General features: G+C 35.8%; 1 pseudogene; it reads right to left on the minus strand.

Annotated features, from left to right (window-relative positions):
* Positions 1–19,847: 19,847 nt before the first annotated feature.
* Positions 19,848–20,345, minus strand: LOC122745412 (annotated as a pseudogene).
* Positions 20,346–72,089: the final 51,744 nt, after the last annotated feature.

Below are 72,089 nucleotides of genomic sequence, written 5' to 3' on the forward strand. Positions count from 1 at the left end.
GTCAATTTTGATAATTTCTGTTTGTGGGACCTTGGAATAGTCACATAACTTCAGTCAGTTTCCTGAATTACAAAATGGAGATTTGTAAATTAATGGTGTATAGAATAGGTTAATCTAAGTGGTGAAGGTTCTTGAGTCCATATCATATGAAGACCAGTTGAAGGAACTGTTAGCCTGGAGAGAAGACTCAGAGGGGAATGTGATAGCTGTGTTCAAGTATTTGAAAGTCTATCATCATTTTAGAGGGGTGGAGCTAACATGGTAGAGGAAAGGCAATGACTTCCTGGAGTCTCTCCTCCAAAACCCCTCCACATTCCTTTAAATAATGTCATAAGACAATTCTAGGAGCAGCAGAACCCATAAAAGGATGCATTGAAATCACTTTCCAGCCAAAAACAGCTTAGAAACTCCATGAGAAAGATCTGCTGTGCCTGGGTGAGAGTGAGGCATAGCTCCGCAGCTATGCTGTGCAGATCCTGCCCCAGGTAGGCCACTCCAGAACAGCCTCTCAGCTGAGGTTGCTTTTGGAACTCAGCCCACAGATGGTGAGAGGGTCAAGTGGTTGGCCAGGGGGACAGTACTAGGGTCTCTACTGGTGCTGAAGTGGGACCATGTTATTTTGCTGAAGCTACAATCCAGGTTGCAGTCTTGAGTGGTGGCCCAAGTGGGGGAGGGATGCAGGTATGCCAAAACTTGCAGACACAGTGGAACAGAAATCTCTTCCAAGGCATAGGGTAAGCAGGCCTGTGGTTGCTTACAGACCAAAGCACAGGCCAGGGGAATGGTGAATGTTCCTTTCCTCAAATTGTACCACTTTGAAACCCCTGAAGCTTGGATCAGTGTGCCCTGGAAGCAGTGCCCTGCTTTAAGAAGGAGTTAAAAGTCAAGAAATAGACTGTTAAAATGAGCAGACAGACAAAAATGCTGACCCTAGAAAGTTTCTTTGGTGACAAGGAAGATCAAAATATACCCTCAGAGGAAGATAGCAAAGTCAAAGGTCCTAAATCCAAAGCTTCCAAGAAAAAGATGAATTGGACTAAGGACATGACAGCACTCAAAAAGGACTTTGAAGATAAGGTAAGAGAGTTAGAGGAAAAAATGGAAAGAGAAATAAGAGGGATGTGGGAAAGTCATGCAAGTCTATTATGAGGAAGAGTGATTCATTCCATTTGGCCCAAGGGGGCAGAATCAGGAATAATGGGTGAACATTGCAAAGAAGATAATTAAGGCTTAATTTGGGGGAAATCCTAATATTATAAGTTGTCCAAAAAAAATGGAGCTGGGTGCCCTGAGAGGTGAGGAGTTCTCCCTCCATGTAGGCATTAAAATAGAAGCTGGATGACTTGTTGAGTATGCTATAGTTGGGGATTTCTTTCATGTATGGGCTTAACTAGCTATCTCCTGAGGCCCCTTCCAAATCATAAATTGTATGATTCTGTTATTCAAAAGTATAAGAATAGCATCTAACTCAAAGGGCTGTTGAGAGGCTCAAACAAGATATCATAAATAAAATTATTTACAAGATGTAGAGCACTTGAGAACAGCTAGGTGGTGCAGTGGATAAAGCACCAGCCCTGGATTCAAGAGGACTTGAGTTTAAATCTTGAGCTGTTTATTTTAATTATATATATATATATATATATATATATATATATATATATATATATGTGTGTGTGTGTGTGTGTGTGTGTGTGTGTGTGTATACATATATATATACATGTATACATACATACATACATATATATCTTTCCATTCAAGTTTGCTGTTGTTTCAAGTGTGCTCTTCATAAATTATATATTGTTGGATTCTCATTTCTAATACATTCTGCTATTTATTATTTCATTATTCTACCTTTCCCTTCACCCTTCTTCCACTGTATCCCTCTTTCTCACCAGAAAAAACTGTTGACCTAGAAAATAGATACAGGAGAGAAAATTTGAAAATCAGTGGACTACTTGAAAATTATGATCAAAATAAGAGCCTAGACATCATCTTCCAAGAAATTCTGTTTTGGTCTGAAGGTCAAACACCAGCAGCTCCTCTGTCTACCTTCCTTCCCTGTTTCTCTCAGAAAAACCTCTCCTCCAAAAATCTTCCCTCTCCCTCTTTCTCTAACTGCCTCTAACTGTCTCTCCCACTGCAAGGGGCGGTTCCTAGTCATGCTGAGTCTCCAAATGGCTCAGCACACCCACATGGGCTGTCCCCATTTTAATCTGGCCAGGCCCATGTGGGCATAGGGGAACCACTAGGGGCGGCCCTGTTACTTAGTTTTAATAAATGTTCCCTGTGGTCAAAGTTCCTCTCGTTTGTTCAATTCTCTCCCAAAGTATACACCCAGATTCTCTTAGGCTTTTAAGCTTACATTTTTTCAGTCTGACCATAGAAAAGCAAAGATAGGGTTATGAAAACCCCAAATTACAATTAATCCCTTACAGTGAGTTAGAGGGGTGTCTACCCCAGGTCATCCACTGAATCCCTAGCCATTGCCTGTAATCTAAACTTTGTCTTGTCACTGAACTTTGGTGATTCTGGAAGAGAGAGTAAGAGCAACAAATTCACATAACTCTGCTTCACTTAAATGCAATTTATATGTTAATCAACAGATATAACTCATACAATTTTACCATTTTTACCTATCTCAAAGTTCTGTGGCCACAGACAAGAAATGAAGCAGCAGATGTGGATACACTGGGAAATGTGGGATTTGGGAGTCCCCTGGGTGCTTGGGCAGCCTTTTAACAACCATACTGCTAATCTCCTTGTGTAAGGAAGGGGCAAGAAAAAGTGCCCTAAAAATTGCTATATCTAAACCTGGCTTACTTGTGGAGACCACTCTGCAAACAAAACAACAACAACCAACAACATGTACAAAAACTTCTACAAAGATGATTCCATTCTCAAAATGGGTGTCCAATAGAAATCTTAAGTTCAATATGTCCAAACCTATATTTGTTATCTTGTACCTGAAACCTCCTCCTGTCCTAATTTCCTTATTAATTACTGAGGATAACACCTTAATCTTAGACACTCAGGCTCACAACATAGATGTCATCTTGGACACTATCACTGTCCCCACATTCCCATATATTCAATCTGTTACCAAGGTGTGTTGATTTCTCCTTTGCAACAGCTTTCAAATATATGTCTTCCCTACTATTATTACGCCACCATTCTGGGAAACGCTGTCATCTCCTCATTCTTTTACTACTGCATTACCCTGCTGGTGTATCTGTCTGACCTGAATCTTTCCCTACTTAACTCATTCTTCATTTCAATCACCAAAGTGATTTTCTGAAAGTGTAGGTCTGATTATGTCAGTTCTAGCCCTTTATTCTGTCTGGCCGCTATGCTTTCCCTCCTCTTCATTGCCTCCTTTTATCTCCTAAAGAAAGAATTTACCAACACCACTTAAATCTATTGTGTTCCCTCTTTGAATTATGTCCCATTGATACTATAAATAACTTCTGAGCTTCTTTCTATATATTTGTTTGCTTTTTGTCTCCTCAATAGATTGTGAGCTCCTTGAGGGCAAAGACTTTCTATGGCCTCTTTTGGTATTTCCAATACTTAGCACAGTCCCTGACACATAGTTGGTACTTAATAAATGCTTACTCATTGACTAACTAGTTAGTACAAGAGGCTCTGTGCCTAAGGGTGAAAAGACCTAAATTGGATTTCACTGGATTATATAGTGATACTATTATGTGATATTACTTAGACATATTAACCACTACCAAATTACCAGTTACTCTAATTTTTTGCTTTGTTTCCCCTTCCAGGTACTTCAGACTGCCTTGTAGACTTAACTTATACTTTTTTCAAATGATTTTTAAAAAAAAATTCTAATGTCACCAGTTTCCTAAGCTAATAAAATGAAGAAGAAACCATAAAGTTTTGCATGAGGCCGACAGAGAATAACTGAGCTCATAGGTTATAATCATTGGAGTCATTCCCTTGAGACTTTAGAAACTACATCATATAAGAAATATGCACACATACAATTATAGTAAACATAGCAACAGCCTTCTAATTTTATAAATTAGATAATGATGCTTATTTTCAAGCTATATGACCTGAATTTAGGCTATTCTCATTTCTCTTTTCATTCTCCCAAAGGATCCTGGGTATTAAATCTAAGATTCTGTTCTCTGATAGGTGCCCTTTGACCTAATCTTAACTGTAACCAGACTTTCATATAACTTCAGAGCCATTTTCAAATCATGCAGTTTTATTTTAACCCTCAAATAAATTTGTAGTTTTCCTATATGAATTATCTGCCCCCATTAAAATGTAATTACTTGAAGGCAAGAACAGGCTTGCATGCTTTTATTTGTATCCCCACAGATTAGCAAAGTGCTTGGGATATAGTATGTACTTTTAATTTAATTATTTATTTTAAATGTCAGATAATAATGACTTAAGGTGGATAATTTTCAGAAAAGGAGACAAAAGAAATTTTAAAAGACATATGAATAGGTAACAAATCTTCCACTATGCCAAAAGTATTATCTTCTTTATCCATCATTACAAGGTCTATTACATTGGTATTCAGAATGTTTGTATTTCAAAAAAAAGGGTTCAAGTTCTAGAAGTCTTAATATACATGTAGTTAAACTAATTAAATGTTTTTTTCTGTCAGCTTTAGCATTTAATTATTTCAGTATCTATGTATATATTATCCACAAACTTCCAGTGAAATTGCATGAGTTGAATTCTAAGTAATTTTTTTAATTGTTGACCTAAAATGTGTTTTACTTAAGCTGTGCAAAACATTTGACCTACATTATTCAGATTTCTTTTTGCAGAAAAATTACCATAGTTTAAAATATATCTTTTTAAATGTGAAAGTAAATGATATTTCACTTAAAAAAATCTCTTTTTTGACACTTCAAAATCAATTATATGCTTAAAGTTTATCATGCATATTGATACCAAACTTATGGGCTGCATAAGGAAGTTATAACTAGATGTGCAATTTAAAAATTAAAGACAGCTAAGTGATAAACTTAACACTTACCATTTAAAAAAAACGAATACTAGTGTTTCTATATCAATTCAAACTTTAAAACAAATTTATAAACTATTCTAGATCATTTCTACACATGTGGCAATAGGATCATTCTGAAAAGTCTCTACTATTTGCTGCTGCCAAGCTAATCAGCTTCAATTTATTAATAAAACAGAACTGCTAGCCAAAAAGGTCAATAGCAATGGCTGTGCCACTACATGATCTTCTTAAAACAATTCTACCTTTTAAAAAACTAGAATATATTACTATTGTAATGTTTAAAATTAAAAATATATATATCTACACTGAAGCCTTTACTGTAAACAAAAAATCAGTGAGAAAAATGATAGTGTTTGTAGTCTCCTCTGCCCTTCATTAATATTTCATTGTATTATGCTCTCCAAAATCCACTAGAAAGTGAAAACTTCTGTTAATCTATTACTTGATTTGGCTAATAGACAAAGTCATGAGATGATGGTACTTGCTTAGGATAAAACCAAATTGAAAATAATTTCTCTAGAGTGATAACTAACAGTGATAAAAATAAAGGGAAATTGTATATTGGATGCTGATTTTGAAAATGGGAGGGAAGGGCAAATTCCTAGCTATGTGGAAGTTCTGTGTCATTAACAAGGAACATGGGAATCATAAAGGTATTGATTTGGACCAATGCAAATATGAATAATTGGGCCATAAATCATATCCTATATAAAATAATATATTCTATCCATAGAGCATTTTGAGCTTAAAAAAAAATTTTATCACAATAACCCTATGAAGTAAGTAATATTATCCTTATTTAAGAGATCAAAAAACTGAGGCTCATGCACATAAATAATTTGTCAAGGGTCACTAATTAATTATCTTAGAACTCTAACCCATTTTTAATTCTGTCAATTACTCATTTAATAAAAAGATTATGAATTTATAAAATTAATAAGCAAGGATGTTGGAATATAAAAATAAAAACAAAAAGGGTTTATTCTATATGAACCTGTGAATTTATGTTTTGTCCAGTTCCTATTACTTCCCCAATTGAATTTAGTTTGTTTTGTTTTATAATAACTCAAATTTAATATAATGTTTCCAATACCATGTTCCTTTTTATATGTCTTCTTCTTAGGTTCCTTCTACTCTCTTCGCTTTATTTTTTAATGATTCACTGAAACTTTTTTCTTTTTTCCTCTTTGCTTAGAATAAGAATAACTGCACTACAGCAGATAGCAGAATGGAATAAAAACCCAAATCCTACAATATGTTGTTTACAAGAAACACATTTGAAGCAGAGAGATACATGCAGGGTAAATGTAAGAGGCTGAAACAGAATCTATTATTGTTAAGCTTAAGCAAAGAAAGTGCAGGTAGCAATCATGATTTCAGATCAAGCAAAAGAAAAATTTATCTAATTAAAAGAGATAAAGAAAGAAACATATCTTGGTGACAGGTACCACAGAAAATGAATATCCATAATTAACATGTAGGTACCAAATGCTATGGTATCTAAATTTTTGAAGGAGAAGTTGAATAGGTTACTGGAAGAAATAGATAGTAAAACTGTAATAATGGGGAACCTTAACCTTCCCCTCTCAGAAATGGATAAATCTAACCAAAAAATAAACAAGAAAGAAGTTAAGGAAGTGAATAAAATTCTGAGAAAACTTAGATACAATAAATCTCTGGAGAAAATTAAATGGGAATGGAAAGGAATATACCTTCTTCTCAGCAATACATTTGACATACACAAAAAATGACCATATATTATGGTGTAAAAATCTGAATCAGAAGCATAAAAGCAGAAATAGTACATGCATCCTTTTCAGATCATAGTACAATAAAATATATTCAATAATGATAATTGGAATAGAGATTAAAATTAATTGGAAATGAAATAATCATATCGTTAAAAAAAGTTGTTCAAAGAACAAATAATAGAAACAATCAATGATTTCATTAAGCAAAATAATAATAATAATGAGAAAACATATAAAAATTTATGGGATTCAGCCAAAGTGATACTCAGGAGAAAATTTGTATCCCTAACTGCTTACACTAATAAAATAGAGAAAAAGAAGTAGCATGCAACTAAAAAGCCTAGAAAATTAAAATTTAAAATCCCCACCTAAACCCAAATTAGAAATCCTGAAAATGAAAAGGTATATTCTGGGGGGCATCTAGGTGGCACAGTGGATAAAGCACCGACCCTGGATTCAGGAGGACCCAAGTTCAAAGCCGGCCTCACACATAGACACTTACTAGCTGTGTGACCCTGGGCAAGTAACTTAACCTCATTGCTCCCCTCCCCAACAAAAGGTATATATCCCTTTCCATCCCCATTCAATTTTCTCCAAACACCTATCATATTTAACTTTTCTAAAATTCTATTCACCTATTTAACTTCTTATTTATTTTGTGTTAAGATTTATTAAGTTCTGAGAGGAGAAGGTTAAGAGCCCCCACCAGGGGGCAGATAGGTGGTACAGTGGATAAAGCATCAGCCCTGGATTCAGGAGGACCTGAGTTCAAATCTAACCCCAGACACTTGACACTTACTAGCTGTGTGACTCTGGGTAAGTCACTTAGCCCTTATTGCCCTGCCCCCCCCAAAAAATATCCCCCAATTGTATAGTTTTGCTCTCTTTTGTAACTCATTTAACTTCTCCTCTAAGAATTTGGATGCTACACCACTTGGTGAATATATGTTTAGTATTGATATTACTTCATTTTCTATGGTACCTTTTTTCAAGATGTAGTTTCCTTCCTTATCTCTTTTAATTAGATCTATTTTTGTTTTCTTTGTCTGTGATAAGGATTGCTACCCCTGCTTTTTTTTTTTTTACTTCAGCTGAAGCCTAATATATTCTGCTCCAAACTCTTACCTTTATTCTGTGTGTATCTCTCTGTCTTAAATGTTTTACTTGTAAATAACATATTGTAGGATTTTGTTTCTTAATCCACTCTACTACTCACTTCTGTTTTAAGCAGAGTTCATCCCATTCACATTCATAGTTATGATTACTGTTTATTTCATGCCATCCTCTTTTCTCCTTTGTATTCTTTTTGTCTTCTTTCACCCTATTCCTGCTCACCAGAATTTTGGTTCTTACCACTGCCTCCCACAATCTCACCTCCATTTTATCTGCCACCCTTCCTTCTCTTGCCCCTTTCCTCCCCTGCTTCTGCTCTCCCTTGAATCAGTGCCACCTTTTTCCCCTTACCATTTTACTTCCTTAAAGGTTTAATTAAGTTTCTTTATCCAAATGGGTATATATGTTATTCCCTCTTTAGACCAAATCTGATGAGAGTAAGATGGAAACAATGCTCACCCCTCCCTTCTTTCCCTCTATTATAATAGTTTTTTGTGCCTCTTCCTATGATGTGATTAACCCCATTCTCCTTCCACTTCCCTTTCCTCCCCCATTATCCTCTTATTCTGCCCCTTAAGTTTCTTTATATCATCATGTCAAAGTCTGTTTATCAACTATACCCTATTAGAGATACAGATTTCAAGAGTTAAAAATATTATCTTCTTTCATCAGGATGTAAACAGTTTAACTTTATTGAATAACTTTTTCCCCCTGTTTACCTTTTTAAATTTATCTTTAGTCTTGTATTTGAAGATCAAATTTTCTGTTCAGTTCTGGTATTTTCATCAGGAAACATTATAAGTCCCCTAATTCACTGAATGTTCATCATTTCCCCTGAAAGATAATGATCGATTTTGCTGTGTAGTTGATTCTTGGTTTCTATTCAATCTCCTTTGCCTTACACAATATCATATTCCAAGCCTCCCAATCCTTTAATGTTGAAGCTGCCAGGTCCTGTGTAATACTGACTGTGGCTCCATGATATTTAAATTGTTTTTTTTTTCTGCTTGTTGTATTTTCTCCACCTGATAATTCTGGAATTTGGCTACAATATTCCTTGGAGTTTTCCTTTCGGGGTCTCTTTCAGGAGGTGATCAGTAGATTCTTTCAATGACAATTTTATCCTCTGATTCTACAATTTCAGGGCAGTTCTCCTTGATAATTGCCTGGAATATGGTGTCTAGACTTTTTTTCTGATCACGGCTTTCATGTAGTTCAACAATTCTCAAATTACCTCTTGTGGATCTATTTTCCAGGTCAGTAGTCTTTCCAATGAGGTATTTCACATTTTCTTCTATTATTTCAATCTTTTTATTCTGCTTCATGGATTCTTGATGTCTCATAGAGCCATTAACTTCCATCTGCTGAATTCTAATTTTAAGGCATTGTTTTCTTCAGTAAGCTTTTGCACTTCCTTTTCCATTTGGCCAATTTTTCTCTCCATTTATTCAATTGTATTTTTTAAGGAATTTTTTCTTCAGTCTAATTTTGTACTTCTTTTTCTAGCTGTTGACTCTTTTCTCATAATTTTCATGTATGACTCCCATTTCTCTTATTTCCTTTTAATTTTTTTTTATTCTACCTCTCTCATTTAATTTTTTCTGAGGCAGTGAGGGTTAAATGACTTGCCCAAGTTCACACAGCCAGTGTCAAGTATCTGAGTCCAGATTTGAACTCAGGTACTCCTGAATTCTGGTCCGGTGCTTTATCTACTCATTTTATTTTTAAAAGCCTTTTTGAGTGCTTCCAAGAAGGCATTTTGGTCTTGAGACCAATTCATCTTCTCCCTTGAGGCTTCACATGTAGGCATTATGACAGTATTGTCCTGTTTTGGTCTTCCCTGTCACCATAGAAGCTGTCAATGGTAAGGATACTTTTATGTTTCATAATCATATATTTTTAAATTAATAAAGTTTACGTCTGCTCCTGGGGCACAGGGACCACTGGTGCAAGCTTTTTGTGGTGGGGGATAGGGGCTTGGTAACTGACTTTCTGCTCTGAGGCCTCTGTGGCTTTTGAATTCCTCACCACCCTGGGCTTTCTGCCTGTGCTTGTATGGCTTGGCCAAGTAGTGCTTGTGGTTCTCTAGCTGGCATTTTGCCCTCTCAGCTGAGGCTGACAGGTCTCACAAATGGCCTGCTGTACCACCAGACTGCTGAGCCAGGACAAAGGAGCCTCAGTTACTGAGTTGTGCTATAGGGAGGACCCTCCTGTTGACTTGCCTAGACCTGCTCCATGCTGTGCTGAGCTGAACTTTCCTTTGGCCCAAGTGAGAAAGAGCTTTCCTGAAATCTTCTAAATGATCTCAAGTTAGATGATTGTGTCTCTTTGTTTTTTGGAGGTTCTGCAGTTCCAGAATCTATTTGGAGACTTGATGTTTTTGAGAGAAACTTGGGAGAGCTCAGGCAACTGCCTGACTTCTCTCTACCATCTTGGCTCCCACCCTTAGTACAGTTTTAGAAAGAGAAATTGACAAGCTATCAATGAACTTCTTAAGAAAAAATCCCCAGGAACAGATGGATTCATGAGTAGATTCTATCAAATATTTAAAGAGCAATTAAACTCAATTCTATATAAATGATGTGGAAAGAAGCTGAAGGAGTCCTAACAATTCCTTTTGTGAGACAAATATGGTATTCATTCCCAAACCAAGAAGAGCCAAAACAGAATAGATTGTAGACCAATTTCCCTAAAGAATATTGATGCAAAAATTTAAATAATATCAATCTCTACTTTGATGTTCAGGATTTCTAATTTAATATTTAATTGGGTATTTTTAATTTGTATTTTTTCTAGTTTTTTTAGTTGTATGTCCAATTCACTGATCTCCTCTTTCTCTATTTTTTCATGTAAGCATTTAGAGATGTAAAATTTCCCCTAAGAACTGCTTTGGCTATATCCCATAAGTTTGGTGTGTTGTCTCATTATTGTCATTCTCTTGGATTAAGTTATTGATTGTTTCTATGATTTTTTTTTGACTCACTCAATCTTTAGGATGAGATTATTTAGTTTCTAATTAATTTTCAGTCTATCTTTCCAGGGCTTTTTATTAAATGTAATTTTTTTTTTTTGCATCATGATCTAAGAAGGATGCATTTATGATTTCTGCCTTTCTACATTTGACTGTGAAGTTTTTGTGCCCTAATACATGGTCAATTATTATGTATGTACTGCTCATAAAAAGTATATTCCCTTCTCTGCAATTCAATTTTCTCCAGACATCGGTCATATCTAACTTTTTAAAAATTTTATTCACCTCTTTAACTTCTATCTTATTTATTTTAGTTAGATTTATCTAGTTCTGAGAGGGGAAGGTTAAGATCCCCACTAGTATAGTTTTGCTGTCTATTTCCTTTTCCTTTTGTTTGTTTGTTTGTTTGTTTTTTGGCTGGGCAATGGGGGTTAAGTGACTTGCCCAGGGTCACATAGCTAGTAAGTGTCAAGTGTCTGAGGCCGGATTTAAACTCAGTTATTCCTGAATCCAGGGCCAGTGCTTTATCCACTGTGCCACCTAGCTGTCCCGTCTATTTCCTTTTGTAAATCATTTAACTTCTCTAAGAATTTGGAAGCAATACCACTTGATGCATATGTTTAATGTTGATATTAATTCATTTTCTATGGTAACTTTTAGCAAGATATAGTTTCCTTTCTTATCTCTTTTTATTAGATCTATTTTTGCTTTCACTTTGTCTTAGATAAGGATTGCTACTCCTGCTTTTTTTTTTTACTTCAGCTGAACCATAATATATTCTGCTCCAAGCTTTTTCCTTTATTCTGTGTTTATCTCCCTGCTTCATATGTGTTTCTTGTAAACAACATATTGTAGGATTCTGATTTTTAATCCACTCTGTTATTTGCTTCAGTTTTAAGGCAGAGTTCATCCCATTCACATTCACAGTTGTTATTACTGTCTATTTCCCTCCATCCTATTTGCCCCCTTTGTGCTTTTTACCTCGTCTTTCACTCTATGCATACTCACCAGGATTTTGCTTCTTACCCCTGCCTCATCTAATCTTACCCCTCCCTTTTATCAACCCCCTCCCTTTTCTTTACTCTTTTCTCTCCCTCTTCTGCTCTACCTTCATTGTCCCCCTTTCCTCTTATATTCTTGCTTCCCTAAATAACAAGCTAGATTTCTTTATCCAAATGAGCATATGTTTTCCCTCTTTGAAGCAAATCTGATGAGAGTAACATTGAAACAATGCTCACCCCTCCCTTCTTTCCCTCTATTGTAATGTTTTTTGTGCCTCTTCATGTGATATAATTAATACCATTCTACCTCCCCTTTTCTCTTCTCCCCATATACTCCTTTTTTCAATGCTCAATTTTCTTTATATCATCACATTAAAGACAATTTATATTTATACCCTCTATGTATACTCCTTCTGTCTGCCCAAATAGAGATACAGTTCTCAAGAGTTATAAGTATTATCTTTCCATTTAGGGATGTAAACAGTGTAACCTTAATTAATAACTTTTCCCCCATTTTTATACATCTCTTTGATCACTTAAAAAAAGACTTTATACTTCTATTTGAGTCTTATATGTTAAGATCAAATTTTATATTCAGTTCTGGTCTTTTAATCAGGAAACCTTGAAAGTCACCTATTTCATTGAATGTCCATCATATCCCCTGAAACAGAATGTTCAATTTTGCTGGGTAGTTGATTCTTGGTTTCTATCCAATCTCCCTTGCCTTACACAATATCATATTCCAAGCCTCCCAATCCTTTAATGTTGAAGTTCAAGGTCCTTTGTAATACTGGCTGTGGTTCCATGATATTTAAATTGTTTCTTTTTTTCTGCTTGTTGTATTTTCTCCACCTGATAATTCTGGAATTTGGCTACAATATTCCTTGGTGTTTTCCTTTCGGGGTCTCTTTCAGGAGGTGATCAGTAGATTCTTTTCAATGACAATTTTATCCTCAGATTCTAAAATACCAGGGCAGTTCTCCTTGATAATTTCCTGGAATATGGTTTCTATACTCTTTTTCTGATCATGGCTTTCAGGTAGTCTAACAATTCTCAAATTACCTCTCCTGGATCTATTTTCCAGGTCAGTTGTCTTTCCCAGGAGTTGTTTCACATTTTCTTCTATTTTTTTCATTCTTTTGATTCTGTTTGATTCCTGGTGTTTCATGGGGTATTAGCTTGCGTCTGCCTAATTCGAATTTTTAAGGCATGCTTTCTTCAGTAAGCTTTTGCCCCTCCTTTTACATTTGACCAAATGAATTTAAGGAATTGTTTTCTTCAGCCAATATTTGTGCTTCCTTTTCCAAGTTGCTGATTCTTTTTTCAAAATTTTCTTGTACAGCTTTCATTTATCTGACCATTTTTTTCTTCTACCTCTTTCAATTGATTTTTAAAATCCTTTTTGAGGTCTTCTAAGAAGGCTTTTTGGTCTTGAGACCAATTCATCTTCCCTCTTGAGGCTTCACACGTATGCAATTTGAGAGTATTGCCCTCATCTGAGTTTGTGTTTTGCTCTTCCCTGTAGACACAGAAGCTCTCAATTGTAAGAGTCTTTTTATGTTTCTTAGTCATATTGTGGCTTATTTCTTTTTTAAGTTAAGGTCCGGTCCTGGGGCACAAGTGTCACATTTTCAAGCTTCTTATGCTGGAGGACAGGTGCTATGTCAATGGCTTTCTACTCTGAGGCCTCTATAGATTGTGGATTCCTCACTGCCCTGGGCTTGCTCCTGGTGCTAGGATGTCTTTGCTTAGTCATACCTGTCTTCTGGGTGGCCCTCCAGCTGGAAGCCTGCCCTCTCAGCTGGCAGATTTCACAACTGTCCCACTGAGATACCAGCTTGCTGAGCCAGTATCAAGGGGATTCATTTGCTCTGCTATGGACAAGAGTATCCTGCTGACTTGTCCACACCCCCTTTGTACTGTGCTGTGCTGTGCTGTATAGCCCTTTGCTCCCGTTTTTCCTATGAGACCAACTTTTCTTCAAGTCTTCTATATTATCTCAAGTTGGAAGATTGTGTCTCTATCTTTCTGTACATTCTGTAGTTTCTGAATCCATATAGCGGCTTGATTTAATGTTATTTCTGAGGTAAATGTGGGAGACCTCAGGCAACTTCCTCGCTTCTCTCTGCCATCTTGGCTCTGCCTCCTATTTTTTTCTTTAAAGTCAGTTTCTAGGGGCAGCTAGGTGGCACCATGGATAGAGCTCTGGCCCTGGAGTCAAGAGTACCTGAATTCAAATCCAGCCTCAGACACTTAACACTTACTAGCTGTGTGATCCTGGGCAAGTCACTTAACCCCAATTGCCTCACTAAAAAAAAAGTAATAATAATAAAGTCAGTTTCTATAAAGGTTAAAATCCTGTGCAGTATCATAGACTTATAGACTTTCTGTGCAGAAAAAATAAGTAGCATGTTAAAGAAAGTAGTCAGGAAAATTCAGGGAAAAACATACTCCATTTTCTTTGGAAAGGGAGTTCCTTGTGCTTTTATTATCCAGCCTGTCTACATTGATGAAATTATTCAGGTAATTTCTAAAATTTCAACTTTCCTTTACTTGTGCTTGTATTGACATTTCATTTTAGGAGAAAGGGAATATGTTCTGTGTATGATTCCTCTGTGGTAAAAAGAGCCCTATACATTTGGAAATAATGTGTTTAACTTTATATTGTTAAGGGAAATGTTAACTCTTTACTTCTAAATTGTGAATACTCATAAAGAATACTGCCACATAAAAGGCAATGCTAGTGAAATGTATTTTTCTAGTGCTTCAGGTGAAGTGGTCTGAGTAGCAGTGAATCCATAAACTTGATAACAAATCATAACTCTTATAAGCAGTTCTTATCATTTATTGTTCATCTGGAAGAAGAATTAATTATAACACTTGTCAAAGGATATTCAGTTTTCAGTCCAAGTACTCTTCTCCACTGAAACATGCCTGTCCCAAACATCATTGTCTCATAGCTTTCCTTCTTTCTTTCTTTCTTTCTTTCTTTCTTTCTTTCTTTCTTTCTTTCTTTCTTTCTTTCTTTCTTTCTTTCTTTCTTTCTTTCTATTTTTCTTCCTTCCTTCCTTCCTTCCTTCCTTCCTTCCTTCCTTCCTTCCTTCCTTCCTTCCTTCCTTCCTTCCTTCCTTCTTTCCTTCCTTCCTTCCTTCCTTCCTTCCTTCCTTCCTTCCTTCCTTCCTTCCTTCCTTCCTTCCTTCTTTCCTGCCTGCCTTCCTTCCTTTCTTTCTTTCTTTCTTTCTTTCTTTCTTTCTTTCTTTCTTTCTTTCTTTCGTGGGGCAGTGATTAAGTGACTTGGCCAAGGTCACACAGATAATAAATGTCAAGTGTCTGAGGCTAGATTTGAACTAAGGTCCTCCTGAATCCAAGGCTGGTGCCTTATCCACTTTACCCCCTAGCTGTCTCTCACTTGCATGGCTTTCTGAAGACACATAGTTGACCTAATGTATTAACCTTTCTTAATATACTAACAGAATTATGTAACAGAGATTCCAAGATTCCTACATTTCTCTCTCTCTCTCTCTCCTCCATATACTTATGTGTATACAATATCATATAGAAACACATACACAACATATGAACATACATGTGGATTGTATGAGTACTTATACATATATGCATGTATCATATATGTGAATCTATGTATAACTAATATAAATGGTTTCATGTGTGTATATATTCTAGGCAATATAATACACACACACTAATGTATCCTGTATTTAATGTCTATGACATGTTACAAGAAGGAAAAATGGTTAAAACAAATTGCATGAAGTCCTATTATAAGATTTTACCATAGTGGTCTTTGAATTTTATATCAGTGAATAAACACTTTACTTTTGATTTCTTAATTATAGATCCTTAATGAATTCTATTTAGATATATACAGAGTAGTTTCTTGTGTGTTTGTCTGTGTGTGTGTGTGTGTATGTGTGTGTTTCTACACATGTGACAGTTTGTGTAAAGTGTGGGAAAAGGATTGGGAAAGTTTTTGTTAGGAAACAGTACTTAAATTTGTCTTTGAATGTCACTAAGATTTCAAAGAAAGGGTAAAGGTGAGGAAAGAAGAATTAAAACACAAATTAAAGGTTGTTCAAAGGCATGGGGGCCAGAAATGGTATATTATCAGCAAGATACAGGAAATTGGCTCAATGTAGGTCCTTCATTACAAATGGTTTCTTCATCATCATCAGCATCATCATCATCATCATTGCCATCTGTTTTATTTGTGAATTTGGTTGAAATAGACTTTATTATTATTATTAACTTTAACTATTTAACTAAATAGAATTTAGTAACTTTTAACGATATTTGTTTCTGTTTCCTCATTTGTAAAATGAGCTGAAGAAGGAAATGAATGACAATCCATTCAGGATCTTTGCCAAGAAAACCTCAAATGGACTAATGAAGAGTTGGACAGGACAGAAATGCCAAAAAACAAAACAAAACAATAACAATAACTAGTTTCATTAGTAAATTCTGTTTGAAATAGAATTAATAATTAGTTTTCATTTGAATTATTTTTTATTTGTGTGTGTGTATGTTTATCAGAAATTAATGAACCCTTTGTTTTGTATTGTTTTGTTTCCTGGCATTTTAAGTAGCAACTTATAATGGTTGTCTTTGTTCCTCAGAGTCATTTTCCCCCTGGTGTGACTATTACAATGTAGCATTATTTTTATCCTTTGCTTCTTTGTAATTTCTACACCTTGAAAACTATTCAAAGTATTTTGCTCGATTATTCATACTGAGATATACAGTGCTACATTCCAATGTGCATCATTAACTCAGAGAAAATACTCTAGGGATATGAGGCATCCACATTAAAAGCTGGTGCAAATTTCATGCAGAACCTGTTTCTCATTCAGAGATGTGTTCACCAGTCCAGACTGACAGAAATTATTTAAAACTTTATGTCTAAGGGATAAAAAAATATATCCTGTAGGCACTGTTTATTGAAGGCTGATATTAAGTGAATTTTCACTGTGTGTTGTGCTGTTAGAAAATGGTAGATTGAGATAGCAGAAAGACCTCATGGATTAGTTTGTTGTTATTTTTGTCATTTTATAGAAGAATCATAGACTTCTAGAAATAGATATGATATATTTTCAATTTTTTTGCAGAGTCTAACAGTACTCTGATCTCACTTTTGCTTAGTGTTTTTAAATTGCTGTACTCAAAGATTCTGAGAAAGTCACAATTAGTCTCTTGGAGAAAAGTCTAGAAATTTAGAGCTGTAACAGAGAAAATCAAAAATGAAATAGTATGTTGTCAAAGTAATATTTGGGAATTCACCCATTAAATTTATTTTTTTCATTGTCATCTCTAGCTTAAAATATGCATATATATTATATACATACACACATTGTGTGTGTATATAATGTGTGTGTATGTGTATATATATTGTGTATATATATACATATATATACATACATACATACATATATACATATACATATATACATGTATATGTATATATTTATATACATATATATGTATATACATATACATATATGTATGTATACATATACGCATGTATCATATATGTGATAAAACCTTCAAGTCAGAATGATGTAGGGGAAAGGATATTGAACTTAGAATATTAGGGTTCTGTTCCTGAAATGACAACTTACTATCCATGGGATCATGAAGAAGTCATTTAAACACATTAAGTCTCATACTCCATCAGGGTAAAATAGAAATAACATTTATCTTATGCACTCCATCTGATTATTGCGTAAGGGCTAAAATTCTAGCTATACTGTCTAAAATATCTAATGAGTGGTCACCAATAAATTATAAGATTTAGCAAGAGTTAGACTTTTAAGCATTTATTAAGGAGAATAAGAATTTGGTAAAGAGAGAGAGAAAGGCCTAGATTCATCTATCTATTAAAGGGAGAGAGCATTCCTAGCTCCACTCTCTGCCAGAGTCCACACGAAAGAGAGTGAGTCAGAGAGCCAGCCTCCCCCTTCTTCCACCCACCAGTCAATGTCACTTCCTGATGCCAAAGAAAAGACGCATGGTCTTGCCCTCAGAGACCTTCTCCTCATGTTGGAGCTTTCCTATAGTAAGTCTCCAGCAGGTGGCATCATTCAAATTGTTACAATTGGAATGGAAACACTATCTGTATCCACAAATGTAAGCCATAGTTAAATTAGTTTATTAGTTAAATTATGCTATTAGTTTAACATACCTAGACATAAAAATAATCTGATCTTCAGGGATCAATGAAGTTGACTAAATATAAATCAGGAAGTAGCACTACTTAGTCTTTGGCAATGGAGTCCTAGAAATGCCTACTTTAATCAATACTTTATTATGATTTCATCAAAAATGGGTGATAGTGTCTTATACTGTCAGATTCTAGTTCATATTTTCCCAGAGATCTTCCATAGGGGATCCAGTCATCATAGTGAATGCCTTCTTCTAGTTTGGTTTTATATTTTATGAGTTGCAGTATAGCAGTTGAACTTTCTGTTATCTTTAATTTCCAGCACTTCCTTTTTTCTTTTTAAAAATAATTTGTTTTTCTCAAGTTAAATGCTAAAACAGTTCCTTAGCATTATTTTTTAAGTTTTGATTTCCAAATTCTATCTGTTCCTCCCTCCACTTCATTTCTCCCTTCATGAGATAGTAAGCAATCCAGTATAGATTATATATGTGCAATTGTATCAAACATTTGCATATGTCATTTTGTACAAGACTCAAAAAAACAAGAGAATGAAAAAGAGTGAAAAAATATGTTTCATTCTGTATTGACACACTAACAATTCTTTTTCTGAATGCAGATAGCATGCTTCATCATGAGTCCATATCTTAGATCATTGTATTAATTAGAATAGCTGTCATTCATATTTCTTTATTGTATAATATTGATGTTACTGTTTACAACTTTCTCCTGCTTCTTCTCACTTTACTTTTCATCAGTTCATGTAAGCCTTTACAGTTTTTTTTGAAGTATTCCTGCTTGTCATTTATTTTTTCACCATTTCCTGAAGAAAGTTTAATTAATACAAAGTAATCACCACAAAGAAAAGGAAAAAGTTTCTGGAAATCACCATAGCTACCATCCACACATGTGATCTCCTTGTCACAAAGTGAAATGTGGCAGTCAAAGGAAAATTGGATTATTTTTATATGTACAATCTTGTTAAACATATTTCCACAGTATTCATTTATGAGAAAGAATCAGAACAAAAGAAAAACCACAACAAAGAAAAACAAAACAATAATAAGTGAAGGAATATAGTTTGTTTTTATCTGCTTTCAGACACCATAATTCTTTTTCTGCATGTGTCACGTTTTCCATCATGAGTCTTTTGGAATTGTTTTGGATCATAGTATTTCTGAGAAAAGTTAAACCTATCACAGTTGACCATCCTGAAATATTGCTGTTACTGTGTACAATGTTCTCTTGGTTCTTCTCACTTCACTCAGCATCATGCAATTTCTTATAGCATAATAATATGTCATCATAATCATAGACCACAACTTTTTCACCCATTCCCCAATTTATAGGCATCACCTCAATTTCCATTTCTTAGCCACCACAAAAAGAGTGTTATAAATATTTTTGTACACATAGAACCTTCTTCCCATTGTTGGGGATATTTTGGGCATGTAGACCTAGATGTGCAAAGGGTATGAAAAGTTTTATAGTCATTTGGGCACAGTTACAAGTTGTTACAGAATGATTGGACCAGCTCACAACCCCACCAACAGTGCATAAATGTCCTAGTTTTCCCACATCCCCTCCAACATTCATTTTCCTTTTTTATTTTTGTTACATTAGCCAACCAGATAAGATACAATTTCTTAAATATACAGTATGTCACTGTTGTTCTAATGGACAATTCTCTAATCAATATTAATTGAGTGCATATTTTTCCTATACCTTTGAAAAAGTTCCTGTTCACATCTTTTGACCATTTATGAATAGGATGATATCATATTCTTTTTTTGGTCAAATGTTAATTTATTGCAATAGTCTCCTTTTTAGCTTAACTTGCTGAGCATTCGAAAGAACCACTATTGATGTCATCAATAACATCACGAGTATGCCTGCCATTAATGTTGCAGCCCACAGACTGGGCTCTTCCATGGATCTCTTTAATGGTTCCTGAGAGCTCTCTTGCCAAGGATTAGTGCTTCATATGTCAAGCAATGTTGTTGATCACATCGATACTGATATTTCCACTGTATTTAATATTTTTCTGCTTCTTTCTGTCCTGAGGAGGTTCCTTTAGGACTTTGATGATCAAGGCTGAAGCAGAAGGCACAACCTCAATCTGGGCCTGTCTGTTCTGAATGGTAAGTTTGACTGTGATCCTTAGCCCTTTCCAGTCATCAGTTGCCTTGGCAATGTCATCACCAACCTTTTTGGGAAACAAACCCAAAGGACCAATTTTGGGGGGCAGATCTGATGTGGCACCAACTTCACCACCAGTGCCCCTTAAAAACACAACTTTAATTTAGTTAGGGTCAAACTTGGGAGGCATGGCATTGATGAAGGTGGGGTCTTGGCCTGGACACTGCTGGGTGGCTGCCAGTGTTGGATGAACCCAGATTTGGGATGTGATATCTTATATTCTTACAAATTTGTTTTTTGGAGTTTTGTTTGTTTGTTTGTTTGCTTTTTTTTGCGGGGCTACAAGGATTAAGTGACTTGCCCAGGATCACACAGCTAGTGTCAAGTGTCTGAGGCTGGATTTGAACTCAGGTCCTCCTGAATTCAAGGCCAGTGCTTTATCCACTGCACCACATAGCTGCCCCTATTCTTACAAATTGGACTCAGTTCTCTATATTTTTGAGAAATGAGGCCATTATCAGAGACACTAGCTACCAAAATCCTCCCCTTCCCCCAGTTTTTCTGCTTTCCTTCTATTTTTTCCTTTTTTGGATTGGTTTCACTTTTGCAAAAAAAAAATAATCAAAATGATCTATTTTACATATTGTAATGACCTCTATATCTTATTTGTTCATGAATTTTTCCCTTCTCCATAGATCTGACAGGTATACTATTTCATGCTCTCCTAATTTGCTTATGGTATCACCCTGTAAGTATAAATCATGCAACCCATTCTTACCTTATCTTGATATATGGTATGAGCTGTTGGTCTATACCTAGTTCCTGCCATGCTGTTTTCCTGTTTTCCCAGTAATTTTTGGCAAAGTAGAAAAGGAAGGGGACAAGGGCAGGGGTTAAAGAAGAGAGGGCAGATTGGCAGAGGGAGCAGTCAGAAGCAAAACTATTTTGAGGAAGGATAAGGTGAAAGAAGATAGAAAATAGGGTAAATGTCTTGGGGAGGGGATAGAATGGAGGGAAATACAGTTAGCAGTAGTAACTGTGAAAAAAAATTGAAGCAAGTTTGTCTGACAGGCTTCAGTTCTCTTATAGACTGTCAAATTTGTTAAAATAAGGAGCTGCTAGGTGGCACAGTGGATAAAGCACTGGCCCTGGATGCAGGAGGACCTGAGTTCAAATCCGGACTCAGACACTTGAAACTTACTAACTATGTGACCTTAGGCAAGTCAATTAACCCCCATTGTCCCACAAAAAAAAAGTTAGAGCAATTTCATAATTAATAGATGAACAAAAGATATGAAGTTTTCAGATGAAATAATTAAACCTACCTATAGCCATTTGAAAAAAAAATGTTCTAACTCACTATTGCTTGGTGAGATACAGGTAAAAAAATTCTGGGGTACTACCTCATACCTGTTGACTTGCTTAATAGGACAGCAGAGGAAAGTGACAAATGTTTGAGGGGATATGGGGAAAATGAGACATTAATTCACTCTTGATAAAGTTGTAAACTGATTCAAACATTCTGTAGAGCAATTTGTAACTATGGCCAAAGGGCTATAAAACCAAGTATATTCTTTGAACTAGTAATACCACTTCTAGGTTGGTATCCAAAAAGAGATTTAAAAAAAAAAAAAGTTGAATCAAAATTGAGGAAATGCCCATCAATTGGGGAATGACTGAATAAGTTATGTGATGAGATCATGATGGAACACTCTTGTGCTATAAGAAATTATAAGCAGGATGTTATCAGAAAAACCTGGAAAGATTTACATGAGTTGATGCAAAGTGAAATGTACTCTATACAAAATAACAGTAATATTGTAGGATGATTTGCTGTGAATGACAGTTATTTTCAGCAATGCAGTCATCCAGGATAACTCTAAAGGACTTATGAAAAATGCAGTCCATCTCCAGAGAAAGAAGTGATGGTGTCTGAATGTAAATGAAGCATAATTTTTTTAAGTTCCTTTTTTTAAAGGTTTTTTTGTTTGCACTCTTTCACAACCTGACTAATGTGGGAATATTTTGCATGACTACAGATATATAACTTATATTGAATTGCTTGTGTTCTTAATGGGTATGGGGTGGGGAGGGAGGGTGGAAGAGAATTGGGAACACAAAATTTTAAAAATCACCATTAATATTTGTTTTTACAATGCAATTTGGGGAAAAATTCTAAATACATGGAAAACAAATTTAACTATGGAAATATCTAATGAAATTAATAAAATTATAATTTTAAAAACCATACTTGTGTCATAAAAGGAGTTTTGTAGGACATTTACCAATTTTTAAAAATAGTTTATGTAGCATTGGGATTATTTGTTCCCTAAATCTTTGCTAGAATTCATTTGTAAGCCCCTCTGGTGTTGGAGATTTTTCTTAGGGAGCTCATTTATGGCTTGTTTAATTTCTTTTTCTAAGTTAGGGTTTTAGAATTTTCTATTTTCTCTGTTTTAATCTAGGAAATTTATATTTTTTGCAAATATTCATCCATTTCAATTTAGCCTGTTAATTTTCCTGGCCTATACTTGATTTTATTTAATTTTCATCATAGATACATTCTCCCTTTTCCTTTTTGACACTAGCAAGTTGTTTTTTCTAATTTGTTTTAGTCAAATTGACCAGTGGTTTATTTATTTAATTTTTTCCCAAGATTTGTGTCTAATGGTAGCTATCTGTACATTGGGGGTAATGCATGGAATAATAAAGGGGAAAAAGATACTTACATGATAAGTTTATTATATATTTAAAAGTTTTATAAAAGTTTTAGAAGTTATATGTAATAGATTTGGAGTTCTATGTACAATCATATTTTTATTCTACATTAGGGAAATATTTATTTATTTCATAAATTAAAAATATAATTTTAAAAAACTCTACTTCATTGAATATCCATTTTCCCCCAAGAAGGATTATACCCAATTTTCCTGGTTTGGGTAGACTATTCTTTTTCTTTCCTTAGCTCCTTTACCTCCCAAAATATCATATTCCAAGCCTTCAAATACATAGTAGCTACTGAATCTTGTGTGGTCCTAAATATGGCTCTGTAATTTTTGAATTGTTTCTTTCTGATTGCCTGAAATGTTTTATCTTTGGCCTGGTAGCACAAAAATTTTGTTATAATATTCCTGGGAGTTTTCATTTTGGGGACCTCTTTCATTTGGTCGTTGATAGACTTTTTCAATTTCCATTTCACACTACGGTTTTAGAATATCAAAGTATTTTTCCATTATAATTTCTTGAATTATGATATTTAAACATTTTCTTTGATCATATCTTTCAGATAGTTCAATAATTCGTAATTATATCTTATCTATTTTCCATATATACAATTGATTTTTCTGAGATATTTCATATTTTCTTTTTTCATGCTTTTAACTTTGTTTTATTGTTTCTTTAAGTCTCACAGAATTGTTAGTTTCAAATCACTCATTTCTAATTTTAAATGAATTTTATTCTTCATTGAGCTTTTGGGACTCTTTCTGTTTGGTCAAATCTTTTATTTAAGGTATTGTTTTCTTCAGCACTTTGTATCTCTTTTTTTGTTTTGTTTTGTTTTTTTGCGGGGCAATGGGGGTTAAGTGACTTGCCCAGGGTCACACAGCTAGTAAGTGTCAAGTATCTGAGGCTGGATTTGAACTCAGGTACTCCTGAATCCAGGGCTGGTGCTTTATCCACTGCGCCACATAGCTGCCCCCTGTATCTCTTTTACTAAGTTATTAATTGTCTTTTCACAATTTTCCTACATTGCTCTTATTTCTTTTCACATTTTTCTCTGCTACTCTGATTTTTATAATATTTTTATAATTTTTTTTTTTTTGCTTTGCAGGGTTCTTGGTGGTGTGATTTCTGATTCGCACTTTTTTTTCCCTTGAGGCTTTGTACCTCTTTTGACAGCATTGTCTTCTAAATTTGTGATTTAGTCATTCCAGTCACCATAGTATTTTTTGTTATTATGTCCTTTTTAGGCTCATTTTCTGCAGCCTATTTATTGATTTTGACCTTCATTTAAAGTTGTACTCTGCTCACCTTGGTGTATGATGGCACTGTCTTACACATCAGGCTTTTTTCATGTTGTCCTTTTCAAAGTTTGTTCTGGTAACTGCAAGTTTGTGTCACTTCCAAGGTAATGTGATCTGAGAAAAGGTGTGATCACTGTTCTCCTTGTGTATGCTATGGTTTTTACCTCGAAAGGGTCATGTTCCCTTGAGATAGCAATCAGTACTATTTCTCAGGGTGCCTGCTGCCTTGGGACAGCAAGCTTTCCTCTCTGACCTAGAACTCTGTCCAAGAAGTGGATATTGGCAATGGAGTTGCCAAATTGCATCTAGTCCTCCATGCAGTGCCAACACATGTGTCCTCTACCACCTTGGCTTGTGAGAAGAAACTATACAGAAGTAAAGGGTAATCAACACTTTCACAGGCTTCAGAAAGGTCAAGGAAAATCTGGATTGAGAAAAAACAAGCATTAAACTAATGTAAAATTTTGCTATTTTTACTATTTTTGGTCCTAATCTATATTCTCTTTATCTTAAATTCTATCTACCAATGTAGATCAGTAGCTATTCTTCAACTTATAGCTGATATAACTAGGGTCATAGTGTTTGTCACAGATGGCATTTAAATGCAGGTCTGCCTAAATAAAGATAGTTCTCTATCCACTGTTCCATACAGCTCTGCTTCACTCTAGCAGTGTTTACAATGAGAGTTAAAAAGATGATTCTTAGCAACTGTTGTTGTTGAGTCTTTTTTTTTTTCAGTTTTGTCCAACTCTTCTTGACACCATTTGGTGTTTGCTTTTTTTTTTTTTCAGAGATACTAAAGTGGTTTGACATTTCTTTCTCCAGCTCATTTTCCAGGAAACTGAAGCAAAAAGGGTTAAGTAACTTGCCAGGGTCACATAGCTAGTAACTGTCTAAGGACAGATTTGAACTCAGATTCTTCCTGACTCTAGGCCTGGCACTCTGTCCATTATTCCACCTAGCTACCACATCACATTAAATCATTGTAGTGGAATGCTGGACAGAATTCCAGAGGTTTCCAGTTCAACTAACACATATCTGAAGAGGAATTTCATCTGCATTATATCTGAAAAACAGTCATTCTGTTGTGTTTTTGTTTCTTAAAGCTTTATTTTTAGGTGAAACCTACTTCGATAAAAAGTAGTTCATGCAACTTTGGGTTAATTTTATTTATTAGAAAGCTTATGTTTATATTATGTGAAATTTGAGCATCTACAACTCCTACCTAGCTCTGTCCACTAGGGACAAGAAGAATAATTGAACCCATCATCCTCTTGAAACACATTTAGATTACATAAATTTTCTCTCTAAGCTAAACATCCCTACTTCTTACAACCAATCCTCATATGACTAAGGCTTTAATCCGGGGCAGCTAGGTGGTGTAGTGGATAAAGCACAGGCCCTGGATTCAGGAGGACCTGAGTTCAAATCTGGCCTCAGACACTTGACACTTACTAGCTGTTTGTCCCTGAGAAGTCACTTAACCCTTATTGCCCCCAAAATACATTTAAAAAACAAAACAAAGCAAAACAGACTTTAATCCCCTGGTCATCTTCTGGATGCTTTCTAATTTGTCAATATCCTTCCTATATTAATGACCCTTACTAGATGGTTAAGCATCTGATGGCTATTTGATTCAGATCAGTGCAAAATGTGAGATCTGTTATTACTAGGTCAATCTCTCTATCTTTAAAACTATTCACTGACTTTGTTGTTATTTCCAAATTACAATTTATAAATAATAAAAAAGTGCTTGCATACTGCCTCCCTTCCAAATGACTGTTTAGCAAGATGATACATGCTTGAAAGCCAGAGTTAAGTGATCAGACTGAAATAGCGCTTTGATGTCACTGATATTCCCTGATATTGCAGCTTCAGTTCTATTTTCCTACATTCTTCAGGGAATTCAGTCATAAGTGTTAAAATTTGTGTTTTCTTAAGTAAGATGTTGTTGTATTTCCTTTAAAACTGATTAAAGAGAAGCAAAATCCGAAGGACTATCAAAACTGAACTCCAAGGGCAGCTAGGTGGCACAGTGGTTAAAAGCACCGGCCCTGGATTGAGGATGACGAGTTCAAATCCGGCCTCAGACACTTGACACTTACTAGCTGTGTGACCTTGGGCAAGTCATTTAAACCACATTGCCATGATCCCCACCCTCCCCAAAACAAAACAAAACAAAAAACTGAACTCCAGTTGCTCTTATGGTGTCTCTGCCAGTCTCTTCTTGAACGTCTTGAACTCAGATGCTATGAAAGTGCTAATTCAGTAACTTTGTGTTGAAAACAGTATAATGGAAAAATGAACTTGCTAAATTAATACTTGATTATGCCACGGCTTCAACTGTGATTGTGAAGCCTGAAATTTCCATTTGACTACACTACAGATGAACACAAATAATGTACCTGTTAGTATGTATTTCCTTAAAAAAAAGAAAATCAATAAAAATGTCTTTGGTATCTGGATAGTGGCATAGACATAGGGCCATAAATGACAATAAGATCTATGTTCAACACTCAGTTGGAAAGATATTTGCCTTTTAGCTTTTGTGTATGAATTCCTCACAATATTCTCATGCATAATTGGTTCACCTCAGTTACTACAAAAAACATCCTGGAAGTTGTTACCAGTAACTATTTGATTTTGTGGATGACAGGAAATAGAATGATTCAAAAACTATGTAGATAGGCATGGCCCTACGATGTGTAGAAATGAAATAATTTCAAACATTTTTGAGGATATTTCAAGGAAAAATGAGGGTGGACATTCTGGATATTGGTTGATGTTTATTACAGAGCTATTTTAACATGAGGTTATTCTGATGACAAATTATAATTAGAATAATTCTGAATCATAGTAGCAATTGTCATGGTAGTAAAAGTTGTAAAAATAACTGAAAATTATTTGACATTTCAAGATTTATAATGTGTTTATTTGCAACAATAGTATAACATAAGTAATGAAAGTTTTGCTATATATATAAATACAAGAGTTAAGGAAAATGAGGCTAAAAAGTGAAGTGACTCATTCATAGACATATAATTAGGAAGTGTCTTGAGTTATGCCTCAAAACTAGGTCTTCTGTTTTTATCCTAATGTTCTTTCCAACACATCATGGACAATGCCCAGCCATGTAAATGATACAAGTATAATAGAGTAAAATCAATGGATTAATTTTAAAAGGAATATTTCACCTTTTTTCAACCCAAATATTATTGTTCCTTCTCTTATGGTTTTGAAATTTGTAACTTTTAAAAATCACATTAAGCCCCAAAGTAACTAAATAACTATTCCTTCCTTTGAGACCAAGAAAGCTCAAAACAATGAAAATTTTCATACAGACATTAAGCATGAGAGATGCTTGATCAATTTTCAAACAAAAATATTTAGTAAATACTTATGATTATCATCTAAACTTTTAAGTAGCTTAAAATTTAAAAACTTTGAATTTAAATGCTAGCATCAGGCAAAGCAATTGACATTCTTGTCTTAAACATTTTAGGGGGCCAAATCAAAGAGGGAAAAAATATGAAATGAAATATCTTCATATACAAGGCTCCATGTCTATGCGAGAAATACTTTCATGTTCTCACATGGGAAAATTGCACAAGCAATAAAATTATAAACACAACTTACAAACCACACCTAGTAACCACCTTTTCATAGTTGTTGATGCTATGGACATATGAGCTACAATGAGTCATAAAGTATTGGGGAAGAAGATGGATATGGCTGCTTCTGTTATTCATCTGGGTGTTACCCTTGGTTTAAATAGAGGGTATTTACATTGGTTGTTTCAAGGTAGAAATGAGATCCAATAGTAATTAGATTCCTTAGCTAACCAAAGTCCCAGAGTAATATACTAAAACGAACAATAAAACTTCATCACAGCCTATTTTTTGCCCTTATTATCTGAGATTTTGGTTAAGATAACACTTGACCAATTCTAACTTCAGTAGGCAAAATGACATGTTTCATTTTAAAAGTAAGTCATGGCTTATTTCTCTTGATTAAAAAGTGTCCAGATGTTTGCTCAAATGTACTAGCTTTTACCTTTCTTTCCCCTTAAATTATTATAAGTATGGCACTTTTCAATGATGAAATATGAAAGCAGATTAATTTGTTATATTAATGAAATTGTTGGTGAAAATCTCTTCTATAAAATCTCTAATCTGAAGCCTAGAAATTAAGTGGTAAATAAAGCAAAAATGGGCAGAAAATATTAAAATGACAGTTTCTATTTTTCATTTATATTATATTTAAAAATTAACAAGCTTTCTGAGCTGAGAAAGGACTAAGAAGTATCAAATTATTCTTTTGTTTTCCATTGAAATAGCAATACTGCAAGCAACCTCTTCATAGAAATTAAGATATACAATAAGGTAGTATTTTGAGTCTTTAATTAAAAAACATAAATACTATTATTTTCTATTATTCCACATAATCTTTTTAAAATCTATGCATTTAAGTTGTTATGAAAGTAATAAGAAGATCTTCTTAATGTGACCATATAACTTTGGTGATGGAAAAAATAATAAAGATGGGAAGAAAATAAATTTGCTACATTAGCTTGAAGATGCTAATAGTCACAAAGTATTTAGACAATACAAATTATATCTTAGATACATTTAATTTGAGATCATCTTTTGTTTTTGTTTTTGTGGGGCAATGAGGGTTAAGGTGACTCACCTAGGGTCACACAGGTAATACGTGTCAAGTATCTGAGGCCAGATTTGAACTCAGGTCCTCCTGAATTCAGGACTGGTGCCTTATCCATTGCACCACCTAGCTGCCCCCAAGATCATCTTTTAACTAATGCATTTGCATGTTATTTGAAGAAACTAAATCAAATCAGTATTGACATTCTCACTATCACTGAAAATAGAGGTTGAAAGGAAGATCACATTCAACCAAAGGGTGGTTTGTTGTTTGCTTTGGAAAGAGAAAAAAGTAGGAAATTTTGTTCTTTTCATTTCTTGGGAAACTGTAAAAGCTCTTCGATCTTTCATTTATGTGAAATAAGTTATCTCACCTTATCTCTCCCTTCTCTCTTCTGGTTCATTCCTTTTGATCACTCCTTAATTTTATTTTAGAAACCATTCTATCATAGTCAACTCATACCTGTTCCCTTTATCTATGTACACTCCTCCTAACTACCCTAATAATGAAAAAGTGTTTAAGTATCAGCTTCCCATGTACAAATGTAAACAGTTTAACCTTAACATCTTTAAACCTTCCTGATGACCTTTTAATACTTCTCTTAAGTCCTATGTTTGAAAGTCAAATGTTGTATTCAGGCCTAGTCTTTTAATGATGAATGTTTCAAGGTCCTCAATTACATTGAATATTTATTTTCATTTTTGATGCTGCTAATTTGGTTTTCTTGTTTCTTTTTAAAAATTGAGTTAACCTGGATGTTGAGCCAAGATGGTGGAGGAGAGGCTATGACTTCCCCTAGCTCCTGAAAAATCCATTCACTCACTCCCAAATAATGCCATAAAAAAACAAAAAACAAAACAAACAAACAAAAAAGAAAACTAAAACAGCCTAACTCACATAAGAACAGAGGGAGACTATTTTCCAGGCAGAAACAGCAATATTCAGATCACCTGTTGATTGACTGAAAGAGGAGCTCAGCTCGTGGCCTGGACCCACCCAGGAACAGATGACTCCAAATCTTCAGAGTCAGTGGTCTCTTCTGAGGCTTGTGTCACAGACTGGTGAGGGGGTTTGATGATTGGCCAGGGTGAAGTAGCTGTAGTCTCTGCTGGATTTGGGGTAAAGTGCCCTGGTTCTGGACCAGTGGACCAAATTGAGTGGTGGCAGCCCATTGGGGAGGGGCACAGGCACACCAAGTTTCCTACCATAGAGAATCAGATTTCAATCAGACATCTCCTTCCAGCTTGAGATGAGTTGGCAAAGAAAACAGCGGATAGTAGACAGCTTCATTGGGGGAGGGGTAGACCAGAATATACCCTCAGAAGTATATAATAATAAAATCAAAGCTCCAACATCCAAAGCTTCCAAGAAAGCATTCAAAAGGGACTTTAAAGAGAAAGTAGGAGACATAGAAGGAAGATTTAGAGAGAGGGAGGAGAGAATAGAAAGAGAAATGAGAGCTGTGCCGGAGAGTCATGAGAAAAAAGTCAACAGCTTGAAAAGTCAAATGGGAAATGAGATAGAAATGCTCACTGAAGAAAATAATTACGTAAGAATTAGGATTGAACAAATGGAAGCTAGTGACTTTATGAGAAACCAAGACACAGTAAAGCATATCCAATTGAATAAAAAAATAAAGGACAATATGAAATATTTCCTTTAAAAAAATTGCTAACCTGGAAAATAGATCCAGGAGAGATAATTTGAAAATCATTGGTGTACCTGAAAATCATGTCCAAAATAAGAGCCTAGACATCATGTTCCAAAAAAATTATAAGGGAAAATTGCCCTCATATTCTAGACGCACAGGGTAAAATAGAAATTGAAAGAATCCACTGATCATCTCCAGAAAGAGATCCCAAAAGGAAAACTTCCATGAATATTACAGGCAAATTACAGAGATCCCAGGTAAAGGAGAAATTATTACAAGCAGCTAGCAAAAAGGAATTGAAATACTGTGGAGCCACAGTCAGGATAACACAGGATTTAGCAGTTTCTATATTAAAGAATTACAGGGCATGGGGTATAGTATTCCAGAGGGCAAAGGAACTGGGACTACAACCTAAAATAATGTACCAAGCAAAACTGAGTATAATGTTTCAGGGGAAAAATGGGACTTCAATGAAAAAGAGGACTTTCAGGTATTTGTGATGAAAAGACCTAAACTGAATAGAAAATTTGACTTTCAAATACAAGACCCTAGAGGAGCATAAAATGGTAAACAGGAAAAAGAAATCATGAGTGAAATTAAAAGTTTAAACTGTTTACATTCTTACTTGAGATGATAATACTTCCAACTCAAAAAAGTCTCTCAGTATTAGGGAAGCTGAAAGGAATATACAAAGGCAGAGGGCACAGGTGTGAATTGAATATGAAGGGATGATATTGTAAAACATTTGTCTTTTGTGTGTGTGTGTGGGGAGGCAGGATGGAGTGGCTAATGTCTGGGGCTGGATTTGGACTTGGGGCCTCCTGGATCCAGGGCTGGTGCTTGGTCCACTGTATCATCTAGCAGACCCATGATGACAACTTTACAATAAAGTTAAGTGGAAAGAGATATGCACTGGATGAAAGGGAAAGGGAGAGGTGGAAGTATGTAAACAAGCTCACAGAAAAGAAACAAGAAAAAGCCTATGGAGTAGAGGGGGAAATGGGGAAGGAGTGGGGGAGTGAGTGAGGGAGCCTTACTTTCATCAGAGTTGGTTCAAAGAGAGGCAGCTAGGTGGCACAGTGGATAGAGCAGTAGCCCTGGGCCCTGGATTCTGGACGTCCTGAGTTCAAATCTGGCCTCAAACCCTTGACACTTACTAGCTGTGTGACCCTGGGAAAGTCACTTAACCCCAATTGCCTCACAAAAAAAAATAATTGGTTCGAAAAGGAAATAACATAAACATTCAAGTGGGTATAGTAATATATTTTGCCCTGAGGGAAAGTGGGAGGGGAAGGGGAAAAGGGGAAGGAAGGGAGGGCTGATTGGGGCAGGGGACAGTAAAAAGCAAAACACTTTTGAGGAGGGACAGGGTGAAAGAAGATAGAAAATGGAGTAAATATCAAGAGGAGGGCATAGGATTGAGGGTAATACAGTTAGCAATAGTAACTGTGAAAGAAATTCTGAGCAGGATGATATCAGAAGGATGTATAAAAAATGAAAACCATCAACAGAGGAAGGACTCATGGTATTTGAATTCAGATTGAAGTATAATTTTATTTGTTAGTTCCTCTTTCTAAAGTTATTCTATTTTCTTTCACAACTTGACTAATGTAAAGATGCTTGGCATAACTGCACATGTATAACTTATATTGAATTGCTTGATTCCATAGGGAGGGTTGAGGAGGGAGGAAGAAAATTTAGAATGCAAAATTTTTAAAAATCAATGTGAAGAAATGATGAGCAAGTGGATTTCAGAGAAATCTGGAAGGACTCACATAAACTCATGTTAAGTGAGATGATCAGAACCAGGATAACATTGTACACAGTATCAATCAACAACATTGTGTGTTGATCAACTATGATAGACTTAACTCTTCTCAGCAATACAGTGGACCAAGATAATTCCAAAGGACTCATGATGGAAAATTCTCTCCGAATCAAAAAAAAAACAAAAACAAAAAACAAACCAAACAAAAACAACTGTGGAATCTGGATGCAGATTGAAGAATACTATTTCTACTTTTTTGTTTTCCTTTTTTGAGGTTTTTCCCTTTTGCTCTGATTCTTCTTTCACAGCATGGCTAATGTGGAGATATGTTTAGTGTGACTGTAAATATCTAACCTATATCAGATTGCTTGCTGTCTTGGGGAGGAGGGATGGAGAGAAGGGAGTGGAGGGAGGGAGAAAAATTTGAGACTATAAATCTTATAAAAACAAATGTTGAAAACTATCTCTACATGTAACAAGAAAAAAATTTTAAAGGGAAAAAATCAAATTAAAATTAAAGATTTATCTATTTTATTGTTTTATTTTTTTATAGAAACAGCTCTTAGGGTTTTTTTTAAATTAATTTTCTAGTGTTCTTATTTTCAATTTATCAATCTCTCCTTAAATTTTAAGAATTTCTAATTTGGTGTTTAATTGGGGATTTTAAATTTTGGCATATTAAAACTCAATACAGACAATCCTGTCATCTGAGAGGTGAGAAAAGTAAAGTCTGGAGAGGTTATTACTGGCTCCTGTTGATGCATCTAATATCTGAGGGAGAATTCAAATTCCAGTCTTCCTAAATATAATTCTAGTACTCTATATACTATCCTACAACCATTCTACTTTGCTACCTCCAACTCTAATTATATTTCATATTTTCAAATACTCCAAGAGATCAGGTAACTTGTAGTATATTAGCTATCTATGACCTTACTAGGAGGCTTGCAACCTCCTAACTCTGTCCTATTTTTTCAATATAATTTTAATATTTTAATTATTTTTTCTCTAAGTCCACTTCTACAATCAAGAAATCCCCATGAGTTTTCAATAAAAATTCACTGTAATATTGTTCAAGTAACTTATACCACATATGGTTTAAGAGACTAATCAAAAGTATCTCATACAACAAACACACAACGGCGAAGCATAATAACCCTGTAGTATTCAAATATATTAATTCAAGAAACAACAGTCTAACAAAATAGTACTAAGGTAAATATATAAGTTATCAGCAATAATAGAAATAGCATTCATATACTTAAAAGCAATGAAATGTCACATCAGCACCATTACCTAACACACTTTCATTTGCAAATGCAATGTGGATATGTAGTTGTAAAGGCAATATATAGAAAGTCTTAAACACAAATATTAACAAAATAATAGAAAAAAAAACAAAAAAAAACTTTTAAAAATGTTAAAAGGGATTCAGGACAATATTGAAGTACAAAACTTTATTAAGATAAAGAAAGTAAAATTAAACAAAAGGAAATAAAAGTGAATTTAAAAAGACAAACGTATGAGATTTAAATATTCAAGAAGCAACAAATGAAAACTACTTTCTCAAAAGTAATAAAATTGTGAGATAAATTTAGCCTAAACTCAAAACATCAAAGGAGGAAAATGGAATTAGATGAAATTATAAAAAGCAAAATTAAAAAATAAGGCAAAAATTTTGTAGTATGGAGATTTATAATGATTATAAAAATAAAACAAGAAGTTTTTCTTTAATGCTAGCTCTCAATAAAAATTTTTTTCTTTGTTTTTTTTTTTTAAATATCCCAAAGATAAAATCCAGATAGGTAACATTTGGTGAGATATGATGTTTGCTTTAAAAAGAAAACTAGAAAACTACATTCTGTCTTAGTTGGCTCCCAACATCATATGTGTAGATCTACTTTCCAAGTTCCTCTCTTTAGGCTTTATTGTGAACATGACTTTCCCTCAACCACTGCATTCAATCTGCCTCTCCATACTGTATGGAGTCCATTGAACATGCTTGTGAAGAATAATGGGCAAGTAAAGTTGTCCTAGGCTGCCTGTGTCTAACTAAAGAAACTGTTCCTTACTCACCAAATCCCTTTCTACAACTTAGAATTGCTTATTGGTCAAGCCATTTCTTAGGGTCAGTGAACTGGATTCATGTGGCTTCAACAGTTTTTCAGATGTGAGTGATTAGAATATTAAATATAAATATCATTTTTTCTTTAATTCTACAATCCCTAGTTGGGGGGCAGGGGGAGAACCTGACAATTTCTTTCTGAAAATATGCAAACCAGAGCTGTCTTTTATCTCAATTAAAGATGGATTTCCCATTGTTTATTTACCTGAATTTTGTTAGTGGTAATTGAAGCAGTAGCTGTGAATCTAATCCCCTGGCTTCCTTTTGTTTTCTTGAATCATCTACAGAGTTTTTCCAATCACCTCTGTGTCCCTATTCACAGCCCATCTTTGGTGACAGTTCTGCTCTCAAATATTCCCCTCTTGCTAACTTCCCTATTACTCTTCCCTATTACTATTTTTGTGATCATTTCAATCTAAGTATCAGTCTGGATACCTTAATCTCTCTCACTCTACTATCAATCTTTGGTCAAGTCCTGCTATTCCTCCCTTTGTAACATTTCTAATTTATGTTATCTTCTCTCTTCTAACACTGCAGCAACTTTACTATAGACTTTTATCATCTCATATCAGGATTATATCCATAGCCTGTTGGTTGTTTTCCCTGCCTCAAGTCTCTCTCTACTCTAGTCTGTCCTTCACTCAAATAGATGTATCTAAAGTCCAGGTTTAAATGTATCACCCTTTCCTTGTAGGCTTAAATAAACTCTAGTGGCTCCAGATCCCCTCAAGAATCAAATATAAAACCCTCAGTTAAGCTTTTAATGCCATTTAGGATTTCTCCCCTTCTTACCTTTCCATTATTACTATAGTTTACTTCCTTACAAGTACTCTGTGACCTAGTGTTTCTGGCTTCTTTGCTATTCTTTGCTTAACATACTCTATCACCTTACTCGACTATGTAATGTTCTCCTTCCTCATCACCTAGCTCTATATCTAACTTCCTTCAGATATCAAAAGTCCTACCTTCTGCTAAAAAGCTTTTCCCCATCCTTCATCTTATCAACTTCCCTCTCAGACCTTCTTGAATGATTCTGTATGTATCTTGATTGTACAAAGGAATATGCATGCTTTCTCTCTCATTATATTTTGATCTCCTTGAGAGCAAGAACTGTTTTGTTTGTTTGGCCTTCCTTACATAATTAGAGCTTAGGATAGTACTTGGCACATTGTAAATGCTTAATAAATGCTAGTTTAACATTCTCTCTTTTCATTCAGAAGAAAAGAAAATCAATTTTCTTTTCAATCAGTCAACTTTCCTTCCTCCAGGGGCTCACTTAGACATATATCTGTCAGTTCAGAGGTAAACATCTCTCAGCTGAAGTGTAAGGGTTAGGGGCAAAGTGTCTAAGGTGTGAAGAAAGAAGATAATATTTGGAATATATCACTTAAGGGTATAAGATAGGAAGTCAATTAAGGGAGGAATATAAGAATTGCCTTTCTCTGGTGAGGTCCCAGTTGAGGTTGGAGAATATAAATTTGCATTGTACCATTCAATAGAGTTTCTTCCATCTCCATGCAGTATTTGATTTGTAGTATATAAAGTGAATGGTGAGAGTTACTTGTAGAAAAAAATTAATATAATATATGTATTAGTATGACAGAAGGGCAAAATAATTGGAGATAGAGAGCAGTATGAAGTTGAAGTGATTATATAGTGTGAAGATTTGTCAGGAAAGAAATTTGTTTTCACTTTCAGAGGTGTGGAATTAGAGTACATGGACTTCAGTCATAGCTTTAGTATTTTTAATGATTTTAAAACTAATTATTTTAAAAATTCATTTTAAAATTTGTCTTATCTCCCTAAGTACAGTATTTCTCCCATCCATTGAAAAACCAAGTAAGTGGCAGAGTCAAGATAGCAGAGAGAAGCCAGGAAGTTGCCTTAACTCTCCCAAGTTTCCCCCAGAAACAACATTAAATCAAGCCCCTAAACAGATTCTGGAGTTACAAAACTTACAAAAAGACAGAGACACAAGATTCCACCTTGTGATAATTTAGAAGACTTTAGGAATGGTCTATCTCACCTGTATGAAAGGAGAGCACACTACAGTGCAGCTGAGTACAACATGGAAAATGTCTGGTCAAGTCAGTAGGAAGCTCTTGGCCACAGCACAATTCAGCAGCTAAGGCCCCTTGGTCCTGGCTCAGCAGGCTGCTGGTACAGCAGGCCAGTTTGAGATCTTCAAGCTCTGGGTGAGAAGGCAAACTGCCAGCTAGAGAACCACCCACAGGACAGGCATGACTAGGTAAGCCAGGCCAGCAGAGGGAGCAATCTCAGAACGGTGAGAAATCCACAAACCATAGAGGCCTCAGAGCAGAAATCCAGTGATCAGGCCCCTGACCCCCAACATAAGAAGCTTGCAGCAGTGGCCCCAGGAGCAGAGCTGAACTTTAAAAGTCAAAAAAATAGTCTAAAATATGAGTAAGATACAGAAAAGGGCCCTTACCATCTAAAGCATCTATGGCAATATACAAGACCAAAAGACAAACTCAGGTAAGGAATACACTGTCAAAATCCCTACCTGTGAAGCCACAAATAGGAAGATGAATTGTTCTCAAGGCAAAAAATCCTTCTTAAAAGGCCTCAAAATGGATTTTTAAAATGTAATAAGAGGACTTCCTGGGGGCAAAGCCAAGATGGCAGAGGAAAGACAATGAGCTCTCGAAGTCATGACACGATCAATCCAAAAAAACATAAATAATACCATAAGACAATTCCTGGAGCAGCAAAATCCATGGAAGAATGTGCTGAAAACATTATCCAACCAAGGTTGGCTTGGAAGGTTGGAAGGAGGGAGCTGCCATGTTGAGACAAGAGTGGAGCCCAACCCTACAGTCACCCTGACAGAGATCCAGTCCCAGGAAGGCCTCACCAGAGAAAAAGACCCCCAGAGCCTCTGCATCAGCTGAAGCACCAGTGTTGTCTGGAACTAAGCTCACAGTCTGTTGAGAGGGCTGAGCCCTTGGAAGGGGGGAGATTACAGGGGTCTCTGTTGGTGCTGAGGCAGAACATGGGTTTTTCACCCCTGCTGGGAACCAGCAAGTAGGCTTGAGTAGCAGTGGCCCAGGTGGGGGAGGGGCACAGGCTCATTGGAGCTGACAACCACAATACACAAAGCTGGTTGATTAGCAAGTTGGTCTGGGGTCATCTATGGAACAGGGAAGAGGCCAGGTGAGTGAAAATACTGTTCCTCCTTAAATCATAAAACCTGGGACTTTCTGAAGCTTGGGATAGTGTAGTCTGGAAACAGTGCCCCATTTAAAGAAGTTAAAAGTCAAGTAAAAGAAAGGCAAGATGAGCAGACAGAGAAAGGTGAGGAGCATAGAAAGTTTCTTTAGTGACAAGGAAGATTGAAGTGCACCCTCAGAGGAAGATGTCAATGTCAGGGCCCCTATATCTAAAGCTGCCAAGAAAACAAATGAATTGGTCTCAGGCCATAGATGCTCTCAAAAAGGATTTTGAAAATAAAGTAAGAGAGGTAGGGGAAAAGAATACAACCAAGAATCACCTACCCAGCAAAACTGATCATAATCTTTCAGAGGAAAATTGGGACTTCAATGAAAAGAGATCTTTCAGGTATTTATTATGAAAAGACCTGAACTGAATGGCAAATTTGACTTTCAAGTATAACGCCCTAGAGAACCATAAAAAATTGGAATTAGGGAACATACCTGGGGTTGTGCAGTGGGTGACTGTCGTGTGTCTGAGGCCGGGTTGTGGTTGTCATCCCCAATGGCCCAGGATAGATGCTTTGTCCACTGTGTCACCTAGCTTCCCATTGATGACATCTTTAGGGTAAAATTTATGGGTGAAAGGAATGCACTGGGGAGGGGGAAGGGCAGAAGTATCATGGGGTAAAACTCCACATGTCAGAAACAGGAAAGGGCTTACAGAGTAGGGGAAGAGATGGGGAAGGAGCAGGGCAGTAAATGAATTTTACACTCATCAGAATAGGCTCAAAGACCTTAATCTCATCAGAGTTGCCTCAAGGAGGGGTTAACACACACACTCAATTGGGTGGAGCAATCTATCCAACCCTGCAGGAAAATTGGAGGGGAAGTTGATAGAGAGGGGCAAAAGAGAGGAAGGCAGATTGGGGGAGGGGACAGACAAAAGCAAATCCCTTTTGAAGAAGGATGGGGTGCAAGTAGATAGATAATAAAGTAAATATCTTGGGGAAGGGAATAGAATGGAGAGAAACAGTTAACTATAGTAATTGTGAAAAAGAGAAAAGGGGAAAAAATTGTACAAAAAATATTTATAGCAACTCTTTGTGGTGGCTAAAAATTGGGAATCAATGGAATGCCCATCAATTGAATAATTACTGAAGAAGCTGTGGTATATGATTGTAGTGGAATGGTATTGTTGCAAGTGGCAAACAGAATGATCCCAGAAAAACCTGAACTGGGAGGACATTGTGCATAGTGAGAGCAGTATTGTTCAATGAGCAATTGTGAATGACTTAACTACTCTCAGCAATACAAGACAATCCCAAGGGACTAATGCCAAAGCATACTATCCACCCCCATAGAAAGAACTGATAAAGAAGAGCACTTGTGGATTGTACATATATAACCTATATCAGATTGTTTGATTTCTTGTGGAGTGGGGAGGAAAGGGAGGGAGGGAGAAAAATTTGGAACTCTACATCTGTTTTACTCATAATAGCAAATGCTTATTTTATCTATCTATCTATCTCTCTATCTTTATATTTGCAGCCTTCATGAAAGTGCAGAATATATCTTATTTGTGAAGCATGAATTTCATCTTTAAAAAACTGTGTTTAGGGGCAGCTAGGTGGCACAGTGCCACAGCACCAGCCTTGGAGTAAGAAGGACGTGAGTTCAAATCTGGCCTCAGACAATTGACACTTACTAGCTGTGTGACCATGGGCAAGTCACTTAAAACCAACGGTCTCAACCCCACCCCCCAAAAAACAATCCATGTTCTTCTTTAAAATGTCATAAATATCATTTTTCTCTTCTCTCTGGGTTTTGGAGAGATGACTTGTAGAAGGTGATAGAAAATTTGGAGCTGTAGTAATCACAGGAAGAAAATATCAAAAAGGATATTGAGAAGAAAAATATCCCAAAAAGGCCCGGTAACAAGAAATGATAAATGAAGCATGGAAGAAAATAAGTTCTAACAATGTTTCTAATACTTCTCAGTAAAAAAAATAGAGAAAGAAAAACAGAGTGGAAGCAGTGATATATTTTTCCAATTATATTTTGTCATTCCTCAGGGCTCTTTATTGCCACATACATTTAGTGACAGTACCCTGTCCATTAAGTGGTGCTAAAACTAAAATCAAGTCAGACAGAAAGGCAAAAGGAAACAGTAGGAGCAGTAGCCTCTTCTGTAGGGGAAAAATGTAACAGTTTAATAATAGAGCATCATAACCACACCTTTGTACAGGAGGTATAATCAATGTGGCAGTACTGGAAAAAGATGAGACATGTTGAATACATATTTTTGGCTTCTGTTTGCACCATATCTAACTCGTACTTAGTGGGGTAGCCCCATAGCAAATGCAGGTGTTTATTGCTGAGACTTCCCTAGACCCAAAGAGCAGTGAAATTACTCATCTACCTGCTGAAAGAAATTTAAGAAATCCTTCCTGTGAAAACACTTTGAAATGAGTGATAATTTCACAGTGCATTTAGTGAACAAAGATAAAATTCTCCTTATATATACTACAAGTAGAGTTTTGATACTGAGTGTGATAGTCCCTAAGGGTTTGATTGTAGGCACAATCTAAAAGTAGAAATTAAAAGAATTCTTGCCCATATTTTCCTATAGTGTAAATGACCTAGAAATAAAACCACAGAACTACATGTGGAAAAGGTAACAAGCTGCCTATTTAAAAGAAATTATATATGTATATATATATATATATATATATAAAGAAAAGAAAGAAAATGAGGAAAAAGAATTAATTGTGAAAAGGAGGGAAGGAAATATAACAACTTAAATGAGAAAGGGTTTGATTTCAAGGCGTTTAACTGTTACCATAACATAACAATATCTTTAAGTTGCTTTTTTCTCCCTCAAAAAAATAAAAACAAGTTGAAGAACAGTGTTTGGTTGAAAATTATGGAATGCTGTACAGACATGAATGGAGCCTGATGCTCTGTGACGGTGATTATTAACCCTGGTTCTGGGACAACTCAGGAGGTCTCCAATTATCTCAAGGATCAATGTTGTAACCAACTTTTCCAAACCAAGTAAATTTTCATTAAAAATGAAAAAGTAAGAAATACTGGCCTTATAATACTTTTAAAAGTAAAAGAGCTAGTCATGGTATTGAGCAACATAGTTACAGTTCCAGCAGGAAGGGAACAATCATTTAATAAGTATGTTTTGGTTGGATCTTACATGATCATCACTGCTGGGTGCTATGGGGGATAGAGAAGCATAAAACATATAATTTGCTGAACCAAAACTTAGGTCCTATTTGGGGAGACTAGGCTTAAGTACTTGAAATAATTAGAAACTGATGAAAGAACATATGTAATTAAGGCTAAATTATCTTTGCAACTTGTTGGCAAAACCGCAGTTAAGAGGAAGGCTAGAAACCAAGGAGTAGCTAGGGCAGTCAGCAAAAAGCTTCATGGAGGAAAGTATCAGTAGGCTAGAACTTATAGACTACATGGTGTAATGATTGGAATGATGCCACCTACTGGAGACTTACTATAGGAAAGCTCTGCCATGAAGGAAGGTCTTTGAGGGCAGGACCATGCGTCTTTTCTTTGGTGTCAGGAAGTGACGTTTGCTGGTGGGAGGAGGAAGGGGGAGCTGGGCGCTCTGCCTCTTTCTCTTTTCCTGGGGACGCTGGTGGAGAAGGGAGCTAGAAATGCACTCTCCTTTTGATAGATAGGAATCTAGGCCTTTTCTTCTCTCTTTATCACATTCTTATTCTCCTTAATAAATGCTTAAAAGTCTAACTCTTTCTAAAGCTTAAAATTTATTGGAAACCACTCATTAGATATTTTATACAGTTTAGCTAGAATTTTAGTCCTTAACAGATGGCTGACCATGAAGAGGAAAGCTGAACCTCACTCTTCTGATCTTCCACTTGGGTAAGAAATTTCCCCTACCCTGTCCCTTTAAACTGCTAAGTACTGGCTTACTGGCTGTTTTTTCCCTTTAAATTTTCAAATGAGTTTTTTCAACTCCCTAATTACCCTGTTTTTGATTTTAGTCTCTTTAACCAGACAAATGGGAGATAATATCATGTTAATGCTTTGTTTTAGTGGATTTTCTATTTTTATTTTTATTTTTGTTAGAAGAGCCAGCAAGGTGCTCACACAAGTAACTATCTCCCCCTCTTCCAGCCATGCTTTTTCAGAGAAAACTCTTGATTTCTGTAGCTTTTCCAAGTTCTAACACTAATTGTTGCTCTAATTTTGCATGCCTAGAGGCAACAACCCAACCTCTAGAAGCTTTTAATCCCCTAGTGCCTGGAGGCAAAGTGGGGGAAGGGGAATCCAGGCCTGAGTTCAAAATCAAGTCTGATTCAAATTGCCCGGTCCCTCCCCTCCTCTCCAGACCCCACCTTTTACACCTCCCATGGCCAAGTCCATTGCTTTCCCTGCCTGGAAAGTTCAGAGATCTGATGCACATGCACAGCTTTCTCTACCTGCATTTGCAGCTTCATGCTCAGCCCTTCCCTGGCCTGGCTATGCTTCTGACTCAACCTTAGAAAGCACTTTAAATCCCAGATATGCTTGTTTTGTTCATAGTTTTGCTAATCTGCTTTTGTCTTTAATTAGTAACCTTAAAAAGCATTTGTATGGTGAAAAGACTGACAGACAATATAGAAGGGTTAAAGAAGAAAAACTTAAGCTGAATAAGAATGACAATCATCAACATAGTTCAAGGCTCCACTTCTTTTGCCATGGAAGGGTATATATTTTAAAGAAATGTAGAAGTAAGCAGCAAGGTATTGATATGAGTATTGGGGATTTTAGATATAGGAATCAAAAGTATTCTAAATTAACTCAGATAATTAATGTCAGTTCAGAGGTTACATAGGATTTCTATGCTATTACATATACATTTGAAATTAATGGTATGGGTTTATTTTCATAGAGATTTTCATCTTTTGAGATTGTGTTTTATACTTAGCTTTTTTTTAAAAAAAGGAGACTATTTGTAAAAGCTTTTTATAGACATGTGATCAAGTTTATATTTTATAATACTCTTATTACTATTAAGTTCATATTCATTTAGATTTCCTTAGTTTGGATTTCATTGTCTTTTATTGTTCCATGTGTATTTTCTTCTATTCATTCGTCTATCAAATTTTGAAACATTGGAAGATGGTTTTGATTTCATGATACAATGTTAATTCTAGGAGTATTGTGCTCCCATATTCTGAGTTGTTTGTTTTTGTTATTTTTTTCTCTCAACTGATTATTTGATCAAACTCTATAAAGCATTTCCCTGGCAAATTGGTTGTCATGGCCAGTGTAAATTGATTCTAGAAGTATTATTTTTGATAAGCATATTAAAAAAAAAAGAGGGGAACATTTTTAAAAGTTTTCTTTTTTCAAAAAAAAAGGTTTTCTTTGAGATTGTGTTGTGCTTTAAATTGTATTTGAATATGTTCTGATTTTTCACAAAAGTAATTGTATACTTAGTATTAAAAAAAGGTATTATTTGAAATTGTTGCATAATTATGTATTATATTCTGCATCAAAATGTATACACATTTTTTACAATCAATTATTATCCTCAATTTTAAAATCCATGTGAGGGGCAGCTAGGTGGTACAGTGGATAGAGCACCGGCCCTGGAGTCAGAAGTACCTGGGTTCAAATCCGGCCTCAGACACTTAACACTTACTAGCTGTGTGACCCTGGGCAAGTCACTTAACCCCAATTGCCTCACTAAAAAAAAAAAAATCCATGTGAGACTTGGATTATGGGAACTTATCATTTAAGACATTAATTGCCTTTATTCTGAGCTTTCAGATGCCAGTTGGCCAAGATGCCATCCAATCACAAGAGGAATACATGCAAGAGCAGACACTGAACTGTCACATGAGGGGAGACATACATGAAGTCAAGGTATGGCAGAGCGCCTGGCTCTCCCTTCCTCCTCCCACCAGCAAACATCACTTTCTGACACCAAAGAAAAGATGCATGGTCCTGCCCTCAAAGACCTTCCTTGATGGCAGAGCTTTCCTATAGTAAGTCTCCAGTAGGTGGCGTCATTACCATCATTACAGTGGGATATGGATTGAAAGAGAAGATGGGTAAAGGAATGGTCAACCTAGAAATAAGATGTTTGCAAACATATGAAGGAAGTCCCATTTTTAAAGAAAAATAGGAGAGAAAGGTAATAAAACCAATATCTCTAACAAAACATTTTGATTATGAGTTATTTTGTTATTTGGTTAGTCATAAAATGATCAGGTTAGTGACACATATTATAGATATAGAATTAATGAATGTTCAGTATGAAAATTAAACCTAATCCTATCTTATCAATAAACTTTGCCTCTATCTCAGAAATTTCCGAGGTTCAACCTCCATCTAAACTGCTATAATCTATGTGTTCTAAAAATGTCTTCAATGGACATACATGACAGCTATTCACCATCCTGCATATAATATCCCTTCTGACAGAATAAGTATAATTCATCCTTCCTAAAATTCAAATAGGTTTGACTATTATTTTCTTAAATTGACAATTCATTTTATGACAGATAAGTAACAGAAAAATTCCCACAAAATAATGAAACAGGTGGTAGCTATATATATAGCATCATCCTTCTCTCAACCTTTTCCTCTCTACATCTAGATTCATTAATGTTTCTCTAAATTCTTTATTTCCAAAAGCCTTTTGACTATTCTAAAATTTCTTCATAAAATTTTATCATGCTTCAAATATTCCCCCTGTTGTTGTTATTGTTGTTGTTGTTTTTGATGGTGAAGATGATGATAAAATTCTAATCAATGAAAAGAATTATAGGAGTAATGACAAACCTGGATAAAGTCTTGGACTTTGAACTGGGAAGAACTAAGTTTGAACTTCATCAATTAGTTGCATTGTTCTGGGGATGTTCCTAAACTTTCCTCAATATTTTTTTTCCTCATTGGTAAAATGAGGAATACAGTAAGACCTAACTTACAGGTGTAAGGGACCAAAATTCTAGCTAGTCTGTCTAAAATATCTAATGAGTTGTCACCAATAAATTATAAACTTTAGCAAGAGTTTAGACCTTTAGGTATTTATTAAGGAGAATAAGAATTTAGTGAAGAGAGAGAGAAAGGCCAGATTCATCTATCTATCTTGGGGAGCTACAGTTCTCCTACTCCACTCTCCACGAGAGTCCTGGCAAAAGAGAGTGTGCCAGCCTCATCCCCTCTTTCTCCCACAAGCAAACATTACTTCCTAACACCAAAGAGTGGCATGTCTTGCACTCAGATGCCTTCTCTTCATGGCGGAGCATCCTGCAGTAAGTCTCCAGCAGGTGGCATCATTCCAATTGTTACACAGGCTTGTTTATCTGTTTGTTTTAGCATCAATTGAGATAACATTTAACAATTTTTACAAACCTTTAAGTTCAATATATAAGCAATTGGTGTTTTAGAAAAGACATCCTATGTGTATTTAAATTTTTTTTAAAAGTAACTAATTCAACTTCTTCAAAAATGTAAATTCTATACCATTTGGTGCATATATGTTAACTATTAATATGACTTCATTGCCTATGGTATTTTTCCTTTCAGGAAGATTGTTTTTTCTCTCTCTCTCTCTCTCTCTCTCTCTCTCTCTCTCTCTCTCTCTCTCTCTCTCTTTTGGTGAGGCAATTGGGGTTAAGTGACTAGCCCAGGGTCACACAGCTAGTAAGTGTTAAGTATCTGAGGCTAGATTTGAACTCAGGTCCTCCTGAATCCAGGGCCGGTGCTCTATCCACTGTGCCACCTAGCTGCCCCTTTCTTTTTCTCTCTTAACTAGAGCTATTTTTGTTTCTGCTTTGTCTGAAATTATGATGGTTGCCCCTAATTTCTTTGGTTCAGCTGAGGCATTCATGATTCTGTTCCAGCCACTTATATTTAACCTGTATGTATCTCTCTGCTTCAAATGTTTTCTTGTAAACAACATATTGTAGGATTTGGGTTTTCTTTGTTTTGTTTTTTAATCAGTGTAACAAATATTTATTTTTTCTAGTTACATGTAAGGGTAGTTTTCAACATTTATTTTCATAACATTTAGTGTTTCAAATTTTTTTCCCTCAGTTCCTTTCCTCCCCCCTCCACAAGACACCAACCAATCTGATATAGGTTACATATTTCCAATTCACAAGTGTTCTTTTTTTCAGTTTTTTCTATAGGGTGGATAGTATGCTTTGGCATTAGTCCCTTGGGATTATCTTGCATCATTGTATTGCTGAGAGTAGTTAAGTCATTCACAATTGCTCATTGAACAATACTGCTGTCACTATGCACAATGTCCTCCCAGTTTTCCTCACTTCACTATAAATCAGTTCATATGAGTCTTTCCAGGTTTTTCTGGGATCATCCTGTTTGCCATTTCCTATAGCACAATGCCATTCCACCACAATCATATACCACAGCTTCTTCAGTAATGCCTCAATTGATGGACATTCCATTGATTCCCAATTGTTAGCCACCACAAAGAGTTGCTATAAATAATTTTTGTACAATTTTTTCCCCTTTTCTCTTTTTCACAATTACGATAGTTAACTGTTTCTCTCCATTCTATTCCCTTCCCCATGATATTTACTCTATTATCTATCTTCTGTCACCATATCCCTCTTCAAAAGGATTTAATTCTGTCTGTCCCCTCCCCCAATCTTCCCTCCCTTCCTTTGCCCCTCACTCTTTAGTCCCTTCCCCTCCAATTTTCCTGCAGGGTTAGATAGATTTCTTCATCCAATTGAGTGTGTCTCTTATTCCCTCCTTGAGCCAATTCTGATGAGATTGAGGTCTTTGAGCCAATTCTGGTAAGTGTTAGGCTCATTTACTGCCCAGATTAAATAGATTACTCCACCCAATTGGGCTTCTGTGTGTTAATCCCTCCTTGAGGCAGCTCTGATGAGATTAACGTCTTTGAGCCTATTTTGATAAGAATAAAGTTCATTTACTGCCCTGCTCCTCCCCCATCTCTTCTCCCACTCCATAACACCTTTCCTGTTTCTTTCATGTGGAGTTTCACCCCATGCTACCTCTTCCCTTCCCTCTCACCCAGTGCATTCCCCTAACCCCTAATTTTACCCTAAAAATGTCATCATGAGGCACGTAGGTTACACAGTGGACCAAGCATGCACGCTGGACCCAGGGAGATCCCACCCACAACCCAGCTTCAGACACAAGACAGTCACCCACTGCACAACCCCAGGTATGTCCCCGAACTCCAATTCTTTATGGTTCTCTAGGGTGTTATACTTGAAAGTCAAATTTGCCATTCACTTCAGGTCTTTTCATCATGAATACCTGAAAGTCCACTTTTTTATTGAAGTCCCACTTTTTCCTCTGAAAGTTTATACACAGTTTTCCTGGGTAGGTGATTCTTGGTTGTAATCCCAATTCCCTTGCTCTCTGGAATATCATATACCATGCCCTCCAGTCCTTTAATGTAGAAGCTGATAGATCTTGTGCTATCCTGACTGGGGCTCCACAGTACTTGAATTCTTTCTTTTTGGTAGCTTGCAATATTTTGTCCTTGACTTGAGAGCTCTAGAATTTGGCTATACTATTCCTGGCAGTTTTCCTTTGGGGATCTCTTTCAGTAGGTGATCAGTGGGTTCTTTCAATTTCTACTTTACCTTCTGTTTCTAGAATATCAGGGCAATTTTCCCTGACAATCTCTTGGAAGATGATGGCTAAGCTCTTTCCTTGCTCATGGTTTTCAGGTAGACCAATCATTTTCAAATTATATCTCCTGGCTTTATTTTGCAGGTCAGCAGTTTTTCCAAGAAGATATTTCACATTACCCACTATTTTTTATTCATTTGGATTTGCTTTGTTGTCTCTTGTTTTCTCATAAAGTCACTAGCTTCCATTTGTTCAATACTAATTCTTAGGCAATTATTGTCATCAGAGAACTTTTGTACCTCCTTTTCCATTTGGCCAATTTGGCTTTTCAAGCATTTGACTTTTTCCTCATGTCTTTCCTGCATCACCCTCATTTCTCTTTCCATTTTTTTCCTCTCCCTCTCTAACTTTATCTTCAAAGCCCTTTTTAAATACCTCTATGGCCTGAGAACAATTTATATTTTTTCTTGGCAGCTTTGGATATAGGAGTCCTAACATTGCTACCCTCTTTTGAGGGTGAACTTCAATCTTCCTTGTCACTAAAGAAATTTTCTATGCTCCTCATGTTTCTCTGTCTGCTCATCTTGCCTTTCTTTTACTTGATTTTTAACTTCTTTAAATGGGGCACTGTTTCCAGGCTACACTATCCCAAGCTTCAGAAAGTCCCAGGTTTTATGATTTAAGGAGGAACAGTATTTTCACTCACCTGGCCTCTTCCCTGTTCCATAGATGACCCCAGACCAACTTGCTAATCAACCAGCTTTGTGTATTGTGGTTGTCAGCTCCAATGAGCCTGTGCCCCTCCCCCACCTGGGCCACTGCTACTCAAGCCTACTTGCTGGTTCCCAGCAGGGGTGAAAAACCCATGTTCTGCCTCAGCACCAACAGAGACCCCTGTAATCTCCCCCCTTCCAAGGGCTCAGCCCTCTCACCAGACTGTGAGCTTGGTTCCAGACAACATGGGTGCTTCAGCTGATGCAGAGGCTCTGGCGGTCTCTTTCTCTGGTGAGGTCTTCCTGGGACTGGATCTCTGTCAGGGTGACGGTAGGGTTGGGCTCCACTCTTGTCTCAACATGGCAGCTCCCTCCTTCCAACCTTCCATGAAATCCTTTTAGGAATATGATTTCACAAATTTATAGGAATCCAAGTCATTCCCCAATTAAGAAATGGTCAAAGGATATGAACAGGCAGTTTTCTGATGAAGAAACCAAAGCTATCTATTCCCATATGAAAAAATGCTCTAAATCTCTAATGATTAGAGAGATGCAAATTAAAACAACTCTGAGGTACCACCTGACACCTATAAGATTGGCTAAAATGACAAAAAAGGAAAATAATAAATGTTGGAGAAGCTGTGGAAAAAATGGAACACTAATGCATTGTTGGTGGAGCTGTGAACTGATCCAATCATCCTAGAGAGCAATTTGGAATTATGCCCAAAGGGTGATAAAGCTGTGCATACCCTTTGACCCAGCAATACCACTTTTGGATCTTTTGCCCAAAGAAATCATGGAAAGGGGAAAGGGACCCACATGTACAAAAATATTTATAGCTGCTCTTTATGTGGTAGCAAGGAATTGGAAGTTGACTGGATGCCCATCACTTGGGGAATGGCTGGACAAGTTGTGGTATATGAATACAATGGAATACTATTGTGCTGTAAGAAACTATGAGCAGGAGGAGTTCAGAGAAACCTGGAGTTTCTTGCGTGGGCTGATGATGAGTAAGATGAGCAGAACCAGAAGAACATTGTACACAGTATCATCAACATTGTGTGTTGACCTACTGTGATGGACTATATTCTTCTTACCAATGCAATGGTACAGAAGAGTTCCAGGGGACTCATGATGGAAGAGGATCTCCAAATCTAGGGAAAAAAAAAGAACTGTGGAGTATAGATGCTGAATGAACCATACTACTTCTTTTGGTTTTGGTGCTGATGTTTATCTAATTTGAGGTTTGTCGTCATTGCTCTGATTTTATTCTTATAACATGACTAATGCAGAAATATGTTTAATGTTATTATGTATTTATATATAACCTATATCAGATTGCCTGCTGTCTAGGGGAGGGGGGAGGGAGGGGAGGGAGGGGAGGGAGGGAGAAAAAATCTGAAATTGGAGAGCTTGTATGGGCAAAAGTTGAGAACTATCTTTACATGTAACGGGAAAAAAAAATACTTTATTAATTAAAAAAAAGGAATATGATTTTAGCACATTCTTCTGTGCATTTTGCTGCTCCAGAAATTGTCCTATGACATTATTTGGATGTTTTTTGGAGTGATCGTGTAATGAGTTTGAGAGGTCACTGCCTTTCCTCTGCTATCTTGGCTCTGCTGTGGAAGTCAGGATTTTGGTTTTTAGTCCAATCTGCTATCTGCTTCTGTTTGATGGGTGAGTTCATGATGCCTGTTTATTTCTCTGCCTTCTATTTTTCACCTCTTTCACCACATTGTTTCCCTCCTACATCTCCCCTAATTACAAGTGTTTTATTTCTGATCACTGACTTAGCCAATATCCCCTCCCTTGAATTTTTCCCCTTTCTCCTTCTATTATCCCAGTCCCTTTTTTACTTCTTTATAGGGCAAGATAGATTTTGATATCCAATTGAGTGTGTCTATTATTCCCTCTTTAAGCCAACTTTAATGAGAGCAAAGTTTAGCTTTTGCCTGTTACCCCCCTTTCCCTCCATTATAATAGCTCTTTTATGCTTCTTTTTTTTTTGTGGTACAATTTAACCCATTCAAGTTCCCTGCTCCTTCTTCAATTCTGTTTCTTTCTTTCCTCTTTATTTTGTTTTTATAGGGGTTCTTCTTTCAAAGTCACCTTATAACCACACCTTCTGTCTACATACACTCCTAATTACTCTTATAATAAAGTTGATGAGACTTACAAATATTATTGTCCCATCAATGTGCCTCAAAAGCAATTCTCTATTTTCATATATTCTTTCTAATTGCATTTAAAAAGTTGTTAAGATTTACAAAAATTATCTTGTCATGTAGAAATATAAAGAGTTTATCCTTATTGGATGTCTTACTTTTTTTTTTCTTTCGTGTTTCTTTTTAAAATTTTTATGTTTCCCTTGAGTCTTGTATTTGGAGTTCAAATTTTTTATTCAACTCTGGCCTTTTAATCAGAAATGCTTGGAAGTCCTCCCTTTCATTAATGTCCATTCCCCCCACCCCTGAAATATTATATTCTACTTTACTTGGTGTGTTATTTTTGGTTGTATACCTAACTTCTTTATGTTCTGGTATATCATATTCCAAGCTGTAACGATTGGAATGACGCCACCTGCTGGATACTTACTGTAGAAGAGTTCTGCTCTGTTAAAGGTTAAAATTCTAGCTAGTCTGTCTAAAATATCTAATGAGTGGTCGCCAATCAATTACAAGCTTTAGCAAGAGTTAGACTTTTAAGCATTTATTAAGGAGAATAAGAATTTGGTAAAGAGAGAAAGGCCTAGATTCCTATCTATTAAAGGGAGAGCATATTTCTAGCTCCCTTCTCCGCCAGCGTCCTCAGGAAAGAGCCCTAGAGTCAGCGCCAGTCTCTTCCTTCCTCCTCCCACTAGTCTGCGTCACTTCCTCCCCGCCAAAGAAAAGACTCCTGGTCTTGCCCTCAAAGACCTTCGCTTCATGGGCAGAACTCTTCTACAGTAAGTATCCAGCAGGTGGCGTCATTCCAATCGTTACAGTCCCCCCTGTTGTTCCTCAAGAAACAAAATGTTTCCTTGACGGAACAGTAAAAACAATATAATAACTATTGCTAACTAATAATATGTGAACAACAATATAGAAAAGGAAGAGAGGAAAGTTTTGTCCAGAGGGGCGATTTTTTTTTTGTCCTCATGAACCGACGCTTTGACATTAGTCTTGCAAAGGGAGGGCCTCTGCAGAGAATACATGTTACAGATGGTGTATATTATAACAGAAAGAGAAAAAAAAAACAACAAAAACAACAAATCAAAACTGTTCATTTAAAGTCTCTGAAAGTCTTTTCTCAGATGTCCTCCAGGTGTAGTCGTGGAATGGAAGTCTTTTCAGGGGTTGATGTGTGGATGCTGGTAATCAGCCAGGAAAATTTCCTACAAAATTGAGCTTAACACAACTTTAAAATAGCTTTGTCAATAATCAAATCAAACAATGAAAGTTCTCAAAAACATGTCTAAGGGAATTCATAATCTTAGTTGTTACACATGAAACATATAATAAAAAAAAATTGAACCATTCTTTAAAATTATAATATTACTATAGTCCCCCCCTTATGGAGGGTAATTGAGAAGACAATTGCTGCGATATTAATTATTAAAAATAATTTTTGTCTTTGTTTCATCACTTTTTGCATCATCTGCCTAATTATCCTCATGCCATTATGAGAAATTTTAAAATCTTATATAATTGGTAACAGATGTCAAGGCCAAATTCAACAGTGTATTTATCATGACACCTGAGATAATTATGGGGGTTACCATAAAAGAACAGAGAAATGATGGGATATGAGCATTCCTACACTTGAGCAATATATACTGCCCATGCAGTATGCCAGGCTTAAAATAGGTGGATGGAATATATGTCCATGCCACCGAACATATTGGAGGAAACTGAGTCAGACTTAATCAGATGCATGGGATTGAAATGGTCCATGGCATCAGGCATATAGGAGGGAGCATAGAAGCCAGGTGTAGAAGTGAGATGGGTGGGATCAATACTTCCAGCCATCTGTACAGTATTGTGGGGAAAAAGAGAATAAAATATTAAACCAAGAGAATCCAACCTCAACATTTGTCAAAAGCCGTTCCCTCGGCCATACCTTGATTTCATGTATGTCTCCCCTCATGTGACAGTTCAGTGTCTGCTCTTGCATGTATTCCTCTTCTGATTGGATGGCATCTTGGCCAACTGGCATCTGATAACTCAGAATAAAGGCAATTAATGTCTTAAATGATAAGTTCCCATAATCCAAGTCTCATATTGATTTAAAAATTGAGGATAATAAATGATTGCAAAAAATGTGAATACATCTTGACTCAGAACACAATATATAATTATGCAACAATTTCAAATAATACCCCTTTTTTTAACTTAGTATACAATTACTTTTTTGAAAAATCTGAACATATTTAAATACAAGTTAAAGCACAACACAATCTCAAAGACAACTTTTACAAATGTTCCCCTCTTTTTTTTTTTTTTTGGAATATGCTTATCAAAAATAATACTTCTAGAATCAATTTACACTTGCCATGGCAAACAATTTGCTAGGGAAATGCTTTAAAGAGTTTGATCAAATAATCAGTTGAGAAAAAATAACAAAAACAAATAACTCAGAATATGGGAGCACAATACTCCTAGAATTAACATTGTATAATAAAATCAAAACCATCTTGCAATGTTTCAAAATTAGATAGACAAATGAATAGAAGAAAATACACATGGAACAATAAAATACAGTGAAATTCAAACTAAGGAAATCTAAATGAATATGAACTTAATATCAATAAGAGTATTATAAAATATAAACTTGATCACATGACTATAAAAAGCTTTTACAAATATTCTCCTTGTTTTAGAAACTAAGTATAAGACACAATCTCAAAAGCATGAAAATCTCTATGAAAATAAACCCATACCATTAATTTCAAAATGTATATGTAATAGCATAGAAATCCTATGTAACCTCTGAACTGATACTATTAATAATCTGAGTGAATTTAGAACACTTTTGATTCCGATATCTAAAATCCCCAATACTCATATCAATACCTTGCTGCTTACTTCTACATTTCTGTAAAATATATACCCTTCCATGGCAAAAGAAGAGGAGTCTTGAACTATGTTGATGATTGTCATTCTTATTCGGCTTAAGTTTTTCTTCTTTAACCCCTCTATATTGTCTGTCAGTCTTTTCACCATACAAATGCTTTATAAGATTACTAATTAAAGACAAAAGCAGGTTAGCAAAATTATGAACAAATCGAGCATATCTGGAATTTAAAGGGTTTTCTAAGGTTGTTTCAGAAGCACAGCCAGTCCGGGGAAGGGCTGAGCCTGAAGCTGCAAATGCAGGTAGAAAAAGTTGAGCATGCGTATCAGATCTCTGGACTTCCCAGGCAGGGGAAGCTATGGGCTTGGCCATAGGAGGAGTAGAGGGTGGGGTCTGGAGAGGAGGGGAGGGAACAGAGCAATTTGAATCAGACTTGATTTTGAACTCAGGCCTGGATTCCTCTTCCCCCACTTTGCCTCCAGGTGCTAGGGGATTAAAAGCTTCTAGAGGGTGGGTCATTGCCTCCAGGCATGCAAAATTAAAGCAACAATTACTGTTAGAACTGGGAAAAGCTGGGGGAATCTCTTCAGGTTTCTCTGAAAAAGCATGGTTGGGAGAGGGAGAGATATTTCCTTGTGTGAGTAAGTTGCTGGCTCTTTTAACAAAAATAAAAAGAAAAATAGAAAATCCACAAAAACAAAGCATTAACATGATCTTATCTCCCATTTGTCTGGTTAAACAGACTAAAATCAAAAATAGGGTAATTAGGGAATTTAAAAGGTCCATTTGAAAAAATTTAAAGGGAAAACACAGCCAGTACGCCAGTACGTAGCAGATAAAGGGAGAGGGTAGAGAAAATTTCTTACCCAACCAGAAGATCAGAAGAAGACTGAGGTTTAGCTTTCCTCTTCGTGGTCAGCCATCTGTTAAGGGTTAAAATTCTAGCTAGTCTGTCTAAAATATCTAATGAGTGGTCGCCAATCAATTACAAGCTTTAGCAAGAGTTAGACTTTTAAGCATTTATTAAGGAGAATAAGAATTTGGTAAAGAGAGAAAGGCCTAGATTCCTATCTATTAAAGGGAGAGCACATTTCTAGCTCCCTTCTCCGCCAGCGTCCTCAGGAAAGAGCCCTAGAGTCAGCGCCAGTCTCTTCCTTCCTCCTCCCACTAGTCTGCGTCACTTCCTCCCTGCCAAAGAAAAGACTCCTGGTCTTGCCCTCAAAGACCTTCGCTTCATGGGCAGAACTCTTCTACAGTAAGTATCCAGCAGGTGGCGTCATTCCAATCGTTACAAAGCTCTCAATTTTCTTAATGTGGAAGGTGACAAATACTGTGTAATTCTGACTGTTGCTCCAAGATATTTGAATTGTTTCTTTTTGGCTGCTACCAATACTTCTTGTTCTGTGAGCTTTGAAATTTGGCTATGACATTCCTGGAAGTTTTAATTTTGGGAACTCTTTTAGGAGGTGATCTGTGGATTCCTTCCATTTTTATTTTAACTTCGGTTTCTAGAATATCAGGGGAATTTTCCCTGATTATTTCTTGGAAGGTGTTGAGGCTCTTTTTTTGATTATGGCTTTCAAGTAGTCCAATAATTTTCAAATCATCTTTCCTGGATCTATTTTCCAGGTCAGTAGTTTTTGCAATGATGTATTTCATTTCTTTTTTTTTTCATTCTTTGGTTTTGTTTTATTGTTTCTTGATTTTTCATAAAGCCATAAGCTTCTACTTAATCCATTTAGCCTCATCTGTTTTAAGGTGCTATTTTCTTCAGTATATTTTTGTGTCTTCTTTACCAAGCTGTTGATTTTTTTAATGATTTTCTTGCATCAGCCTCATTTCTCCTTTCATTTTTTCCTGTAACTCCCTTTACTTTCAATGTTCTTTTTTGAGTGTTTTTATGGCCTGAGACCAATTCATATTTTTCTTGGAAGCTTTGGATGTAGGAGCTTTGACTTTGTTATCTTTTTCTGAGGGTAAAATTTGATCTTCTTTAGGGACAGAATTTTTTTTTCTGTTTGTTCATTTTCCCAGCCTATTTCTTCACATTTAGCTCTTTATTCAAGTGGGGCACTGCTTCCAGGGTAAAGGATACACTGTCCTAAGTTTTAGGGGGGTTCTGTAGCTGTTTTCAGAGATACTTCTAGGTATTTGTAAATTTTCGGTTCTTTGAAGGGTGTATGATTTAAGGACGTGTATGCTTGCTAGTGTCCTGGCCTTTGCTCTGGTCTGTAAGCAAGCTCAAGCCTGCTTTTCTGCCCTAAAACTATGAGGAGCCTCCTGGTCCACTGTAGCTGGAAACTCCAGTGGGCTAGAGCTCCTCCCCAGTCTGGGACTTCCACCAAAGACTATGACCTGGATCTGAGTATAGGCAAAACAACAAAGTGTTGCCTCAGTGTTTAGCAAAAAGTTCCCTGTAATGCCCATCTGGCCAATACCACCACCTCCTTTTGTCCTCTGGGGCCTGAGTTCCAGAAACGATTGCTGTTGCTGCTGATTCAGTGGGCTGGGACTGGGGCTGCACTGGCATGGCCTGCATTCTACTCTCACTTTGGTGCAATAGATCTTTCCTGAGGACCTTCTAAGTTGTCTTTTGCTGGTAAGTTATTTCACCCCATCCTTTTGTGGGTTCTGCTGCTCCAGGAATTGTCTTATGGTATCATTTGAAGGAATTTTTAGTAGTCTTAGGGAGAGAGCTCAGGGAAGTCATTGCCTTTCTTACACCATGTTGGCTCCACCCCCTACTTACCAGTGTTTTGTTTCTGATCACTACCTCCTTCAATCTGTCCTCCACCCTGTCAGTCTTTCCCCTTTTATTTACGCATCTCTCTTACTACTTCACTGTAGTGTATAATGGGTTTGTATATCAAACTGAATGTTTATGTTATTCCCTCTTTGTATACATTCTGATGAGAATGAGGTTCAAATGATGTCCATTGACAATCCTTCCTTCTTCTCCTCCACTGTAATAGGTCTTTTGAGCCATCCTGTGAGACAATTTACTTCATTCTATACCCCCTTTCCTTCTGGTCTCAGTGTAATTTGCTTTCTCCCCCCTTAGTTATTTTTTTTGTTTACCCTCAAAGTCACGGTATACCTTCTACTCTTTCCATCTATACACCTAACTAAACTATTAGTGATTCAGTTCATAATAATTAGAAGTATCACATTCCCATGTAGGTTTATCAAGAATTTAGCCTTACTGAATCTTTTATGTTTTCTCTTTCCTTTTTACCCTTCTATGCTTCTCTTCAGACTGGATACTAAGAATCAAAGTTTTTGTTCAGATATGGCCTTTTCCTCAGGAAAATTTGAAAGCCTTCTCTTTCAGTGAATGACCTATTTTTTTTGCTTTTGAAGGATTATCCTTAATTTCACTGGGTGGGTGATTCTTGGCTGTAGTTCTCAATCTTTTGCCTTCTAGATTATGTTCTATAACCTTTGAACATTTAATATTGTAGTTGCAAAATCCTCTCTAATACAACCCTATATTTGAATTGTTTCTTTCTGGTTACTTATAAAAGTTTTCCCTTGATCTGGGAGTTCTGGAGTTTGGTTATAATGTACTTGGGAGTTTTCATTTGGGAATCTCTTTCTTTAGTGGCTCAATGGATCCTTTCAATGTCTAATTTGCCTCCTGGTTCTAGGATATGAGGGCAGTTTTCTGTGATTATTTCTTGAAGTATGATGTTTGGGTTCCCCTTTGAAACATAACTTTCAGGTAGTCCAATGATTTTATATATATATATATATATATATATATACACATATACATATACATATACATATACATATACATATACATATACATATACATATATATAATTTCCCCAAGTTATATCTAAAACCAAATTTTTACATTGATTTAAAAAAAAACTTTGTGTTCCAAATTCTCTTCCTCCCTCCCACCCCACACCTCCATAAGAAATCAAGCAATTAAATATAAGTTATACATGTTCAGTCATTCAAAATATCTCCACATTAGTCAGGTTGTTCAAGTAAACAGACAAAATAACTTCAGAAAGAAGAGCTAACAAAAAATATACTTTGGTCTGTATTCAGATATCATCAGTTATTTCTATGTAGATGGATTGCATTTTTCATAAGTCCTTCTGCTAGCATCCTACTCATCATTTCTTTCACAGTTACCATTGCTAAATATTTTGCCCTCCATGCTCTTCCTTTCCCTTGATATTTATTTTATTTTCTATCCTCTTTCACCCTATCCCTACTCAAAAGTCTTTTGGTTTTTACTACCCCCTGCCCCAATTTGTCCTCTCTTTCTTCACTTCTCCCTCCTTCTCCCCTTCCCCTCCCACTTTCAAGCAAGGCAAGATATATTACTAAGTGTGTACATTATTCCCTCTTTGAGCAAATTCTGATGATACTAAGGCTCACTTACTTCCCCACTCCTTCCCCATCTTCCCCTCCACTCCATAAGCTTTTTCTTATTTTGTTTATGTGTGCTACTTTACCCCATTCCACCTCTCCCTTTCCCTTTCTTCCAGTGCATAACTCTTTCCCCTTTATTTTAAAGATTTATCATGGGTGCAGATAGGTGGCACAGTGCATTCCTCTCACTTTTAAATTTTATTTTAAATATGTCATCATGGGGCAACTAAATAATACAGTGGACAAAGCACCTGCCCTGGACTCAGGAGGCCCTAAGCCCAAATCTGGTTCCAGACATAAGCGACACCACCCTGTCTGCTCCCCCACACACACATACACAAGAATAAACAAAAATAAATTCTTTACAGATATCATCCCTTCATATTCAATTCATACCTGTGCCTTCTGTCTAAGTATATTCCTTTCAGCTTCCCTAACACAGAGAAAGATCTTATGAGTTGGAAGTATTATTTTTTTTCCTGTAGGAAATCCCTTATGATTTCTTTTTCCTGTTCACCTTTTTATGCTTCTCTATGGTCTTGTATTTGAAAGTCATATTTTCAGGTATTATCATCATGAATTTCTGAAAGCCCCCTTTTTCATTGAAGTCCCATTTTTTTCCCTGAAAGATTATGATCAGTTTTGCTGGGTAGCTATTTTTTTTTTTGGTAATCACAGCTCCTTTGTCCTCTGAAATATAAAATTCCAAGCCCTCCAATACTTTAATGTAGAGGCTGCTAGATCTTGTTTTATCCTTACTGTAGCTTCACAGTACTTGAATTATTTCTTTCTAGATGCTTGCAATATTTTCTCCTTTATGTGGGGGCTCTGGAACTTGCCTATAATATTTCTGGAAGTTTTCATTTTGGGATTTATTTTGCCTTCTGGTTTTAGAATATCAGGGCAATTTTCTCTGACAATTTCCTGGAAGAAGATGTCTAAACTCTTTCCTTGATCATGGTTTTCAGGTAGTCTAATAATTTTCAAATTATCTCTCCTGGATCTATTTTCCAGGTCAGCAGTTTTTCCAAGGAGATATTTCACATTTCCCTCTATTTATTTATTCATTTATATTTCCTTTATTCTATCTTGATTTCTCATAAAGTAATTAGATTTTATTTGCTCAATTTTAATTTTTCATAAAAGTATTTTATTATTTTCCAGTTACATGTAAAGATAGTTTTCAACATTTGCTTTTATAAGATTTCTAGTTTCAAATTTTTCTCCCTCCCTCCCCCCACCCAAAGACATCAAGAAATTTTATATAGGTAATATATGTACAATAACATTAAACATATTTTGGCATTAGTCATGCTGTGAAAGAAGTATCAGAGCAAAAAGGAAAAACAACAAAAAAGAAAAACAACAAAAAAATTGAAATAGTATTGTTCCATTTGCATCTAGATTCCACAGTTCTATATTTTTCTGTATTTGGAAAGCACTTTCCATCATGAGTCCTTTGGAACTATCTTGAACTATTGTATGGCTGTTGTATTGTATTGAGTCAAGTCTATCACAGTCAATCAACACACAATAGTGTTGATACTGTGTACAATGTTCTCCTGGTTCTGCTCATCTAACTCAGCATCAGTTCATGTAAATCCTTCCAGGTTTCTCTGAAATCTGCCTGCTCATTGTTTATTACATAGCAATAGTATTCTATTACATTCAAATACAACAACTTGTTCAGCCATTCCTTAATTGATAGGCATCCCCTCAATTTCCAATTCCTTGCCACCACAAAAAGAGCAGCTATAAATATTTTTGCACATGTCCATCCTTTTCCCTTTTGTATGATATATTTGGGGGAAAAAAAACAACCAATAGTGGTATTGCATGGTCAAAGAGTATGCAAAGCTTTATAGCACTTTGGGTATAGTTCCAAATTGCTCTCCAGAATGGTTGGATGAGTTCACAACTCCACCAATAATGCATTAGTGTTCCAATTTTTCATAGCTTCTCCAACATTGTTTTTCTTTTTTGTCGTTTTAGCCATTCTGATGGGTGTCAGGTGGTACCTCAGAATTGTTTTAATTTACATCTCTCTAATCAATAGGGATTTAGAGCATTTTTTCATATGGCAATGGATAGCTTTGATTTCTTCATCTGTAAACTGCCTGTTCATATCCTTTGACCATTTCTCAATTGGGGAATGACTTGCATTCTTGTTAATATAGTCTAGTTTCCCATATATTTTAGAAATAAGGCCTATATCAGAAATATTGACTATAATAATTATTTCCCAGCTTTCTGCTTCCCTTCTAATTTTCTCTGCTGTTTGTACAAAACCTTTTTAATTTAATGTAATCAAAATCATCCATTACGCATTTCATAATATTCTCTATCTCTTGTTTGGTCATAAACTGTTCTCTTTTCCAAAGATTTGAGAGGTAAACTATTCCTTCCTCTCCTAATTTACCTATGGTATCACCTTTTATGTCTAAATCTTGTACCCATTTTGACCTTATTTTAGTATAAGGTGTAAGATGTTGGTCTATACCTAGTTTCCACCATATCTTCCAGTTTTCCCAGGAGTTTTTGTCAAATACTGAGTTCCTATCCCAGAAGCTGCAGTCTTTGGGTTTATTAAACAATACATTACTAAAGTCATTTACTATTGTGTGTCCAAGTGCTGAATCTATTCCATTGATCCAGCACTCTATTTCTTAGCCAGTACCAAATAGTTTTGATGACTGCCTCTTTATACTAAAGCTTCAGATTTGGTATGGATAGCCCACCTTCTTGTGCATTTTTTTTCATTATTTCTTTTGATATTCTTGACTGTTTGTTATTCCAGATGAATTTTGTTATTATTTTTTCTAGCTCTATAAAATAAATTTTATGTTATCTGATGGGTATGGCACTGAATAAGTAAATTAATTTAGGTAGAATTGTCAACTTTATTCTATTAGCTCAGCCTATACATGAGCAATTGATATTTTTCTAATTACTTAGATCTGATTTGATTTGTGTGAAAAGTGTTTTGTAATTGTGTTCAAAGATTTTCTGGGTTTGTCTTGGCAATTAGACTCCCAAGTATTTTATATTGTCTACCATTACTTTAAATGGAATTTCACTTTCTGTCTCTTGCTGCTGGACTTTGTTGGTCATGTATAGAAATGCTGATGATTTATGTGGTCAATACTAATTTTTAAGCAATGATTTTCTTCAGAGAGCTTTTCTCCCTCCTTTTCCATTTGTCCAATTTGGCTTTTCAAGCTTTTGCCTTTTTTTTCATGACCCTCCTGCATCCCTTTCATTTCTCTTTCCATTTTTCCTCTACATCTCTTACTTTTCCCTCTACCTCTTACTTTATTTTCAAAGTCCTTTGTGAGAATTGCTGTGGCCTGAGACCAATTCAGAATTTTCTTGGAAGCATTGGAGGTAGGAACTTACACTTTCTTATCTTCTTCGGAGGGTGTATATAACTTGTAACCAAAGAAACTTTCAATAGTCCACAGCTTTTTCTGCCTCTTCATTATCCTAGTCTATTTTGTGGCTTTTAATTCCTTTTCTAAAGTGGAGCACTTATTTCTGGATGTTCTGTCCTGAGCTTCAGCGGGTCCTGGGTTGTACAATTTAAGAAGAGGCACATTTTCAGTTTGCCTGTCCTGCAAGTGAACATGGGCTTAGTCTTTAATCTAGAAGCAGAAATCTGATTCACTTTGGTTGTAAGCTTGGTGTGCCCTCAGTCACTGGGCCACTGCCACTTGAGTCTGCTTCCTGGTTTAGAACATGGGCTCTCCACTTCAGCTCCAGCAGAGACTCCTGCTATCACCCCAACCCCTGGCCAACTATTGCACCCCCTTCCAGGTCTATGAGCTGGGTTCCACCCGTAGCTTCTGTTGCTGATGGATGATTCTGAGGTTCTGGAAGCACAACATGACTGGGGCTGGAATGCACAGTGCAGCTGTACTCCTCTCTCAACATGGTACCCTAGACATTCCCTGCCATCCTTTTAAACTGTCATTGACTGGAAAATCACTTCACTGTTTTTTGTGGGTTATGCTGCTCCAGGAATTGTGTTATGGCATTGTTTTGTGTTATGTGAACAGATGGTATGCAGAGCTGTGGAAGTTACAGCCTTTCCTCCACCAACTTGGTTCTGTCTTCTGTTATGAAAGCCTGTTTTAAGAGGAGAGCACTCACCAACAGACAGCAGATCCAGATGAAGAGTAAGTTCCAAGGTGGTGCTAGTCCAATGATTTTTAAATTATATCTCCTTTATCTATTTTCCAGGTAAGCTGTTTTTCAAAGTGTGTATTTTGCATTTTCTTCTATTTGGTTCATTCTTTTGATTTTGTTTGATTTTTTCATAATGCCTCATAGGGTCATTAACTTCCACTTTTCCAATTACAATTTTTAAGGAGTTATTCTCTTCAGTTTTCTTTTTTTTCCTCCTTTTCCATTTGTCCATTCTTTTTAAGGAATTGTTTTCTTTTTCAGAGCTCTTGACTCTTTCAAGACTTTCTTGCATCACTCTCATTTGTTTTCCCAAATTTTCTTGCATCACTCTCATTTGTTTTCCCAAATTTTCTTCTATCTCTCTTATTTGATTTTAAAACTCCTTTTTGAACTCTTCTAGTACTTTTTGTTTCTTTGAATCCAATTCACATTTTATTTTGAAGGCTTTGCACATAAACATTTTGACATTGTTGTCCTCTTCTGCCCATGGGAAACTTTCATGCTATGAGAATATAAGGGTCTACCTGCTGCTATGCTGAAAGGTTAGGGTGGAGTGGGGTGGGGGTTGACTAGTGCTGTTTGTTGCTACAAGGTTCTGGTAACTCAACTGGTGTTAAAATGAAACACATGGAAGATTCTGGTACTCATGTCTCTCTGTTCACCACTAGCTGTGCTGAGGTACGTGAGGGGTGGGGCTATCACTGTTTTCTGCGTCTTGGCCCAAAACTGTGCTGAAGCATGTGTGTGTGGGGAGGAGGGGCACTTCAGGTGGTGGTATCTGTCCATTCATCAAAGCCCCAGAAATAGCTCTGAAAAAAAGTTCAAAAAAGCCCAAAGTGCCCCCCAAAACCCAAAGACAGTAACCCTCAAACCTCACCTTTTTTAACTTTTTTTTTCAGAGTTACTTCTGGGGGTTTGAAAGTTTTTGGGGTTTCCAACATGGTTTGGTTTAGGGAGAGTTGTAGTTACTGCTCTTCTGATCTGCATGTTAGTCCTTACCCAGGAAGATCCCTGGATCCCTTGGTATTGCGATCAATACTTCTCTCAGGGACCTGCCTCCCTTGGGATTAGAAATTATATTATTCTGTGAGGTCCATGGTCCTTTGATAACAAAAAGAATACTGTCCCTCTGATTCCCTGATCACTTGTGACCAAAAGATATACTGCCCCTCAGTGTTCCTGCACCATTTTGAAAGAAAGAACTCCTTTTGACCCTTGAACTATGACCCAGAAATGGGTCAATGTATTTTCCAAACAGTGCCTAAGTCTGCATACAGTAGTAGCAAATAGATATATTACAATCACTCCCTGAGCAGTTGCTCAGTCTCCCTACCATCTCTGGCTTACAAGACTGTGAAGCTTTTACTGCTTCTTTTCCTCCTATTACTATTTCACTCTTATGGGCTTGGATTACTTTCTACCCTTGTGTAACAGGACCTCCAAGTTGTCTTGGACTGGAAGAATGTCTCATTCTGACCTTACATTGGCTCTATCACACCAGAATTCAATTTGATGACTAATTTAAAAGTTGATCAGAGGGAAATTTTGGGAAAGCTTAGCTGCGTACTTTCTCTATTCCACCATCCTAGCTTTGCCTATGGAAGTCTCTTTTTAAAGATATTTTGACCTTGCCTTTTCATATGTTTTGATTAACAGGTTTGCCTCACTAACAATACAAATCACATTGAGAACACTCACTCTTGGAAAAAAAAATAAACCTAGATGTTTTTAAGTTCTGAACTTAATTTTGATTCAGTATTTTTTCCTATTTGCTGGAATTGCACCATGTTCATCTCACAAAACAAAATTGATAGGACTCCTTCTTTACCTTTTTCCACTGGATATTTTTTTTATTGTCATGAGAATTTTAAAATTGTGTTTTCTTCCTCTCTGTTTTTCCAAGAATGTTCTTTGGCTCGATTGATGCAGTGAATTTCTAAAGAGTAAAAAATGTCTTTTATTTATGATCTTGAGAAATGTTTTTAGCTATATTTTTGTTAAGGTTATGTGCATATATGTATGGAACTTATTTATTGGATCTTATCCATATAAATGTTGTTATGGAATTCTGGTGGTGCAAACTGGCCAGCATGATGCTTTGCATATTATTTTATACTGTAACTAACTTGGCATTCTTATCTTTTTTTTTGACCAATGATTATCAGTAAAAATATGAATTAATTGTGCTATATTATTTGAGGCTTCATGTCTAATTATAACTTTGACATCATTGGGTAGCTGAATACAGTTCTGTTACAAATGCTTAAAGAAATGGAGTCTAACTTTTTACATATTATCATGAAATGGACATATAACAAAGTCAGATCAGGTGAACTACTCAGGATCTAGCTATACCCAATCTAACCAATTTAAGAAAGAGCTGCTCAAGAACAAGGAAATGTTACCATTGATAGGTTTCAAAATCTCTAGATGTAGACCTTACAAAGAGATCTACAACATTTCAGTTACATGTCATGTACATTTAAGGATCACTGACATCCCAATAAAATTCTTAGTGGAGTTAATATGGTATATTTCTAATACAAGCATATTACACATTAGTGTCAGATTTTTAAACCCAGGTTTTCTGATCCCAGACACAGTTTTATTTCCCCCATAATATACTGTCTCCTATATGGCATATGTTTCATGTATTTTTAAGTAAGAGTAGTTTGCTATAATTGCTTAAAACTCATAGACCATGCTTGTGATGTCCATCTAAATATCTCTTACTATATAAAATTAATCAATAAATTTAAACTTCAACATATTGTGCTTTCCCAAAATTGTAAATGCATTCATGAAGTTATAATAAAAACAATAATAACTCATTTTAATTTAGCATGTAAAGAACCAATGGGAAAAAAGATTAAAGGGTTCAGCTACCTCATTCAATAAGTTTAGTTGCAAAATAGTTAAGAGAATATGGATATAACTAGCCATACATCTTTTCTACATACGCTTTCTTACTAGATCTCACAGAATTGTACACTATTCCTTTCTTCTTTAGTATATATTTGTGGCACATACTGAAAACTATTTATTAAACCAAAATTCTAATGTGCCAATTTCCCCCAATGTCTAATTAAAATGAAGAAATAGGTAAATATGAATTATACTTAATTTTATTCAAACTACACTGTATTTCTGCTATTTCTCTATTGATAGTGAGATCTAGAGGTAGAACAGTTTTATGTACAAATAGAAGCAATGTATCCACAATTAGAAGGGATGCAGAAAGCTGGGAAACAATTTTTATGGCCAGTACTTCTGATAAAGGTCTTATTTCTAAAATATATAGGGAACTAAATCAAACTTATAAGAATCCAAGTCATTCCCCAATTAAGAAATGGTCAAAGGATATGAACAGGCAGTTTTCTAATGAAGAAATCAAAACTATCTATTCCCATATGAAAAAATGCTCTAAATCCCTATTGATTAGAGAGATTCAAATTAAAACAACTCTGGCACCTATCAGATTGGCTAATATTACAAAAAGGAAAATAAAAAATGTTGGAGAAGCTGTGGGAAAATTGGAACACTAATCCATTGTTGGTGGAGCTGTGAACTGATCCAATCATTCTGGAGAGCAATTTGGAATTATGCCCAAAGGGCGATAAAGCTGTGCATACCCTTTGACCCAGCAATACCATTTTTGGGTCTTTTCCCAAGGAGATCATAGAAAAGGGAAAAGAACCCACATGTTCAAAAATATTTATAGCTGCTCTTTTTGTGGTGGCAAGGAATTGGAAATTGAGGGGTTGCCCATCAATTGGGGAATGGCTGAACAAGTTGTGGTATATGAATGTAATGGAATTCTATTGTGCTGTAAGAAATGATTAGCAGGAGTAGTTCAGGGAAACCTGGGAGGACTTGCATGAACTGATGATGAGTGAGATGAGCAGAACCAGAAGAACACTGTCAATATCATCAACATTGTGTGTTGATCAACTGTGATGGACTAGCTTCTCACCAATGCATTGGGACAGGAGAGTTCCAGGGGACTCATGATGGAAGGGGATCTCCAAATCCAGAAAAAAAAGAACTGTGGAGTATCGATGCTCATTGAACAACACTATTTCTCTTGTTTTGAGGGCTGTTGTTTTTCTATTTTGAGGTTTTGCCTTATTGCTATGATTCTTCTCTGATAACATGACTAATGCAGAAATATGTTTAATGTTATTATATATATATGATTACTTGCTGTCTTGAGGAGGGGGAGGGGGAAGGAGGGGAGGAAGGGAGAAAAATTTGAAATTGGAAATCTTATATAAACAAATGCTGAAAGATTTCTTTACATGTAACTGGAAAAAAATAAAATACTTTTATCAGAACAAAAAGAGTGCATTATGTGCCAGTCACTGTGCCAAGCACTGAATATACAAAGAAAGGCAAAAAATGCCCTTGCTCTCAACAAACTTATAGTCTAATGGGGTAGGGAGATAATATTATACAATTATGATACTCCACCTCTTAGAACCTGTAAAATTCTTTACAGATCAACTCCAAAGCCACCTCTTTCAAAGGGGCATCCCACAATCCCCCAAATTATTTTTTTCTACCTATGTTGTTATTTTGTATTTATTTTGTTCCTTATTTGTGTCTGTTTTGTTTTTCCCTAATAAAATATGAGCTTTCTGAGGTGAAGAGTTATTTTAATTTTCTAAATGTATTACTAATGAGTATCATGGTACATAACAAAGAAGAAGATTTTAATAAATGTGTTTGACATGAATTATAATAGTCATCGATGGGGAGACAGCATGAAAGGGCTATGATATGTACTGGTCAAAAGAGCAGACACATTAGTAAGATTTTGAATCAATATACTAAAGAAAAGTAACTCATAAACTTTAAAAGTTTGATCTAAGAATAATACTATGTAATTAATTGTCCCTATTTTAACTTTAGGTGCATGAGATGTCTCTTTAATCAGGAATTTATTGTACATTTTAAAATAACTTGATTTTTTCAAAGCAAATAATTTGTCTTTGTCAATCATTATAATAGCCACTGAATCAATTTTCTACCTCTATTTCATTTCCATTATCTCATGTATAAAATGTTTTTTGTAAATCAGTCAATAGGAATTTAAAATATTTTCTTTTAGTATAACTGTTATTATTATATTTATTTAATTATATTTATTACATCTACTCTTACATGTCCCTTCTTGGCAGACACATATACGCAAATCATAACCACAGCCCCTTATTTCATAGTGTATGTAATATATTTTAAGCAAATCAGTTAAATTGATTTTTGAGTGTAATTGGAACATGCAGTGTTCCAGAATAAATATTTATTTTTCAAGTTATTAATTCAACTAAATATTTATAATTTGTTATGTAAAAGGAATAGGTGGTATACATTTAATCATCAAATTGAGTTGTGTTTTAACCTGTATGTGGCTGAAATATTTCTGAAGTATACTATGCATTTCTTTGCCATGGTAAACAGATAACTTTTCTCATTTATAGTATATAAATGGGAGTGAAGGGACATTTGAGTAAACCAATAAAATCACCTCAATGCACTTACCATGCCATAATTCTGTCCTAACACCTTAACCAAATGGAAACACTTTCATCTTTTGAAACCATCACTTATAGTATTTATATTAAATAAGGGGACATCTAGATTATCTTAAATCACAGAAAAAAATATTACCAGATAGGCTTAAGAAAATTGTCTGTGACCTCAGGTGATCTACAAAATAATGAGCCAGTTCACAACTGAGACATTAGAACATATATTAGTTTAATGGCAGAAGCCTCTGAACAACCCCCAAATAACAATTTGCTTGAGGATGGTGAGCAGTGAAGAAGACTACCTTAACTTTGTTCTCACCATCCAAACTCCTGTTGACTAGAGAAGGACCTTGAGAATTCTAACTCACAGGATTTGGTAATACAATTTGTATTATTTTTCTTTGTCATCCTGGAAGATTGTGAGTCAGCACTGGCTAGTGGTAAGGTTTATATAAGGAAGGAAGGACATATTGAATGTAATCAGAAAAAGGAAACGTCAAAGTTCTTCAGAAGGCTCAGTATTTACCCCATACCTAAGGAAAACACCTTGAGGCCTCCAGAAAAAAAAATGATTTTCATGTTCTAGGAGTTAATTCTTTTATTACTTATAACCTCTATTCTTTTACTTGGACTCTATATGTATTAGTGGGAGAGTGTTTCACCATTTTTAGGGTTGGTTTGTATCAGTTTTTCAGTTGTAGTAAATAATTACTTCTCAAAGACTGACTGATATCAACGCAAAATCATGGTAGGTGGAGGTTGGAAGGTGTACTAAATGAATGCTCATTTAAAGAGTATTAGAAGAAGCCACTGTAGGGTAGCTGTAAGAATTGTAATCAAATCACTATTACTATTGCCTATGGAAATGGGTCTGTTAATGGAAAACTTTATTTTCTATTCAACATCTTTATTACTGTCCACATAATAATTCCCTTCCCTTCCCTGGTCACCACTCACTTGGATGAGAGTTCACCTCAATTAGAAAATAAGCCTCTACAGCAGCTAGGTGGCACAGTGGATAAAGCACTGGCCTTGGATTCAGGAGGACCTGAGTTCAAATCCAGCCTCAGACACTTGACACTTAACTAGCTGTGTGACCTTGGGGAAGTCACTTAACCCTCATTGCCTTGCAAAAAAACCAACAACAAAAAAAGAAAATAAGCCCCTAGAACATAGTCCAGGAATGGTCTCTCTTTTTTATTTCTATCACCAATGCTTAACATCGTGGTGGGCTATATAGGGAACTAAATCAAATTTATATGTATCCAAGCCATTCCCCAATTGAGAAATGGTCAAAGGATATAAACAGGCAGTTTTCTGATGAAGAAATCAAAGCTATCTATTCCCATATGAAAAAATGTTCTAAATCACTATTGATTAGAGAGATGCAAATTAAAACAACTCTAAGGTACCACCTGACACCTATCAGATTAGCTAAAATGACAAAAAAGGAAAATAATAAATGTTGGAGAAGCTGTGGAAAAATTGGAAAACTAATGCATTGTTGGTGGAGCTGTGAACTGATCCAACCATTCTGGAGAGTATTTTGCAATTATGCCCAAAGAGCTATAAAGCTGTGCATACCCAGCAATACCACTCTTGGGTCTTTTTCACAAAGAGATCATAAAAAACGGAAAATGACCCACATGTACAAAAATATTTATAGCTGCTCTTTTTGTGGTGGCAAGGAATTGGAAATTGAGGGGATGTCCATCAACTGGGGAATGGCTGAACAAGTTGTGGTATATGAATATAATGGAATTCTATTGTGCTGTAAGAAATGATGAGCAGGTAGAGTTCAGAGAAACCTGGAAGGACTTGCATGAACTAATGATGAGTGAGATGAGCAGAACCAGAAGAACATTATACACAGTATTATCAACAATATGTGTGGACCAACTGTGATAGATTAGATTCTTCTCACCAATCCAATGGAACAAAAATGTTCCAAAGGACTCATGATGGAAAAGGCTCTCCAAATACAGGGGAAAAAAAAGGAACCGTGGGGTATGGATGCTGATTGGACCATACTATTTCTCTTGGTTTTGATATTGTTGGTTTTCTGATTTCAGGTTTTTCCTTTGTGCTCTAATCCTTCTCATATAACAGGACTAATGCAGAAATATGTTTAATGTTATTATGTATATTTAACCTATATCAGATTGCCTGCTGCCTAGGGGAGCCAGGGAGGGAGGGAAAGGAGGGAGGGAGAAAAATTTGAAATTTGAAGTCTTATATAAACAAATCTTGAAAACTATTTCTACATGTAACTGGAAAATAATAAAATACTTTTATTTAAAAAATAACATGGTGGTGGGCACATATAAATGCTTAATAAAATTTTTAAAATAATAAATTGTACCATACTAATGAGAGGTAACAGCACAGAAATGATAGAGAGCTGAACAGTTTTCAAAAATGCTTGATTTAAAATCATGCTTCACTTATTAGCAAAGTGAACCTAACGAAGTCATTTAAGTTCTATGATAAGTTCTATGAGCCTCAAGTTATTCCCTAGTTGCTAGCTAGTGTGTATATGTGTATGTGTATATCTATATAGGTATATAGATATAGATATATAGATATGCATGTATGGACACACTATACACACACAAACACATATATAATATATATATATATAGACAATGAATTAATATACATATGTATGTACACAAATGAAGGGAGCTAATATAGTAGTGAAATCTTAGATTCTTCATACATCCCAGATCCACAAAATCATAGGCATCAACCACATAAATTCACAGGCCATATGCAGTTCAAAACACTCCCAAGTATAGCCAAACCAGATTAAAATGCAATCTTACATTTGTAATCTGTCAATATTCATGGATGGATTAGTGGCCCAAATTTCTATGTAAGTTGCAGTAAAGTGTTAAATTAATAAATAGAGGGTTCTGAGCACAGTAAAATGTTCTTTACAAACCTGCTTAATTATGTTCATCTTGATATGAGTCATTTGAAATATTTAATTAGTTGATACTGGAATTTAGGGATGAAATGGGTCTTCACAGGCATCTGGCAACCCCCGATTTCCACAAATGAGGAAAGAGAAGTTCAAAGAGCTCAAGATATTCTGTCCTAATCATGTAACAAGTAGGAGTCAAAATCAGGATTTGAATTCATGGCTTTGTGACTTTAAGTTCAGCATTCTATCCACCACCTCTCCAAACCTAGAACATATTTTCTTGCATAAAAATTAATTAAGTCTTGATTTTCTTTTATATTCAACCTTTTTCATCAAAGAATTGTAGAATACATTTAGTTTTGGAAGCTGTAGAATATACTTAACTTTCTAAAGAATTAGTTATGAATTTAAAAATTATCTTTACCAAAATTAATCCTCTTCAAAGTATTTTGATTTTCTGTAGCAATGTTGAAGCATTATTATATTTTAGTATCAATAAAAAGTGCCAAATTTCTAGTTAGCTTAAGTTCACTATGAAGCTCTGTTAAGGGCTAAAATTCTAGCTAAACTGTCTAAAATATCTAATTAGTGGTCGCCAATAAATTATAAGCTTTAGCAAGAGTTAGACTTTTAAGCATTTATTCAGGAGAATAAGAATTTGGTGAAGAGAGAGAGAAAGGCCTAGATTCCTATCTATTAAAGGGAGAGCACATTTCTAGCTTCCCTCTCCACCAGCGTCCTCAGGAAAGAGAGCCAGTCAGAGAACCAGGTTCATTCCTTCTTCCTCCCACTAGCCAACATCACTTCCTGATGCCAAAGAAAAGACTCCTGGTCTTGCCCTCAAAGACCTTCACTTCATGGGTGGAACTCTTCTACAGTAAGTCTCCAGCAGGTGGCATCATTCCAATCGTTATAGTTCACCAGAATTATCTTTTAGGGGAAACAGTACCATGTTGGATCTTACAATATCACCATTTAAAGACTATTTAAACTGTGTTATAATTATATAACTACAAAAGTAAATGGAACTTGGGCAGCTAGGTGGCGCAGTGGATAAAACACTGGCCCTGGATTCAGGAGGACCTGAGTTCAAATCTGGCCTCAGACACTTGACACGTACCTAGCTGTGTGACCCTTAGCAAGTCACTTAACCCTTGCTGCCATGCAAAAGAAAAAAAAAAGTAAATGAATCTTAACATTTTTGATAATTTGTTTCTACTTAGTTTTACCATCAAGCCAGTACATTGAACAGTTGGCAGGCAGACAATTAAAATTGCACTAATGGTCTTTAAATTCAGGATTTGGATTACTTCAGTTGAAAAATTCAGGAAAATAAAATCCTCAAAATGTTATTTGAGTCCTTCCATAATTTGGTCTCCATTTATATTTCTAATCATCTCCCACTACCTATTATTATTTTCCCCTATACCTTATGTGTCCTCTACCATCTCTGTCTGCAAATGAATCCATAATTACAGATGAATCTCAAAAGCCATTTTTTTTTACTTAAAAAAAAAATAACGGGGCAGTTAGGTGGCACAGGGGATAGAGTACTGACCCTGGAGTCAGGAGTACCTGAGTTCAAATCCGGCCTCAGACACTTAACACTTACCAGCTGTGTGACCCTGGGCAAGTCACTTAACCCCAATTGTCTCACTAAAAAAAAGAATAACAAAAGAATTTTATTATTTTCCAGTTACACGTAAGGATAGTTTTCAACATTTGTTTTTATAAGATTTTTAGTTCCAAATTTTTCACCCACCATCTCTTCCCTCCCTCCTCCCCAAGATGGAAAGCAATCTGATATAGGTTATATATGTACAATCACATTAAACATATTACTGCATTAGTCATATTATGAAAGAAGAATCAGAGCGCAAGGGAAAACAGTCAAAAAAGAAGGAAAAAAAAACAGTCCCAAAGTAGAAACAGATGGTTCAATCTGCACTCATATTCCACAGTTATTTTTTGTGGATGTTGAGAACATTTTCTATCATGATGTTCTTTGAAATAGTTTTGTATCACTGCAGAGCTGAGAAGACCCAAGTCTATCACCATTGTTCATCACACAATGTTGCTGTTACTATGTACAATGTTCTCCTGGTTCTGCTCC

This window comes from Dromiciops gliroides, chromosome 3, assembly GCF_019393635.1.
Source record: "Dromiciops gliroides isolate mDroGli1 chromosome 3, mDroGli1.pri, whole genome shotgun sequence".
In the NCBI taxonomy this organism is placed as follows: Eukaryota; Metazoa; Chordata; class Mammalia; order Microbiotheria; family Microbiotheriidae; genus Dromiciops; species Dromiciops gliroides.